This window comes from Haemaphysalis longicornis, unplaced genomic scaffold (genome assembly GCF_048455015.1).
Source record: "Haemaphysalis longicornis isolate Haplotype H1 unplaced genomic scaffold, Haemaphysalis longicornis Haplotype H1 scaffold_1, whole genome shotgun sequence".
In the NCBI taxonomy this organism is placed as follows: domain Eukaryota; kingdom Metazoa; phylum Arthropoda; class Arachnida; order Ixodida; family Ixodidae; genus Haemaphysalis; species Haemaphysalis longicornis.
The window spans coordinates 67074500-67146588 of NW_027526203.1; the positions used below are offsets into that span (position 1 = coordinate 67074500).

At 48.2% G+C, this 72089-nt stretch overlaps 1 long non-coding RNA gene across 1 annotated transcript; it reads left to right on the forward strand.

Annotated features, from left to right (window-relative positions):
* The first annotated feature begins 40126 nt into the window (after positions 1–40126).
* On the forward strand, positions 40127–45918 carry LOC144164377 (uncharacterized). Its single transcript, XR_013321176.1, has 3 exons — positions 40127–40179; positions 40781–40867; positions 45613–45918. It is a non-coding gene; the product is annotated as an uncharacterized LOC144164377 (long non-coding RNA).
* Positions 45919–72089: the final 26171 nt, after the last annotated feature.

The window sequence follows — 72089 nt, forward strand, 5'->3', positions numbered from 1 at the left end:
TGTTTGTGTCGTGTTGTGTGAAGTGCCTTGCATGTGATTAGTATGTGCACTACGGATAGGGCCTCTCCGCACCTGCCGCACTGGGGTCTAGGAGATCCCGTCAGCAGATACGAGTGCGTCGCATGGGTGTGCCCTATCCGTAGCCTTGCCAAGGCGACTTCTGTGTGTCTGTTGTGTGAGTCAGTTGTGTACCGTCCCAAGTGTGGCTTTATTACGTGTAGTTTGTTGTCTGTCTGTTCGTCCCAGTGTGTTTGCCATGTTCTGCGCAGGTGCTGTTTTATGTGAGGCTTGAGGTCTGTATATGGTATGCTTGTTATGTCGACAGTGTTCCTGAGTGCAGCAGCACCGGCCCTCTCGTCCGCCAACTCGTTCCCAGCGATCCCAGCGTGTCCTGGGACCCAGCAGAGGAGCAGCCGATGCTTCTGCGCATACACCGACATGATAGTGTTGAATACAAGATTAACTATGTGGTTTTTGGGGGCTGTATGCGATGACGGTGCGCTAACAACACTCAAAGAATCTGTATAAATGATGGAATTGGGAATCTCGTTCTCAAGAATGTGTCGTACAATAAGCAAAATTCCGTACGCTTCTGCTGAAAAAATTGATGTGTGCACGCTCATGGTTCTGGCTGCATTGAAATTAGGACCATGAGCAGCGCACGACACCATACTGGAGGTTTTAGAAGCGTCACTATAAAATTCTGCACATGTGTATGTAAACTACAAAGACAGAAAGTGCTGCAGTATTGCAGCTCGTGGTACAGGATTTTTGTCAAGTCTCATAAAAGAAAAGTTGTACGACACAGGACGAACTTTCCAAGCAGGTAAAATGTCTGAAAAGGATGATCTGTACACATCTAAAAACGAAGCGCTCACATCCGAGGCTCGCTTTTTCACTCTAATTGAAAAGGTCAGAGGAAGGGATGGGCGATTTACAAAAAGCACAGATGTGGATGTGTCGTTAAAGACAGGATAAAAAGGATGGTTATTGAGCGATGAAATTTTAAAAGCATAAAGTGAGTCCATGTACGTTCGTTGGTTCTCAAGGCTCCACTTATTACACTCGGCATACAGAATCTCGACAGGGCTAGTGCGAAAAGCACCCGACGCAAGCCGTAGCCCCAAGTGTAGCACTGGGTCAAGCATTCGCAACGCTGTTTTAGTCGCCGACCCATATACCACACTGCCATATTCTAAACAAGACCCAACCAAAGCAGTATAGAGCAGTAGTAGGAGTTATTTGTCGGAACCATACGATTTATGGGAGAGAACCTTAAGTATATTAATTGTTTTCAGACATTTATGTTTAAGTTTCTTGATGTGTGGAATGAATGTGAGTTTCTGGTCAAATACAACACCTAAGAACTTGTGCTCCTTGTTCACAGGAAGCGACACGCCATTCAGAGTAATGTCTGGGTCCGGATGAACCCCGCGCTTCCTGGAGAACACAACGCAGGAGCTTTTTGCAGGATTCAATTTAAACCCATTCTTGTCTGCCCAGCCGGCAAGCTTCTTGACACCAAGCGGAACTTGGCGTTCGCATATTGACATATTACATGATTTAAAAGATATTTGCACGTCGTCTACATACATGGAATAAGAGATTGTTGGTGGCAGTGCCTTTCCAAGAAAGTTCATCTTTGCTATAAAGAGAGTGCAACTATACACGCCACCTTGCGGCACGCCATTTTCTTGGACGTGAACCTTTGAGAGTGCACAACCAACTCTTACTCGAAACGTTCTGTCTGACAAGTAACTAACAAGAGTGTTATACATGTTACCCGAAACACCGAATGAATTGAGGTCCCTAAGGATCCCATAACGCCAAGCGGTGTCGTAGGCCTTCTCGAGATCGAAAAAGACAGTTAAACAGTACTGCTTATGCACGAAGGCATTCTTGATGTATGAGTCAAGTGCAACCAGTTCATCGTTTGTCGATCTCCCCACCCTAAAGCCTGCCTGGCGGCTCTCGAGAAGACCATTGTACTTGAGGAAGTACACGAGCCTGCGATTGATCATCTTCTCGAAGAGCTTGCACAGGCAGCTCGTCAGGGCTATTGGACGGTAACTTGAGGCGGACGACGGGTCCTTTGCCTCCTTCAAGAAAGCCACTACAATGGCCTCCCTCCAAGAGTGTGGAATGTGCCCCGAAAGCCATATTTTATTATATAGATGTAGAAGTTCTTCAAGTGTGTCTGCGTGTAGGTGTTGTATCATTGTGTATGTAATGTTGTCTGGGTCTGGAGCTGAGGGTTTACACGTGCTCAGAGCAGCCCTCAGCTCATATAGTGAAAACAGGGAGTTGTAAGAAGTCTGTGATTTGTTGTTGTCTTGTAGGGACGTCTTTTCACAAGAGGCTTTATGTTTCGAGAGAGTGTTCGTGTAGTGTGCTGAACTGGACACGTGTAGGAAGTGTTGTGCGAGTGTGTCAGCCTGGTCTTCCAGAGTGTCCCCTGTTATACTGACCAGGGGCAGGCTGTGTGTCTGTTGTCCTTTGAGTTTGGGTACACGTGTCCATATTTTCCGTGTGTCTGTGTAGGAGTTTATTGATGTTATGAGTGTACGCCAACTCTCTCGTTTTGCCTCACGGCGCACACGTTTTCATAATGCCTTGGCCCGTTTGAACAAGAGGAGGTTTCCCGACGTGGGGTACCGACGAAGGATACCCCACGCCTTGTTCTAGGCCTCTCGCGCCCGCCTACAGTCTTCATTCCACGACGGCCTCCGCTGGTTGCGCGGGGCACCAGAGGCGTGAGGAATGGACTTTTCGGCGGCGTCGAGGATGTGCGCTGTGAGGAGTTGGGTAGCTTCTTCGACGTGTAGGTGTCCTATGGATGTGTGGTGTAGTTTGGATGTCTCTGTAAATGTATTCCAGTTAGCTCGTGCTTCATTGAACCTATTATGGGAAGATAGACTGCATGGGCCTTTACCTATGTATGTGAGTGAGGTGGGGAAGTGGTCACTACCGTATGGGTCAGTGGCGACACCCCACTCGAGGAGAGGAAAGAGAAGTGCGGAGCCAATCGCCAAGTCAAGACATGAGTATGTGTGGTGTCCTATGTTATAGTACGTAGGCTGTTTATTGCTGAAAAGGCATGCTCCTGAAGATGTAAGGAATTTCTCTATAAGGCGACCTCCCTCGGGCATCCGTACGAGAAGAGCCCCAAAGAGAGTTGTGAGCATTAAGGTCGCCTGTCAGGATGTATGGTTCGGGCAGCTGGTCAACCAGCAACTCGAAGTCACAGCTTAAAAGTGAAACATCAGGAGGAATGTATATGGAGCATACCGTTATCAACCTATTAAATATTATTGCTCGAATTGCCACAGCCCCAAGAACAGTGTTCAGAGTGACAGGGTGGCATCCTAAAGATATCGGGGCAATTATGGCCACACCCCCAGAAGAGTGCGTGCAGTCATCCCTGTCCTCTCTGTATATCAAGTAGCTGTTCAAGAAATTTGTGTTCTTGGAATTCAGGTGTGTTTCCTGAACACACATTACACTTGACTGATTGGCATGCAGAATCTAATACACGTCGTCAAGATTATTCAGAAGGCCTCTGCAGTTCCGTTGAACAATATTTTCTCTTCCCATTATGATGTGTTCGGAGCTACTGGAGTGTGACTATGTAGGGTCTTCCGGGGCTTGGATTCTTGGAAGGGGTTTTCTGGCCTTTTCTACTGACCTGGACGTCGCAGCCCATTCCTTCCGCTGGGATGAAAGCCGGAAGGGCTCGACGTCCATGTCGTCATCTGAAGGCAAGGGGGTGCCCAGCGGACTGGGCCCCCTTGACTTGGTACCCTTTCGGGGGTTCTTTGCCTGCGCCGCGGGCGGGGAGGCGGTGGAGCTAGGATGGGCGCTGCTGTGGGCCCTCCCGTCTCCATCTCCCTGCCCTCAGGTGTCCCTAGGGCAGGTGAAGAGGAAACAGTGAGAGTGGCAGAGCTCCCAGCGGCGATGCCAATCACCACATCTGCTGGAGTCGCCACACGGGGTGAGTCCTGACACCGCTGTACTACCGAAGGCAGTCCGGCAAGTGACGGGGCCCCCGCAGCCTCTACAGGTGTTGTAGAGGCAGCAGGTGGCTGCTCAGCTGGGGGCTGGGACAGCAACACATCAGCAGCAAGGCTGCACTGTGTCGCTGTGCTGACCAAACGTAGCCCCAGCCCCCGGCGGGCAGCGTCTGCATAAGATGTGGCCGAAAGCAGCTTGTGCTTTTGGCGTGCCTCAGCAAAGGTGATGTTTTCTGTTACTTTCGTTTGTAGAATTTCTTTTTCGGCTTTGAATTTTGGGCAGGTTCGCGAATAAGCAGCGTGTGGGCCACTGCAATTCGGGCACTTCACTGTGCTGTTTGGACAGTCATCCAACGAATGGTCAGACTCTGAACATTTAGTACAAGTCAGCTTTCCTCGACATGATAGAGTTCCATGGCCGTATCGTTGGCATTTAAAGCATCGCCTGGGATTAGGGACATACGGTCGTACATTGCAGCTTAGGAAGCCCACTTTGACCTTTTCGGGTGGGGTTGTGAAATCAAATGTTAGGACAAGATGCTTTGTTGGGATTTTTTCATTTGCTCTACGGATTACAATTCGTTTGACAGAGGTTACTCCTTGAGGTTGAAGCGCCTGAAGAAGTTCTACCTCTGTCTCAGACTGTAATTCCTTTTCTGAGATTACACCTTGAGAGGAGTTGAGAGTTCTATGTGGAGTCACAGTAACAGCCAGGTCAGCCAACGTGGTCTGTTTCAGGAGGTTTTCGCTTTGATTTTGTCTTTTTAGTTGAACAAGTAGGTCACCGGATGAAAGCTTCTTAGCATCATAGTCTGAGCCGACAAGACTCAATGCATTTGGCCAAAAGAATGACTGACTTCTTGCCAACAGGGGTGTCCCCTGTGGAATGAACTACAAGGTGTTTATAGAAATGTTCTGCCTTTTCTTTAGGAAGTACTTCGGTGCGGCCGCTTTCGGGAGGCCGATAATTGGAAGGGGGGGGGTTGAGAAAATATCATACAGTATGTATAAAATCAAGGAGACGGGTGTACTTTCTGCTTTGACGTTACCCTGATGATGATGATGGTTGGGTTTTTATGACGCAAGGCCGACTAAGGGCAAAGAGCGCCAGAGAAAAGTCTATTTAATGAAGTCAAGTGGTTACCACAAAAAAAAGAAAAAAAAAGTGTCAACCGAACAGAGTAAAATCAGTTAAAGATAATGGTGATGGCTGGTGTATAGGGCCAGATTTGATTATGCGTGATAGGAAATGAGGTTTAAAAACTTAACGTCTGACAAATAATCAAACACACGTTTCACAGAAACACTGGCATCGTCACCTAGAAACAGCGATGGATGTAGTGGGATATGTTGTCTGTGGAGGTCTCTGAAGTGTTTGTGTCGTGTTGTGTGAAGTGCCTTACATTGTATGAGGATGCGGATCACGGATAGGGCCTCCCCGCACCTGCTGCACAGAGGTCTTGGAGATGCAGTGAGAAGGTGCGAGTGCGTTGCATGTGTGTGCCCTATCCGTAATCTGGCCAAGGCGACTTCACAGTATCTATTGCGTGTGTCGGTGGTGAATGGGCCCAAGTGAGGTATTATTACGTTAACTTGTTGTCTGTTTGTTCACTCCAGTGTGTTTGCCACGTTTTGCGAAGTTGTTGTCTGATGTGTGGTTTCACGTCGGTGTAGGGTAATTTGGTTATGTCTACTGGTTTCAAGAGTGTAGCAGCAGCAGCCATTCGGTCCGCTGCTTCGTTCCCGGCTATACCACAGTGGCCAGGGATCCAGAAAAGAACCAGTTCAAATTTGCGTACATACACAGACATAATACCCTTGACGATCAGATTGACAACGTGGTTTTTCGAAGGCACTGTTGACGGTAGTGCCCGCACAACACTGAGGGAATCTGTATAGATAATGGATTGTGGCATGTGGCTTTGAAGTATATGATTGACAACAAGAGGTACACCGTAAGCCTCTGCCGTAAAAATACTAGTATGACTATTCAGAGGTCTAGTGACACTAAGGCCGGGTCCATGCGCCGTGCAAGACACAGAGGTGGCAGTTCTGGAAGCGTCCGTATAAAATTCCGAACACTCATACTTCTGCTGCAAATACAAGAAATGCTGCAGAATTGCACATGTGGGAGCTCGTTTTTTATCTACATGTGTGAAAGATGTGTCTCATGATACAGGGCGGAGATGCCATGGTGCTATAAAATCCGTTAGAGAACTTTGGATTGCATCTAAAAAGGAGACAGCAAGCTCTGACGCTTCCTCTCTAACTCTGTAAGAAAAGGGCGCAGAGAACGATGGTCGATTTAAAAGGAGATCAGTCATGGACGTATCATGAAAAACTGATTTAAAAGGATGGTGAGGCATGGATGAAATTTTAAAAGCATAAAGAAGGTCTGTGTATGCCCGCTGACGTTGAGGTTCCATTTGTTGCACTCCACATAGAGGCTTTCGACCGGGCTAGTGCGGAAGGCGCCACACGCCAGGCGGTGCCCGAGATGAAGCACTGGGTCCAGCATTCTGAGGGATGTTTTACTTGCTGACCCATAAACAACGCTACCATAGTGAAATCGTGAACCTCTCAAGCTGGTAAAAACACGTAAAAGAAGTTGTTTGTCAGCACCAAAAGAGATGTGCGACAGAACCTTCAGAATATTCATTGTTTTTTGACATTTATGTTTTAGTTCTTTTATGTATGGGATGAATGTCAGCGTTTCGTCAAAGATAATACCTAAGAACTTCTGTTCCTTTTTGACAGGAATAGATACACCTTGGAGTTGAATGTCTGGATCCGGCCGAACGCCACGCCTCTTGGAAAACAGAACACAAGTGCACTTTCCTGGATTAAATTTAAAACCGTTGCTATCTGCCCAGCCGGCAAGCTTGTTCACACTAAGCTGGACTTGCCGCTCGCAGATAGACAAGTTACAAGACTTAAAAGATAACTGTACGTCGTCTACATAAATTGAACATGAAATCGACGGTGGTAGCGCCTTCCGAAGAAAATTCATTTTCACAATAAAAAGGGTGCAACTTAAAACTTCACCTTGCGGCACGCCGTTTTCCTGCACATGAACCCTAGAGAGTAGAGTTCCAACTCGCACACGAAAGGTTCTTTGAAACAAGTAGCTGGCAAGTGTGTTCATCATGTTACCTGTTATGCCGAAGGACTTGAGGTCACTTAGGATGCCATACCGCTACGCGGTATCGTACGCTTTTTCCAGATCAAAGAATACCGTCATACAGTATTGTTTGTGAAGGAAAGCATCACTTATATAGGACTCGAGCGCGACGAGTTGGTGGTTGGTGGACCGCCCCGCCCTGAAGCCTGTCTGGCAGCTCTCGAGAAGACCATTGTACTCAAGAAAGTACACGAGTCTCCTGTTTATCATCTTCTTGAGGAGCTTGCACAGGCAGCTTGTGAGGGCGATGGGCCGATAGCTAGCGGGAGAGGAAGGGTCCTTTCCTTTCTTCAGGAAAGCCACCACTATGGCCTCCCTCCATGAGCGAGGAATGTGCCCCGAAAGCCATATGTTGTTGTATAGATGTAGGAGTGTTTCAAGAGTGTCTGGGTGTAGGTGTTGTATCATGGTGTATGTGATTTTGTCTGCACCTGGAGCTGAAGGCTTGCATGTGCTCAGAGCAACCTTCAGCTCATGGATTGAAAAAGGTGCATTGTAAGAAGTGCGTGACTTGTTGTTATCACGCAGGGACTTCTTTTCTACAGATGTTTTGTGTTTCATGAAAGTGTTTGTGTAGTGTGCTGAACTGGACACGTGTTCGAAGTGTTGTGCAAGTGTGTTAGCCTGGTCTTCCAGTGTGTCCCCTGTTGTACTAACCAGGGCAGGCTGTGTGTGTGTTGTCCTTTTAGTTTTCGTATTCGTGTCCAGACTTTGTGTGTATCAGTGTAAGAGTTGATGGAAGTGAGGAAGGTGCGCCAGCTCTCCCTTTCCGCCTCACGACGCACTCGCTTCCCAAAAGCCTTTCCTCGTTTAAAAGAAATGAGGTTATCTGACGTGGGGTACCGGCGAAGGACACCCCACGCTTTGTTCTGGGCCTCTCGCGCCCGCCTGCAGTCCTAGTTCCACCAGGGCCTCCTTGGGGTGCGGGACCCACTGGAGGCCTGGGGAATGAATTTTTCGGCGGCGTCGAGGATGTGTGCCATGACGACCTGGGCGGCTTCCTCCACGTGTAGGTGTTTTATGGATGTGTGGTGTAGTTGAGATGTTTGTGTGAATGTGCTCCAGTTTGCTTTTGATTCATTAAACTTTTTATGGGAAGATGGACTGGCCGGGCTTATACCTATATACGTTAATGAAGTGGGAAAATGGTCACTACCATATGGGTCTGTGCCCACACCCCACTCAAGACATGGAAAGAGAACTGCAGAACCAATAGCCAAGTCAAGATGCGAGTATGTATTGTGTCCTAAGTTATGGTATCTAGGCTGTTTTTTATTGAAAAGGCATGCTCCGGAGGGTGTAAGAAACTTCTCTATCAGGCGACCTCGGGCATCCGTTCTGGAGGAGCCCCAAAGAGAGTTGTGCGCATTAAGGTCGCCTGTTAGTATGTATGGTTCGGGCAGCTGGTCAACCAGTGCCTGGAAATCAGAGCTCAGAAGTGCAAAATCAGGAGAGATGTAAATGGAGCGTACCGTTATCAACCTATTAAATATTATTGTACGGATCGCTACAGCCTCGAGGACAGTGTTTAAAGAGAGAGGGTGGCATGCTATTGATTTCTTGGCGATAATGGTCACACCTCCTGAAAAGTGGGTGCAGCCAACCCTGTCCTTTCTGAATACCATGTACCTATTTAAGAAATTTGTTTGTTTAGAGTTGAGGTAGGTTTCCTGCAGACACATGATACTTGGCTGACTAGCATGCAGAATCTCATACGCATCAAGATTTTTGAGGAGGCCTCTGCAGTTCCATTGGATGATGTTTTCTGTACCCATTATTTAAATTTAAGAATGACTGGAGTGTGTGTGTTCGTGTGTGTTCATGTGTCGTCTTTCGGGGCTGTTACTCTTGGATTGGGCTTTTTGGGCCTTTCTGTAGGCTTGGAAGTCGGTGGCCGCTCTTTGCGCTGCGTTGCAGGCGGGAACGGCCCGACATCCATCTCGTCGTCGGATGTCCGAGGGGTGCCCGACGGACCGGGCCCCACGGACTTGGCCCCCCTTCGGGAGCCCTTCGTTTGAGCCGCCACCGTCGGGGGCGCCAGAGGTGGCACAGGCGGTGCGGTGGCGGTGGGAGCCGGTGCGGGGCCCGTGGTGTCCATCACCTCAGTACCCTCCAACGCACTGGAGGACGGGGAGACAGAGGTGGGTGGGGCACCGGTCCCGACAGAAGTGGTGTGCACCACAACCGCGGCTGCCTCAACAAGCGGCGTGGTGCCGGGTTGGGCTGCGTGAGGCAACCCAGTGGGGGGCGGGGGCGGGACCAGGTCTGACTCGCTGAACTGGGTCCCTGTGGACACCAGACGCCGCTCCGCCCCCCGGCGAGCTGCGTCGGCGTACCTCCCCAGAGGGAAAGAGGCGAACCTCTATCTCGCCTATGGAAAGGCGATGTTCTGAGTGACCTTAATGGTTATTTTCTTTTTTTCGAGTTGGAATTTTCGCACTTGCGTGAGTATGCCGCATGCGGCCACCCGCAGTTTACACAAGTGAGAGTTTCGGATGGGCAGTTCTCACTCGGATGATCGTGCGCCGCGCATATTGCACACGTCGTTCGGCCACGGCAAGAGTTCGTACCGTGCCCGAACCGCTGGCACTTAAAACAGCGCCGCGGGTTCGGGATGTAGGAACGTATTGAGCACCGGATAAAACCTGCATTTATGTGTTGTGGGAGAACTGCGCGGTCAAAGGTCAAGATAATGTGCTTGGTGGGAACCTCCCTGTCGTCTCTCCGGATAGTGATGCGTCTCACGGCAGTGACGCCCTGATCCTTCAAGCCGCCAAGGAGATCCGCATCCGTTTCGTTCAAGAGATGTCTCGGATATCACACCCTGCGAGCTGTTGAGGCTCCGATGGGGTGTGACCCTGATGTCGAGATCAGCCAGTCTAGTCTGAGCTAGAAGCTTTGCAGACTGCTGCTTGTCATTTATTTCAATTAGGAGTTCACCAGACCTTTGTTTTTTGCACTTATACGATTTTCCTACTATGGCTTCAAGATACTTGGCGATCAAGAAGACTGACTGAGATGCAAGAGGGTGGGTTGGGTTGAGGTATTCCATGAAAAGAAATCGAGAAAAATGATCCGGCTCAGGAAAGGTTAACGACGGCAATGGAGGAAAGGATACTTCGGTGCGGTCCCTTTTCAGGGACCGATCACGGTTGGGGGGGGGGGTTTAGACAATACCATAAAGCATAGTATAGAAGTAGGGAGACGGGGGTACTTTCTCCTTTGACCTTACCCTGGTAGTCAAAGAGATCCCGGAGCTCCCTGCCTGGTAGACAGGCAGGGAGCTCATCGGCCGGAGCTTGACCAAGGCTCCGACGGCCACCGTTTACGGCTTCTACTCTTCACCTTTAAACACCTCGCCACGGTTGGACACGGCTTATGTTGGGAGCTCGGGGTCCGCGGGGTCGGTGCTCACCATCACCTTGAATACTCAAGGTGCCCCGTGCGGGGTTGACGTTACCCAAGTAGTCAAAGAGGTCCCGGAGCTCCCTGCCTGGTAGACAGGCAGGGAGCCCATCGGCCGGAGCTTGACCAAGGCTCCGACGGCCACTGTTAGAGGTTTCTACCCTTCACCCTAAAAACACATCACCACGGTAGGTCACAGCTTATGTTGGGGGGCTCGGGGTCCGCGGTATCGCCAGTACCGTCACCATGAATACTCAAGGTGCCCCGTGCGGGGTGCGCTAAAAAGTGGCACTTCTGGGTGTTGCTTCTGTATCTGCTCGTACAGCCAGTTGCGGATCACGTTGGCATTGCGGTAAGCCAGGCTCATCAAAGAAAACACAATGTCTTGACGGAGTCACGAAATCCTCGATGAAATCGGCACTGCACATGTTCAGCGCGTCACAAACTGAACGCACTGAAAGGGCAAGGTTCGCGCACAGGGGTCAAAAACAAACGCAAACAAAAGGAAGAAACTTGTAGAGACACGCAACTGCGCCGAAACGTTGAGCTCAGCCGTCTGGAACACGCGTATATGCATGCTCTTCTGCAAGAGTGAACTCGGAAGAACCACACAATTAGTGGCAAGAAATTTTGTTCTCTTCTTGTAGCTGTTTGCTTTCAAGAATCTACATAATTACCAGAGGTGTGCGCCAACCCACACACGCACAGCAAACATGCGGAGCGCGTAACTATGGTGGTTTTCACCTATCCTGCTCCAGTCGGAAGGAAAGCATAACGTAAACCGCTTGTGAGCGCTGGGATGTCAGCGCGCAAGAAAAGCTCTGTACGCTTGAACCTATTACAGGCAGAGAAGAATAATCGGCGTTACATGAGAACGTCGACTTGCCGGAGGGCGCGTGCAACGCCGTGCAATCGCAGCGCGCGCGCGAGAAAAAAAAATGGCAGAAAAATATAACATAACCCGCAGGAAAAAACAAACTGCGTGGCGTAACATGTTACGTAGGGCTCGTGGTCAAGTGATTTTTTCCGCTCTTGGACTCCTTCGCCCTCATGCAAATTCCGGCCCTCCCGTAGCGTTCTGCCCCGGCATCTCGGGTTGGGATCTGGCTGCGCACTCGAAAAGAAATAACTGTTCTCGGAAGTTGCTCAACATTTTGTTGCCGCGCTATTCCAGTTCGCGATTTATGTGAAACGGGTCGGTTATGCAGGGAGATGTAGAACGCCGAGTGATTTTTAGCGGGGGCTAAAATACCAAAAACGACAGCATTTTAAATGAATTTTCGCGTAGCAGTAGCTGCTTGCGCGATCGGCATGCCAAGCGAAATCGTGAGCGCACTTGGCATGTCAAGTGCACACACGATTTCGCTTTACGAGCCAATCGCGCAAGTTCGTTGCAGCACGAATGATATTTCCTGATAACCATGCGCAGCAACTCCATGCTTTCTTTATGAAAGACATCCGCGTATCCTTCGTCGTTTCAAAGAAATCAAATTGTACCGCGGGTAAAGCTAACCTGGATAAATAGGATAAATCCTGGATAAATTAGAAAGTTTTGGATTGAGATTTTAATTGTATGTTTTCTAGTTATATTGTGTTAGCATTAGGAATTTTTGTTTTTAAATGCAGAGCATTTCAGTAACTCACGATGTCACCCTCGTTGACGTCCGTAGTCCGCACCGTCGTTGTCCCTGCTATATAAAAAAGAGAATACTATGCGGCGCCAGGTTTCGATCCCTCGACCCTGTGGGCGGAACGCAATGTACATGGCGCTCTAACCACTGCGCCACAAAGCCGACACAGAATGGAACCCTACGAACGCGCCTTATATCGTTGACTCATTCAAATTACTGCTGACGAGCGCTCTCTCGTCAGCAGTTGCCACAAGCGCAACAACATTAACGTAACGCAAACTACTTAGCGTCGTGCGCCCCCGGAAATGCTCTGCATTTGATCGTGCCCCTCGCGAGGGGGATATTTCTGTGTGTTTGGAGAGGCGCGAACGAGTTGGAAGCATTTCTGCCTCTAGGCTGGCGCCATTGCATGCTTCTCAATGATGATGATGGTTGGTGTTTCATGGCGCAAGGCCAGCGAGGGCAAAGAGCGCCAGAAAAGAAGTTATATAATGAAGCGAAGTGATTACCATAAAAAGGTAGGTATAAAAACATGTAAATCGGACATTGTAAAATCAATTAAAGGTAATGGTGATGGCTGGTGTATAGGGCCAGATTTGATTATGCGGGATATGAGATAAGGTATAAAAACATAACATCTGACAAATAATCAAACACACGTTTCATAGAAACACTGGCATCGTCACCTAGAAACAGCGATGGGTGTAGTGGGATATGTTGTCTGTAGAGTTCTCTGAAGTGTTTGTGTCGTGTTGTGTGAAGTGCCTTGCATGTTATTAGTATGTGGACTACGGATAGGCCCTCCCCGCACCAGCTACACAGGGGTCTTGGAGATCCCGTGAGCAGGTGGGAATGTGTTGCATGCGTGTGGCCTATCCGTAATCGAGCCAGGGTAACTTCGTTGTGTCTGTTGTGAGTATCAGTGGTGTATGCTCCCAAGAGTGGCTTTATAATGTGTAGTTTGTTGTCAGTCTGTTGATTCCAGTGCGCTTGCCATGTTGTGCGAAGGTGATGTCTGATGTGTGATTTGAGGTCGGTGTAGGGTATTGTTGTTATGTCAACTGTAGTTGTAAGGGCAGCAGCGGCCGCCATTCGGTCTGCGGTCTCCTTACCTGGAATTCCAGAGTGCCCTGGCACCCAGCACACGGTCACCTCAAGGTTTAACGCATGCACAGACATAATAGTACTAATGAGAGCCTTGACCACATGGTTTTTAGACTTCTGTGAGGATAATGTAAGCACAACACTTAAAGAATCAGTATAAATTACAGATTTTTGAATTCGACTTAGAACAATATGTTTAACTACAAGAAGTATGCCATAGGCCTCGGCCGTAAAGATACTTGTATTTCTATTCATAGTTCTACAGACATTAAAGGTACCACCACCATGCGCAGCACAGGAAACAGTTGTGGCAGTTTTAGAAGCATCTGTGTAAATTTGATGATGATGATGATGATAGTTGGGTTTTATTGGCGCAAGGCCGACTATGGGCAAAGAGCGCCAAAGAAGAAGTTACTGAAATATGATGAGACCGTACATACTAAAACATGTGACTAAAAGTAAAGGTGATGCAAAACAAACGATAATGGAGATGGCTGGTGTATAGGGCCAGGGTGATTACACATGATATGACAAGAGCTGCAGAAAGTTTACCTCAGCTAAAAACTTAAAAACACGTTGACTAGAAAACATTGGTTCGTCGGCTAAAAAGTATGATGGGTGCAAAGGAATGTGTTGTCTGTTTAATTCAGGGAAATGTTTGTGTCGTGTTGTGTCAAGTGCCTTGCATGTGATTAGTATGTGGACTACGGATAGGCCCTTTCCACACCTGCTACACATGGGTCCCGAAGTTCCAGTGAGCAGGTGGGAGTGCGTCGCATGTGTGTGGCCTATCCGCAGCCTAGCCAGGGCGACTTCAGTGTATCTGTTGTGTGAGTCAGTTATGATGATGATGATGTTTAGAGTTTAATGGCGCAAGGCCGACTAAGGGCAAAGAGCGCCAAACAAAAGTGATTACATGAAAGTGACATGGAAGTAAAAGAACACTTTAGTAAAAATAAACAAAGTAAAACACAACATAATGAAGATGACTGGTGTAAAGGGCCAGGTTGTCAACATGCATGATAAGAAATGAGATGTAAAAATTTAACGTCGGTGAGAAACTCGAAAACGCGTTGGATTGAAAACAGGGCTTCGTCTCCTAAGAAGTGTGACGGGTGTGGTGGAATATGTCGTGTGTGTAGTTGAGGGAAGTGTTTGCGTCGTGTAGTGTCGAGTGCCTTACATTGTACGAGGATGTGCATCACGGACAGGGCCTCTCCGCACCTACTGCACAGAGGTCTTGGAGACCCAGTGAGAAGGTGCGAGTGTGTTGCATGAGTATGCCCTATCCGTAATCTGGCAAAGGCGACTTCAGTGTATCTATTGCGTGTGTCGGTGGTGTATGGTCCCAAGTGTGGTTTTATTACGTGTAACTTGTTGTCTGTCTGTTCACTCCAGTGTGTTTGCCATGTTTTGCGAAGTTGTTGTCTGATGTGTGGTTTCACGTCAGTGTAGGGTAATGTGGTTATGTCTACTGCATTCGAGAGTGTAGCAGCAGCGGCCATTCGATCCGCTGCTTCGTTCCCGGCTATACCACAGTGGCCAGGGACCCAGCAAAGGACTAGTTCAAATTTGTGGACATACACAGACATAATACCCTTGACTATTAGATTTACAACGTGATTTTTTGAAGACTTTGTTGACGACAACGCCCGCACGACACTGAGGGAGTCTGTATATATAATGGATTGTGGGATGTGACTTTCAAGGATATGATTAACAACAAGAAGTACACCATAAGCCTCTGCCGTAAAGATACTAGTATGACTATTCAGAGTTCTAGTGACACTAAGGCCGGGCCCATGCGCCGCGCAGGACACAGAGGTGGAAGTCTTAGAGGCATCCGTATAAAATTCAGAATAATGATACTTCTCCTGCAAATACAAGAAGTGCTGCTGAATTGCACATGTGGGAGCTCGGTTTTTATCAACATGTGTGAAAGATGTGTCGCATGACACAGGGCGGAGATGCCATGGTGCTATGAAATTTGTTACAGAACTTTGGATGGTGTTTAAAAAGGAGACAGCAAGCTCTGACGCTTCCTCTCTAACTCTGTAAGAGAAGGGCGCAGAGAACGATGGTCGATTTAAAAGGAGTACAGTCATGGATGTATCATAAAAAACTGATTTAAAAGGATGGTGAGGCATGGATGAAATTTTAAAGGCATAAAGGAGGTCTGTGTATGCTCGTTGACGTTGAAGGTTCCATGTGTTGCACTCTACATACAGGCTTTCGACCGGACTAGTTCGGAAGGCGCCACACGCCAAGCGGAGCCCTAGATGAAGGACAGGGTCCAGCATTCTGAGAGATGTTTTAGTGGCTGACCCATAGACAACGCTACCATAGTCCAGTCGTGAACCTATTAGGCTGGTAAAAACACGTAAAAGAAGTTGTTTGTCAGCACCAAAAGAGATGTGCGACAGAACCTTCAAGATATTCATTGTTTTTAAGCATTTATGTTTTAGTTGTTTTATGTGTGGGATGAATGTGAGCTTTTCGTCAAAGATTATACCTAAAAACTTGTGTTCCTTTTTGACAGGAATCGAGACACCGTGGAGTTGAATGTCTGGATCCGGCCGCATGCCACGCCTCTTAGAAAACAGAACACAAGTGCACTTTCCTGGATTAAATTTAAAACCGTTGCGATCTGCCCAGACAGCTAGCTTGTTCACACCAAGCTGCACTTGGCGCTCGCAGATAGACAAGTTACACGATTTGAAGGACAGTTGAATATCGTCTACATAGATTGAACAGGAGATCGATGGTGGCAGTGCCTTCTGAAGAGAATTCATTTTTACAATAAACAAAGTGCAACTCAAAACACCACCCTGCGGCACGCCGTTTTCCTGCACATGAACCCTAGAGAGTGCAGCTCCAACTCGCACGCTAAACGTTCTTTCAGACAGGTAACTAACAAGCGTATTCATCATGTTACCCGACATGCCAAAGGACTTCAAATCGCTGAGGATGCCGTACCGCCAAGCAGTGTCGTACGCCTTTTCAAGATCAAAGAATACTGTCATACAGTACTGCTTATGCAGGAAAGCATCTTCAATATACGACTCTAACGCAACGAGTTGATCGTTCGTAGATCGCCCCACCCTAAAGCCCGCCTGGCAGCTCTCGAGAAGACCGTTGTACTCTAAGAAGTACACGAGTCTCCTGTTTATCATCTTCTCGAGGAGCTTGCACAGGCAGCTTGTGAGGGCGATGGGCCGGTAGCTAGCGGGAGAGGAAGGGTCCTTTCCTTCCTTCAGGAAAGCCACTACTATGGCCTCCCTCCAAGAGCGAGGAATGTGCCCCGAAAGCCATATGTTGTTGTATAGATGTAGGAGTGTTTCAAGAGTGTCTGGGTGTAGGTGTTGTATCATGGTGTATGTGATTTTGTCTGCACCAGGAGCTGAAGGCTTACATGTGCTCAAAGCAACCTTTAGCTCATGAAGTGAAAAGGAGAATTGTAAGAAGTGTGCGACTTGTTGTTATCACGCAGGGACTTCTTTTCTACAGATGTTTTGTGTTTCATGAAAGTGTTTGTGTAGTGTGCTGAACTGGACACGTGTTCGAAGTGTTGTGCAAGTGTGTTAGTCTGGTCTTCCAGTGTGTCCCCTGTTGTACTAACCAGGGGCAGGCTGTGTGTCTGTTGTCCTTTTAGTTTTCGTATTCGTGTCCAGACTTTATGTGTGTCAGTGTATGAGTTGATGGAAGTGAGGAAGGTGCGCCAACTCTCCCTTTTCGCCTCACGACGCACTCGTTTTCCAAAAGCCTTTGCCCGTTTAAAAGAAATGAGGTTATCTGACGTGGGGTACCGGCGAAGGACACCCCACGCCTTGTTCTGGGCCTCTCGCGCCCGCCTGCAGTCCTCGTTCCACCAGGGCCTCCTTGGGCTGCGGGACCCACTGGAGGCCTGGGGAATGGACTTTTCGGCGGCGTCGAGGATGTGCGCCGTGACGAGTTGGGCGGCTTCCTCCACGTGTAGGTGTTTTATGGTTGTGTGGTGTAGTTTAGATGTTTCTGTGAATGTACTCCAGTTTGCTTTGGATTCATTAAACCTGTTATGGGAAGATGGACTGCTCGGTCCTATACCTATATACGTTAATGAAGTGGGGAAGTGGTCACTACCATATGGGTCCGTGCCCACACCCCACTCAAGACATGGAAAGAGAACTGCGGAACCAATAGCCAAGTCAAGATGCGAGTATGTATTGTGTCCTAAGTTATGGTATGTAGGCTGTTTTTTGTTGAAAAGGCATGCTCCTGAAGATGTAAGAAACTTCTCTATCAGGCGACCTCGGGCATCCGTTCTAGAGGAGCCCCACAGAGAGTTGTGTGCGTTAAGGTCGCCTGTTATGATGTATGGCTCGGGCAGCTGGTCGACCAGCGCCTCGAAGTCAGAGCTCAGAAGTGCATCATCAGGACGAATGTAAATGGAGCATACCGTTATCAACCTATTAAAAATTATTGTGCGTATTGCTACAGCCTCGAGGACGGTGTTGAGAGCGACAGGGTGGCATGCTAGGGATTTCCGGGCTATTATGGCTACACCGCCCGAAGAGTGTGTGCAGCCATCCCTGTCCTTTCTGAAGACCAAGTACCTATTTAAGAAATTTGTGTGCTTGGAATTCAAATGCGTCTCCTGAAGACACATCACACTTGGCTGATTAGCATGCAGTATTTCGTATACATCGTCAAGATTTTTAAGAAGGCCTCTACAGTTCCATTGAATTATGTTTTCTCTTCCCATTATTTAGTGTTGGAGCTACTGGAGTGTGTGTGTTTGTTTATGTGTCGTCTTTCGGGGCTGTGACTCTCGTCTTTTTTGGCTTGTCGGGAGGCTTTGGCGTCGGGACGCGTTCCTTGCGCTGCATTGCAGGCAGGAACGGCCCGACATCCATGTCGTCGTCGGATGTCCGAGGGGTGCCCGACGGACCGGGCCCCCCAGACTTGGCCCCCCCTCGGGAGCCCTTCGTTTGAGCCGCCACCGCCGAGGGCGTCCGGGGCGCCAGAGGTGGCACGGGCGGTGCGGTGGCGGTGGGAACCGGTGCGGGGCCCGTGGTGTCCATCACCTCGGTACCCTCCAACGCACTGGAGGATGGGGAGACAGAGGCGGGAGCGGCACCGGTCCCGACGGAAGAGGTTGCCACCACAACCGCTGCTGCCTCAGCAAGCGGCGTGGTGACGGGTTGGGCTGCCAGAGGCAACCCAGGGGGGGGCGGGGGAGGGACCAGGTCAGACTCGCTGAACTGGGTCCCTGTGGAAACGAGACGCCGCTCCGCCCCCCGGCGAGCTGCGTCGGCGTACCTCCCCAGGGGGAAAGAGGCGAACCTCTTTCGCGCCTCTGGGAAGGTAAGGTTCTCAGTGACTTTCACCTTGATGATCTCCTTCTCCTGTTTGAATTTCTCGCATGTTCTAGAGTAGGCCCCGTGGGGCCCCTGGCAGTTAGCACACATGAGGGTTTGCGATGGGCAGTTGTCTGATGGATGATCGTGTTGTGCGCACTTGGCGCATGTTAGTCGACCACGGCAGGCGGTAGTGCCATGCCCAAACCGCTGGCATTTAAAACACCGGCGGGGGTTGGGGATGTATGGCCTGACGGGGCAATGAATGAAACCTGCATGTACTGATTCAGGAACTGTGGAATGGTCAAAAGTCAATATTACATGTTTTGTTAGGATTTCCTTGTTATCTCTACGAATCATGATACGCCTCACTGCTGTCACACCTTGGTCCTTAAGGCCTTCCAACAGATCGGTGTCAGTTTCATTCATTAGATCTGACTCAGAGATCACACCCTGGGAGCTATTAAGGCTGCGGTGGGGTGTGACCCTGATGTCGAGATCTGCGATGCGAGTTTGAGTCAAGAGATTTGTAGCTTGTTGCTTGTTATTCACTTCTACAAGAACTTCTCCTGTTCTGAGTTTTTTGGCTTTGTAGGACTGACCAACAATGCCCTCAAGAAATTTGGAGATCAGGAAGACAGACTTTGTGGCAAGGGGGTTCGACGGATCAACAGATTCGATTACCAAAAACCTAGCATAGTTGTCCGGCTTTCGGAAACTCGTCGTTGGCAACGGAGGAAAGGATACTTCGGTGCGGCCCCTTTTAGGGGCCGATCTTTGGATTTGGAAAATTTGGAAGCCATATATCATAGTATAAAAGCAGGGAGACGGGGGTACTTTCTCCTTTGACCTTACCCTGGTAGTCAAAGAGGTCCCGGAGCTCCCTGCCTGGTAGACAGGCAGGGAGCCCATCGGCCGGAGCTTGACCAAGGCTCCGACGGCCACCGTTCATGGTTTCTAACCCTCCACCTATAAACACATTGCCACGGTTGGATCCAGCGTATGTTTGGGGGCTCGGGGTCCGCGGTATCGCCAGTACCGTCACCAAGATTGCTCAAGGTGCCCCGTGCGGGGGAGTCAGTTATGTAGCGCCCCAGTTGTGGTTTTATTATGTGTAATTTGTTGTGTGTTTGTTGACTCCAGTGTAATTGCCATGTGTTACGAAGCTGTTGTCTGATGTGTGTCTTTAGGTCGGTGTAAGGTACTGTTGTAACGTCAACTGTAGTCATGAGAGCAGCATCACCAGCCATTTGGTCGGCGGCCTCATTGCCAGGGATTCCACAATGCCCTGGTACTCAGCATATAGTTATTTCAAGATTTGAGGCATAAGCAGACATTAGTACCTTGAAGAGAGCATTTATGACATAGTTTTTAGATGACCTTCCTAATGACAGTGCCTGTACAACGCTTTGAGAGTCTGTGTACACAATGGACTTGGGAATTTTATGTTTGATGATGTGGTTTGAAACGAGTAAAATGCCATATGCTCCTGCCGTGTAAATACTGTTATGAAAATTCATTGTTTTGCTTACTCTAAAATTTGGTCCGTGCGCTGCACAAGATACCGTAGAACCAGTTTTCGACGCGTCACTATAGAATTCTGCGCACGTTTTCTTGTCCTGCAGGAACAGGAAGTGCTGCAGAATTGCACTTCTGGGTACCCTATTTTTTTCTACTAATGTAAATGATAGGTCGCATGATATAGGATGTAGATGCCATGGTGGAATTAAATTATGGATGGGTGTCTTGTGCGTGTCTGAAAGAGGGACCGTGAGTGCAGAAGCCTCCTCCCTAACTCTGAGAGAGAAAGGTAAGGAAACGGATGGCCTGTTTAAAAAGAGTTGCAAGTTTGATGTATTGTTCATGATGGGATTAAAAGGATGGTTAGTAAGGGATACAATCTTAGATGCATATAGCAGGTCAACATACTCCCGCTGATGCCCTAGACACCACTTGTCGCACTCGACATAAAGGCTTTCCACAGGGCTAGTGCGGAAAGCGCCGCATGAGAGGCGAAGGCCAAGATGCAGCACTGGGTCGAGCATTCTCAGTGCGGTCTTTGTCGCCGACCCATACACGACACTGCCGTAGTCGAGCCGAGACCCCACCAACGCTGTGTACAGGCGCAGCAGGAGTTGTTTGTCGGCCCCATAAGATTGATGTGAGAGAACCTTAAGAATATTCATTGTTTATAGGCATTTACATTTGAGCTGTTTGATATGAGGGATGAATGTAAGTTTTTTATCGAATAAAATGCCTAAAAACTTGTGCTCCTTGTTCACAGGAATTGGCACATTCGCAAGAGTGATGTCTGGGTCCGGGTGGACCCCACGCTTCCTGGAGAATACAACACAAGAGCTCTTTCTGGGATTAATTTTAAAACCATTCTTTTCTGCCCAGCCGGCAAGCTTCTTGACGCCGAGCTGGACTTGACGTTCGCAGATGGACATGTTACATGAATTAAAGGATATCTGGACGTCGTCTACATACATGGAATAAGAGATTGTGGGTGGCAATGCCTTTCAAAGAGAGTTCATCTTAACTATGAAGAGCGTGCAGCTCAACACTCCACCTTGCGGCACGCCATTTTCTTGCACATGTACCTTTGACAGTGCAGAACCAACTCTGACGCGAAAGGTTCTCTCCGACAAATAACTAGCAAGGGTGTTAAACATATTACCAGAAACACCGAATGACTTGAGGTCCGTAAGGATTCCATTACGCCAAGCGGTATCATAAGCCTTTTCGAGGTCGAAAAACACGGCTACGCAGTAGTGTTTATGCACGAAGGCATCCTTAATATACGATTCAAGAGCTACGAGTTGATCATTCGTGGATCGCCCCGCCCTGAAGCCTGCCTGGCAGCTCTCGAGAAGGCCGTTTTACTCCAAAAAGTACACTAGCCTCCGGTTTATCATCTTCTAGAGAAGCTTGCACAGGCAGCTGGTCAGGGCAATGGGTCGATAGCTAGCGGGAGAAGAAGGGTCCTTCCCTTCTTTCAAGAATGCTACAACTATGGCATCCCTCCAAGACTTTGGAATGTGCCCCGAAAGCCATATCTTGTTGAACAGGTGAAGAAGTGTTACAAGAGTGTCTGTGTGTAAGTTCTGTATCATTGTATATGTAATGTTGTCTGGGCCTGGAGCTGAGGGTGTACACGTGCTCAGAGCACCCCTCAGCTCATGAAGCGTGAACTCGGAGTTATAAGAGGTGGCTGACCTGTCATTGTCATGTAAAGGATTCTTTTCGGCCACGAGTTTGTGCTTCATGAAGGTGTTTGTGTAGTGTGCTGAACTGGAAACGTGTTGGAAGTGTTGTGCGAGTGTGTCAGCCTGGTCTTCAAGTGTGTCCCCTGTTGTGCTGACCAGAGGCAGGCGGTGTGTTTGTTGTCCTTTGAGTTTACGTATTCTCGTCCATACTTTCCGTGTGTGTGTGTAGGAGTTAATTGATGTTATGAATATACGCCAACTATCGCGTTTTGCCTCACGGCGCACACGTTTTCCGAACGCCTTGGCCCGTTTGAACAAGAGGAGGTTACTCGACGTGGGGTACCGACGAAGGATACCCCACGCCTTGTTCTTGGCCTCTCGCGCCCGCCTACAGTTCTCATTCCACCACGGCCTCCGCTGGTTGCGCGGGGCACCAGAGGCGTGGGGAATGGACCTTTCGGCGGCGTCGAGGATGTGCGCCGTGAGCAGTTGGGTAGCTTCTTCAACGTGTAGGTGTCCTATGGATGTGTGGTGTAGTTTGGATGTCTCTGTAAATGTATTCCAGTTAGCTCTTGCTTCATTAAACCTTTTATGGGAAGATGGACTGCTCGGGCCTGTACCTATATGCGTTAATGAAGTGGGGAAATGATCACTACCATATGGGTCTGTGCCCACGCCCCATTCAAGACATGGAAAGAGAATTTCAGAACCAATAGCCAAGTCAAGATGTGAGTATGTGTTGTGACCTGTGTTATGGTATTTAGGCTGTTTCTTGTTGAAAAGGCATGCTCCAGAGGATGTTAAAAACTTCTCTATCAGGCGACCTCGGGCATCCGTGCGAGAAGAGCCCCAAAGAGAGTTATGAGCATTAAGGTCGCCTGTAAGGATGTACGGTGCGGGCAGCTGGTCAACCAGCGCCTCGAAGTCAGAGCTCGAAAGTGAGACATCAGGAGGAATGTATATGGAGCATACCGTTATCAACCTATTAAATATTATTGTTCGAATTGCTACAGCCTCAAGGACAGTGTTCAAGGTGACAGGGTGGCATGCTAAGGATTTGCGGGCAATTATGGCCACACCGCCAGAAGAGTGTGTGCAGCCATCCCTCTCTTTCCTGTATACCAGGTAACTATTCAAGAAATTTGTGTGTTTGAATTAAGATGTGTTTCCTGGACACACATTAAACTTGGCTGATTGGCATGCAGAATCTCATGCACGTCGTCAAGATTATTCAGGAGGCCTCTGCAGTTCCATTGAACAATGTGTTGAGGAAAGAGGACGAGGAAGAGCATGGAACTATCACCATCATTAGCGAGTGGAGGAAGAAGGTGGAATAAAGGCGTTCTGAGCAGTGCCATGGCCTGGGGCCCAGTTCCTCAACATTTGGTGCCGTGAAACCCGGGAGGAACGGCCCAGTGGACTACATGACGGCGCAGCGCACCTTCAAGGCTTGCAAGGCCTGGGAAAATCCTGGTTGGGATACTTTGTGATCCCTTCATCTCGGAGGCCTTGCCCTTGGGCAGCGCCCGCCATGACCGGCTGCTCGACGCTCCACACTACCTACACTGAACCCGGAGACGGCGCAGAGGATGCGGGCCAACTGCTACGGCTCAGAGATACCTTCCGAGTACAGATTTCCGACCTGGTCAAAGCGGCAGACCACGCATTGGAGCAGCGCCCTGTGAAACCAGGTACGCTGAAAACCCTCTACGAATCAGCACAGAAAAAACAGACCACCCTCGTACAGCTCGACAATCAGGTCAGAAACCTATTGGATATTGATAATTACACAAAGGAATATGAAGAATCTGATTTATACCTCGGAATGATTTTTCGAATTATTTTCCTGCTTCGAGACACATTATCAAAAAACGGCTACGTTTGCACAACCCCGCAAGACAGTAAAGACAAGACTTGGTGGAGATCCCCTGAAACCGTCACTAAAGGTGGATCCCTCCCAACGACACGCAGCGTTCCACTCGCCCCTCCAGTAGCCTTTGAGGAACCCTTTGTCCCTGCCAACGAATTGCTGACAGCAGCGACCCTGGAGGCAGCCACTGAGTCTTCGGTATGCGTCGCAAAATCTGCTTGTCTCACGCTGCAGCCGCAGAGCGAGTTCATACCACAGGGAAATGAACAGGCCGACAAACTAGGAACAGAACCCGTCGAGTGTGTGAAGGAGCATTCAGCTCTGGCTCCACTGGATGAGAAAGGTTCCCTCGTGAACACCGTGTCAAATCGTCGCAGGACAGAAAAGCTTAATCCCAGGGACAGAAGACAACGTAGGACCGGGTGACTTGAGGTTCAGACGGTAACTACAGCTGAATCCAAACAACGAAAAGGGCACCCATTCCCTCGAAGGAGTGGGATGCCGGCTGCTGTTCACTTTTACCGAAGGAAACGGCGACAGAATAACCAGGAACCGACCGGGAGGCGACAAGGATGGCGACCGAGACACCGGGTACCCGAGTTTACCCGGTGGTGCAAGGAACATGGACCCAGGATAGCCCACTATTTAGCCAATATTGCCGGACAGAGTTTTGATGGGCTTCCGTTGCCCGCGTTCAACAGAGCAATTACTAGGAAGCGACACCACAGCTCAAAGCATCGTTGGAAAAGGAAGTGACGGACGAGATGAGACCGACCGGACGAAACGATAACAACTAGATTGCTGAACTGGCCCTCATTTAGTTCAGTGGTGTTTCCTCCACAGATTCTCTGAATGTCTGCACAAGAACCATTGTCGCGGGCGGGAGTATGTTGAGGAAAGAGGACGAGGAAGAGCATGGAACTATCACCATCATTAGCGAGTGGAGGAAGAAGGTGGAATAAAGGCGTTCTGAGCGGTGCCATGGCCTGGGGCCCAGTTCCTCAACACAATGTTTTCTCTTCCCGTTGTGATGTGTTAGAGCTACTGGAGTGTGATTATTTATGTAGGGTCTTTCGGGGCTTGCACTCTTGGAAGGGGTTTTCTGACCTCCTCTACTGACCTGGACGTCGCAGCCCGATCCTCCCGCTGCGATGAAAGCCGGAAGGGCTCGACGTCCATGTCGTCATCTGATGGCAAGGGGGTGCCCAGCGGACTGGGCCCCCTTGACGTGGTACCCTTTCGGGTGTTCTTTGCCTGCGCTGCCAGTGCCGAAGGCGTGGGGAGCACCACAGGTGGCACAGGCAGTGAGGCGGAGGAGGGGGTCGCTGCGACTGCCTCCGTCTCCATCTCCGTGCCCTTGCGTGTGCTTTGGGCCGGTGGAGAGGAAGCAGTGGATGAAGCGGCATCCCCAACAGGCGTTGTTGCCACAACAGCCGCTGCTGGGTGAACGAACGGTGCGGAGGTGGGTTGGGCTGCCATAGGCAACCCAGGGGGGGGGGCTGGAGCAGGACCAAGTCCGACTCGCGGTACGGGGTCCCCGCCGAAACCAAACGCTGGTCCGCCCCCTGGCGAGCTGCGTCGGCGTACCTGCCCAGAGGGAAGGAGGCGAACCTCCTTCGCGCCTCTGGGAAGGTGATGTTTTCGGTTATCTTAAGGTTAATGATTTTTTTTTCAAGATGAAACTTTTCACAAGCGCGAGAGTATGCTGCGTGTGGACCCTGGCAATTCGGGCAGGTGAAGTTGGTTGCAGTGCAGTTGTCAGAGAGATGATCGTGCTGGGTGCATTTCGCACATGTTGTTCTGTCTCGACAGGAGTTGGTACCATGCCCGAACCTCTCGCACTTGAAACAGCGCCTCGGGTTCGGGATGTACGGCTGGTCAGAACAACGGATGAAACCTGCGTTGAAGGCGTTGCGCTGCTGAGCACGAGGTCGCGGGTTCGATTCCCGGCCGCGGCGGCCGCTTTTCTGATGGAGGCGAAAAGCAAAAATGCCCGTGTGTACGAGATTTCGGCGCACGTTAAAGATCCCCAGGTGGTCAAAATTAATCCGGAGCCCTCCACTACGGCGCGCCTCATCGCCTGCGTTGCGTCGGCGCGTTAAACCCTACAATCAATCAATCAAACCTGCGTTGACATGCTCGTGCAGTGTGCAGCGGTCAAGAGTCAGGATCAGATGTTTGGTGGCTATTTCTTTGTTCTCTCTCCTGATGACGATGCGCCTTACTGCTGTCACGCCTTGTCCTTTTAGGCCTTCGAGCAGATCAGTCTCTGTCTCGGTTAGAAGATCTGCCTCAGAGATCACACCTTGACAACTGTTGAGGCTGCGGTAGGGTGTGACCCTCATCTCCAGATCTGCCATGCGGGTTTGTTTCAGGAGGATTGTGGATTGCTGCTTGGTTTTAACTTCAACTAGCACTTCACCAGTTCTGAGTTTTTTGGCGTCATATGTTTTGGCGATGATACCTTCAAGGTATTTAGAAACAAGAAATACCGATTGAGAGGAAACCGGCTTCGATTTGTCCACAGATTCCATGATCAAAAAACGAGGGTAGTTATCTGGCTTTGGGAGCGAGATAGAAGGCAAAGAAGGAAAAGATACTTCGGTGCGGCCCCTTTTAGGGGGCCGATCACGTCTGGGGGGGGGGGGTTTGATTTATCCATATGGCATAGCAAAAAGCGGGGAGACGGGGGTACTTTCTTCCTTGACCTTACCCTGGTAGTCAAAGAGGTCCCGGAGCTCCCTGCCTGGTGAACAGACAGGGAGCCCATCCGCCGGAGCTTGACCTGGGCTCCGACGGCCACCGTTCGTGGTTTCTAACCCTCCACCTATAAACACATCGCCACGGTTGGATCCAGCTTATGTTTGGGGGCTCGGGGTCCGCGGTATCGCCAGTACCGTCACCAAGATTACTCAAGGTGCCCCGTGCGGGGAGCATCTGTGTAAAATTCAGCACACTTGTATTTGTGCTGCAGGGACAAGAAATGTTGCACGATCGCGCTTCTAGGCACTCTGTTTTTCTCGACACTTGTGAAAGATACATCACATGATATCGGGCGAAGCTGCCACGGTACTAGAAGTTCAGTAGCGGAGGTTTTGATGGTGTCTGAGAACATGACATCAAGTTGTGACGCTTCTTCTCTTACTCTGAAAGCGAAGGGAGCAGAGACTGATGGGCGATTAGTAAGAAGTTGAGATATGGATGTATCATAAAAAACTGACGTAAAAAGATGGTGAGGCATTGATGAGATTTTAAAAGGATAAAGCAGGTCTGTGTGGGCTCGCTGACGTTCTAGGCTCCATTTGTTGCACTCTATATACAGACTTTCGACTGGACTAGTCCGAAAGGCACCACATGACAAGCGGAGCCCTAGATGAACACAGGGTCCAGCATTCTGAGGGATGTTTTAGTGGCTGACCCATAGACAACGCTACCATAGTCCAGTCGTGAGCCTATCAAGCTGGTAAAAACACGTAAAAGAAGTTGTTTGTCAGCACCAAAAGAAATGTGCGACAGAACCTTCAGGATATTCATTGTTTTTAAGCATTTATGTTTTAGTTGTTTTATGTGTGGGATAAACGTGAGCTTTTCGTCGAAGAATATACCTAAAAACTTGTGTTCTTTCTTGACAGGAATCGAGACACCATTGAGATGAATGTCTGGATCCGGATGGATGCCACGCCTCTTGGAAAACAAGACACATTGCATGCTTCTCCGCGAGACTCGTAGAAGCGTCCTCAGGGCGGGAGATTCAAATTTTTACGGTGAGACAAAGCTTGAAACGAACCACACTTCTAAGGCAGAAGAGAATATTGCTAGGCGGCAAAGCTGCCGAAAAGCTCCCACCGTTCACGCATTTGCCGATGATTAGCCGAAATGCGTGCATGTACTAGCGGCTCTGGTGGCCCGACACGAGTCTTCATGAGCTCGAATCTTGAGGTCCTGATCGCAGCAGTGCAATCCCGCCGCACGTTCCATGCGAACCACTTATTTCGGGGGTGCGTGTTGAATACGCGGTGCTTCAAGCAGGTAATCGCCATCTTTTAGGTGCGAAGTACCTTAGGACCACGCAATGCCCGTCGGCGTCCGTGAGCATAGCATTTACAATCGCTAAAAATCACACAGGCAGCGGCAGGATTCGAGCCAGTGTCTGGTAGACCAGACAGAGTTACTGTCATTCGTCTTACTCGATGATGATGGTTGGTGTTTCATGGCGCAAGGCCAACGAGGGCAAAGAGCGCCAAAAAAGCAGTTATATAATGAAGCGAGGTGATTACCACAAAAATGTAGGTATAAGAACATGTAAATCGGACATAGTAAAATCAATTAAAAGTAATGGTGATGGCTGGTGTATAGGGCCAGATTTGATTATGCGTGATATGAGATAAGGTTTAAAAACTTAACATCTGACAAATAATCAAACACACGTTTCATAGAAACACTTGCATTGTCCCCTACAAACAGTGATGGATGTAGTGGGATATGTTGTCTGTAGAGTTCTCTGAAGTGTTTGTGTCGTGTTGTGTGAAGTGCCTTGCATTTTATTAGTATGTGGACTACGGATAGGCCCTCCCCGCACCTGCTACACAGAGGTCTAGGAGATCCCGTGAGCAGGTGGGAATGTGTTGCATGCGTGTGGCCTATCCTTAATCGAGCCAGGGTAACTTCGTTGTGTCTGTTGTGAGTATCAGTGGTGTATGCTCCCAAGAGTGGCTTTATAAGGTGTAGTTTGTTGTCAGTCTGTTGATTCCAGTGTGCTTGCCATGTTGTGCGAAGGTGTTGTCTGATGTGCGATTTGAGGTCGGTGTAGGGTACTGTTGTTATGTCAACGGTAGTTGTAAGGGCAGCAGCGGCCGCCATTCGGTCTGCGGTCTCATTACCTGAAATTCCAGAGTGCCCTGGCACCCAGCACACGGTCACCTCAAGGTTTAACGCATGCAGAGACATAAGAGTACTAATGAGAGCATTGACCACATGGTTTTTAGACATCTGTGAGTATAATGTACGCACAACACTTAAAGAATCAGTATAAATTACAGATTTCGTAATTCGACTCAGAACAATATGTTGAACTACAAGAAGTATGCCATAGGCCTCTGCCGTAAAGATACTTGTATTTCTATTCATATTTCTACAGACATTAAAGGTGCCACCATGCGCAGCACAGGAAACAGTTGTGGCAGTTTTTGAAGCATCCGTGTAAAATTCAGCACAGTTATATTTGTGCTGCAGGGACAAGAAATGTTGCACGATCGCGCTTCTAGGCACTCTGTTTTTCTCGACACTTATAAAAGATACATCACATGATATCGGTCGAAGCTGCCACGGTACTAGAAGTTCAGTACCGGAGGTTTTGATGGAGTCTGAGAACATGACATCAAGTTGCGACGCTTCTTCTCTTACTCTGAAAGCGAAGGGAGCAGAGACTGATGGACGATTAGTAAGAAGTTGAGACTGATGGACGATTAGTAAGAAGTTGATCATAAAAAACTGATGTAAAAGGATGGTGAGGCATTGATGAGATTTTAAAAGCATAAAGCAAGTCTGTGTAGGTTCGCTGACGTTCTAGGCTCCATTTGTTGCCCTCTACATACAGACTTTCGACTGGACTAGTCCGAAATGCACCACATGACAAGCGGAGACCTAGATGAAGCACAGGGTCCAGCATTCTGAGGGATGTTTTAGTGGCTGACCCATAAACAACGCTACCATAGTCCAGTCGTGAGCCTATCAAGCTGGTAAAAACACGTAAAAGAAGTTTGTCAGCACCAAAAGAGATGTGCGACAGAACCTTCAGGATATTCATTGTTTTTAAGCATTTATGTTTTAGTTGTTTTACGTGTGGGATAAATGTGAGCTTTTCGTCAAAGATTATACGTAAAAACTTGTGTTCTTTCTTGACAGGAATCGAGACACCATTGAGATGAATGTCTGGATCCGGCCGGATGCCACGCCTCTTGGAAAACAAGACACAAGTGCACTTCCCCGGATTAAATTTAAAACCGTTGCTGTCTGCCCAACCAGCTAGCTTGTTAACACCAAGCTGGACTTGGCGCTCGCAGACAGACAGGTTACAAGACTTAAAGGATAATTGAACGTCGTCTACATAAATGGAGGAGGAAATCGATGGTGGTAGAGCCTTACGAAGAGAATTCATTTTTACAATAAAAAGGGTGCAACTTAAAACTCCACCTTGCGGCACGCCGTTTTCCTGCACATGAACCCTAGAAAGTGCAGTTCCAACTCGCACGCGAAACGTTCCTTCAGACAGGTAACTGGCAAGCGTGTTCATCATGTTACCCGACATGCCAAAGGTCTTCAAGTCGCTAAGGATGCCGTACCGCCAAGCAGTATCGTACGCCTTTTCAAGATCAAAGAAGACCGTCATGCAGTACTGCTTGTGGAGGAAAGCATCTTTGATATAAGACTCTAACGCAACGAGTTGATCGTTGGTAGATCGCCCCGCCCTGAAGCCCGCCTGGGAGCTCTCGAGAAGACCATTGTACTCTAAGAAGTACACAAGTCTCCTGTTTATCATCTTCTCGAAGAGCTTACACAGGCAGCTTGTCAGGGCAATGGGGCAATAACTGGCAGGAGAGGAAGGGTCCTTCCCTTCCTTTAGGACAGCCACTACTATGGCCTCCCTCCAAGAGCGAGGAATGTGCCCCGAAAGCCATATTTTATTGTATAGGTGTAAGAGTGTTTCAAGAGTGTCTGGGTGTAGGTGTTGTATCATGGTGTATGTGATTTTGTCTGCACCTGGAGCTGACGTCTTACATGTGCTCAGAGCAACCTTCAGCTCATGAATTGAAAAACAAGAATTGTAAGAAGTGTGCGACTTGTTATCACGCAGGGACTTCTTTTCTACAGATGTTTTGTGTTTCATGAAAGTGTTTGTGTAGTGTGCTGAACTGGACACGTGTTCGAAGTGTTGTGCAAGTGTGTTAGCCTGGTCTTCCAGTGTGTCCCCTGTTGTACTAACCAGGGGCAGGCTGTGTGTCTGTTGTGCTTTTAGTTTTCGTATTCGTGTCCAGACTTTGTGTGTATCAGTGTATGAATTGATGGAAGTGAGGAAGGTGCGCCAACTCTCCCTTTTCGCCTCACGACGCACTCGCTTCCCAAAAGCCTTTGCCCGTTTAAAAGAAATGAGGTTGTCCGACGTGGGGTACCGGCGAAGGACACCCCACGCCTTGTTCTGGGCCTCTCGCGCCCGCCTGCAGTCCTCGTTCCACCAGGGCCTCCTTGGGCAGCGGGACCCACTGGAGGCCTGGGGAATGGACTTTTCGGCGGCGTCGAGGATGTGCGCCGTGACGAGTTGTACGGCTTCCTCCACGTGTAGGTGTTTTATGGATGTGTGGTGTAGTTGAGATGTTTGTGTGAATGTGCTCCAGTTTGCTTGTGATTCATTAAACCTTTTATGGGAACATGGACGGCTCGGGCCTATACCTATATACGTTAACGAAGTGGGGAAATGGTCACTACCATATGGGTCTGTGCCCACACCCCAATCAAGACATGGAAAGAGAACTGCGGAACCAATAGCCAAGTCAAGATGCGAGTATGTATTGTATCCTAAGTTATGGCATGTAGGCTGTTTTTTGTTGAAAAGGCATGCTCCGGAGGATGTAAGGAACTTCTCTATCAGGCGACCTCGGGCATCCGTTCTGGTGGAGCCCCAAAGAGAGTTGTGCGCATTAAGGTCGCCTGTTAGTATGTATGGTTCGGGCAGCTGGTCAACCAGTGCCTCGAAATCAGAGCTCAGAAGTGCAAAATGAGGAGAGATGTAAATAGAGCATACCGTTATCAACCTATTAAATATTATGGTACGGATCGCTACAGCCTCGAGGACAGTGTTTAAAGTGACAGGATGGCATGCTAATGATTTCCGGGCGATAATGGCCACACCTCCTGAAGAGTGGGTGCAGCCAACCCTGTCCTTTCTGAATACCATGTACCTATTTAAGAAATTTGTTTGTTTAGAGTTGAGGTGGGTTTCCTGGAGACACATAATACTTGGCTGACTGGCATGCAGAATCTCATACACATCGTCAAGATTTTTAAGGAGGCCTCTGCAGTTTCATTAGATAATATTTTCTGTTCCCATTATTTAAATTTAAGGATGACTGGAATATGTGTGTTCGTGTGTGTTCATGTGTCGTCTTTCGGGGCTGTTACTCTTGGATTGGGCTTTTTGGGCCTTTCTGTAGGCTTGGAAGTCGGTGGCCGCTCCTTGCTCTGCGTTGCAGGCAGGAACGGCCCGACGTCCATCTCGTCGTCAGATGTCGGAAGGGTGCCCGACCAACCGGGCCACGCGGACTTGGCCCCCCTTCGGGAGCCCTTCGCTTGAGCCGCCACCGCTGCGGGCGTCGGGAACGCCAAAAGTGGCACGGGCGGTGCGGTGGCGGTGGGAGCCGGTGCGGGGCCCATGGTGTCCATCACCTCGTTACCCTCCAACGGACTGGAGGACGGGGAGACAGGCGGGAGCGGCACCGGTCCCGACGGAAGACGTGGCCACCACAACCGCTGCTGCCTCAGCAGGCGGCGTGGTGGCAGGTTGGGCTGCCCGAGGCAACCCAGGGGGGGGGGGGCGGAGGAGGGACCAGGTCAGACTCGCTGAACTGGGTCCCTGTGGAAACCAGACGCCGCTCCGCCCCCTGGCGAGCTGCGTCGGCGTACCTCCCCAGAGGGAAAGAGGAGAACCTCTTTCTCGCCTCTGGAAAGGTGATGTTCTCAGTGACCTTAATGTTTATTATCTTTTTTTCTAGTTGGAATTTTTCGCACTTGCGGGAGTATGCTGCATGCGGCCCCCCTCAGTTTACACAAGTGAGGGTTTCGGATGCGCAGTTCTCGCTCGGATGATCGTGCGCCGCGCATTTTGCACACGTCAATCGGCCACGGCAAGAGTTCGTACCGTGCCCGAACCGCTGGCACTTAAAACAGCGCCGCGGGTTCGGGATGTACGGACGGATGGAGCAAAGGATAAAACCTGCATTTATGTGTTGTGGGAGTACTGCGCGGTCAAAGGTCAAGATGATGTGCTTGGTGGGAATCTCCTTGTCGTCTCTGCGGATAGTGATGCGTCTCACGGCAGTGACGCCCTGATCCTTCAAGCCGGCAAGGAGATCCGCATCCGTTTCATTCAAGAGATCTGTCTCTGATATCACACCCTGCGAGCTGTTGAGGCTCCGATGGGGTGTGACCCTGATGTCGAGATCAGCCAGTCTAGTCTGAGCTAGAAGCTTTGCAGACAGCTGCTTGTCATTTATTTCAATTAAGAGTTCACCAGACCTTTGTTTTTTGCATTTATACGATTTTCCTACTACGGCTTCAAGATACTTGGCGATCAAGAAGACTGACTGAGATGCAAGAGGGTGGGTTGGATTGAGGGATTCCATCACAAGAAATCGAGAAAAATGGTCCGGTTCAGGAAAGGTTAACGACGGCAACGGAGGAAAGGATACTTCGGTGCGGCCCCTTTTCAGGGACCGATCACGGTTGGGGGGGTTTTAGACAATACCATAAAGCATAGTATAAAAGCAGGGAGACGGCGGTACTTTCTTCTTTGACCTTACCCTGGTAGCCAAAGAGGTCCCGGAGCTCCCTGCCTGGTGAACAGACAGGGAGCCCATCCGCCGGAGCTTCACCTGGGCTCCGACGGCCACCGTTCGTGGTTTCTAACCCTCCACCTATAAACACATCGCCACGGTTGGATCCAGCTTATGTTTGGGGCTCGGGGTCCGCGGTATCGCCAGTACCGTCACCAAGATTGCTCAAGGTTCCCCGTGCGGGGCATTCGTCTTACTCACTGGGCTACGACCGTGAGTTAGTACCCGAGAGTCAAATGGCTTTCCGCCTCGCCTGTAGCGGTGAGGAGTACCTTAGGGCCTCCTAATGTCCGCCCGCGTCCATCCGTGCGCACCAAATCAAGCGAACACACCACCAAAATCAAGCGAAATTCCACTTGAGCAGTAAGTTGCAGTTTAAATTAGGGAATAATCACGGTGCAACTTATGGCTCAAATCGAATGACGGTCGGGGCGCAAATCGGATGTCGCTCGGGGCGCTACTTGGATGTCATTTTGAGTCCCCGTACTCCGCACCCTCGCCATCATTCACGGAGCTGCCATTTTTTGCTCCCGTCTTTGTTTTTGTTCATTAGTCTGTTTTGTTTTAATAATACTTTTTTAGCATGAGGCTATACATTCCGTCCTCCTCCTCACAGTTGCACATTTTGTAAAGGGCATAAGCATGTGCCCCATGCAAGATGCATGTACCCTGCCTCCTCACAAGCATCACTGCTAAAGTGGGCTGGAAAATCCCGTACAGTACCAAGCCCAGCACATGAAAGAAAACAGCATGTTGACGGGGTCACGAAATTCTTTTACCCGCGGTACTGTTCAATAGCATCCCAACCGACTGCACTGAAAAGGCAAGTTTCTCGCACAAGGACGAAGATGAACGCAAGCGGAAAGAAGAAACTTCTAGGGCAGACATGAAACTACACCACGACCGCAACTTTGAGCCCAGCCGACCGGCCGCGCACGCCGTCAACGCTGCCGCCGGAGCCGCCGCCGCAGCCGCCGACACAGCGCAACTCGCAACCGGAGCGCCCTCTCAGCGCCTAGGGTAAAGTCGCACCCGCTTTGGAAGGCGCAGTTCCGAAACTGAAAAAGTATCTCTAAACGTTGGGTACGGGCGCCGATCGGGAAGTCTCGTATTGTTTAGTGTGGAAGAGTAGGCTAGTTCACTATAACGGTAACGCTGTAAGGCTCAAACTGGACGGCGTTTTCCGGCTCCCGACCGCGGATTCTGGACGAAGGACTTGTCTGCGCTGCCGACTGTGTCTGAAGACTCATACCACTCGGGGTGCCACGCCAGAGACCCATCCGAGCGGCAGCGGAGCAGGGCATGCCGCCTAGCCACCGAGGCGCATTGCTCGCCTTCATCGGTGCGGACAAACACGTGCGACTCGCAGTAAGTAAATCCTTCTTTGTTTTTTACGTCAACCGGTATGAGCATTTGTATAGCACTTTGTTCACCGTTGTTTACCATGCAAACGCGTAGCGGCGACCGTGTTGCAGTGACCCTGAAAGAGGAAAGCGACAATCGCCAGACCGTACCGCTAGTGGGTGGATTAAGTATTTTCAAATGCTGTACATCGAATTTACGGGATGATTTTTGGCGAAGATGTTTACGGAAAGGTTGCGGCCATTTTCCGTGACGGTCGTCCGCCCGCGCGTTTGCCGCAAAGCAATCGCGCTTTGCGATGAAGTCAACTACAAAAGCGCACATACGCCTTGAATTTTCTTTTTTTGTGTGTTTTCATTATTTATTGCGCATGTTCTGCCGCAAAAATCTGTTTGTGTGTCTTTCTTCCCCTTTTTTGGCGGTGGCGTGGTTGTGTTTGTTTCTAAAGCGCATGTTTTTGGTGTGCACGAATAGATAATACAGTGAAACCTGTTTAGCTCGAACTCACTGAACTAGATCTTTTTTAATTCGATGGGTCATCGGTATAGCCCGAATGTTTACCTGTTTATCTAGAAAGGTTCTGGAAGAGAGTTCCAGATAATCATATTATTGCTTGCTTAAGTTATGACGAACACGATTATGCGGGTACTGGTATCATTACCCACGGTGAGGTTTTTAAATGTTAAACTTCCTTCTCTTGAAAATGCATTACAAAGCATGCAGAGATACTTGCACGCTCGAACGTGACAAACAGTTTTGACATCATTGCTGTTTGAGGTGTAGATTATTGTCCTTGCAACAGTGTTAAGCAACACACAAAATCTGGTCATTTTTAGTCTGTTCCATGCGGCCACTTCTTTCTGCTCTGTCCCTTTACCATAAACTGTAGCAGACTAGTCTTGTTCTTCCCTGAGTGCTATTTACGGTTACTCTCTCTGTTCTTGCAGGTTGGGCCTCATCCATGTGCTCAGCAGCAGCTTTCACTCCCAGAAGAAAAGTGGCCGGCCCTATGTTGTGTGCCTCACTTTTGAGACGGATAGTGGGGCGATTGTGAGGCAGCGTGCGATTGCCCGGCGGGTTGCAGTGGAGCATGGAGTCACATCCTGGCTGCTGTGTACCTACTCGCCCTCTTGCAAGCCGAAGGTTTTAATAGGCGCCACCGGAGCTTGCGTGCACTGAGCTGCCACAACAGTAGGGACGCCCGAGACAGCAGGGCATCAAGCCAGCGAGTGTCCAAGACATTGACTGGAGAAGCCCGCGAGCAAATGGCCCCTCCCTTCCCTTGCCAATGCGTCTGTTCGATGCACGTCGAGTACAGGAGCAATGCGAGCAGCAACAAAGTGCCGTGCAGGCGCTTGGGAGAAAGCTTGGTAGCCTTGGGAATGGGTTTTTTGCCCCAGTTGTGCTGGCCTCACCCCGCACAGTGACAGAAACAAGGACTGGCATGGCACCTGAAGGGTCACTTATGAGCTACCAGCAAGCATTGATGCCACATTTCGCCGTGGTCATCTCGCGAGCACGTAGAGGCTGGGCAACGTCGTGTTTACTAGACCGCGGCATGCAGGGGTGCGCGAATGCTTCCCTTTGTTCCATTTATATCCACAGTTTACTATACTGTACGCGCTATAAATCAGCGAAGTAGTTTAATTTACTGGGATTTTCACTGTGGATACAAAAAATGCAAAAGCACTAAAGCTGGTGCGCGGCGGCCTGATGCAAATCTGGCCATTTTTTTTTAAATAAAACTTGAAAATTGTCTCAGCTACCTACATCAATGACCACTATCATTACGTCGGAGGCATGCATAAAGCATGTGACAAACTAGAGGAGTGAGCGTGTATTTTAGTCGCAAAACATTCCACAGTAACAACAAACCTTTCAGCCCGGCTAATCAGGAACCAAGTGCAAAAGCTCAAATTTTCCACCGTTAGATCATCATAAAACAGTGTATGCCACTTCTGCAACTACACGCGGCTAAATGCAACGTAAAAGAAACCAACAACACACTCCCATACCGTGAGCGCCCGCCACAGAGGAAATTTTCAACCGCGCCGTGACGGCGTAGTGCGGTAAGAAAAGTTTGTTTACAGCCCTAGGTAAGATAAAGGCTCGTGTAGGGGCTACGCGGCACCATTTAACAATGAAATAAAGCGGGCGCAGAGCCACAGGGACGAGTAAAGAAACAGCCGAATTTTGACAACGTGCGGTACTGTTTTCCCAGTCGAGCGCCGCTGTCAGTCGCATGAATAGGTGGCGCACGCTCAGGCTTCATTTCGAATACAAAGGCTGGACCACAGAACTCCAACGCAGCTGTAGTTTTTATCCGGAAAGCGACTACGGAACCCCGCGCTTAGCGAACCAACGACAAATAATCGCTCCAAGCGCACCACGCCCAGCGTGTCACAAAGGTTGCTCGCGCCGGCATAGTTCGCGTCAGAAAGTTCGTTCAAAAGCGTGGAACTTCACGTACCTTTTTTCCATTAGCTGTAGTTTTCATCCGGAATGCGACTACGGAATCTCGCGCTTAGCGAACCAACGACAAATATTCGCTCCCAGCGCACTGCGCCCAGCATGTCACAAAGGTTGCTCGCGCCGGCATAGTTCGCGTCAGAAAGTTCGTTCAAAAGCGTGGAACTTCACGTACCTTTTCTCCATTAGCTGTAGTTTTCATCCGGAAAGCGACTACGGAATCTCGCGCTTAGCGAACCAACGACAAATATTCGCTCCCAGCGCACTGCGCCCAGCATGTCACAAAGGTTGCTCGCGCCGGCGTAGTTCGCTTCAGAAGTTCGTTCAAAAGCGTGGAACTTCACGTACCTTTTCTCCATTTGGACCGGTATTTCCGCATTGCGTGCACTGCGGCACAAAGCAATGCTCCGGCATTATAGTCCATCACCAAGAGCAGTCGATGCCCGCCTTCTATGATTTGCTAATTGGTTTCGGTTTCAAACGACCGTACCAAAATGGCGGACATAATTACCGGAGTCGACGTGAGATGGCGGGGCGCATATTGCACAGAGGCGGTACAAGGCGATATGGGTTGGGCTTCATTTGAGGCGAGGGAAGCGCAAAGTAAGATACGTTTTGAGGAGCGGCTTAGACATTTAGATGAGAAGAACTGGGCAGCCAGAGTGCACAGATACATGTACCTTAAAAGTGTGGACACCCAATGGCGAAAGAGGACGCGAAAGCTGGCGACTAAATATACCTTGACCGCGGCAAATAAACAAGGGGGGGCAGTTAAAAAGCAAGTGAAGGAAACAGAGACGCTCATGTGGAAAGAGAGGATGGAAAAGAAGGGATCGCTGGGAATCTACAAAGCAAGCAAAAAAGAGATCCGGAAAGAGAACTTTTATGACAACAATAAAGGTAGTGCGTTGCTCTTTGAGGCGCGGGCTGGCTGCTTGAGAACTCGAACCTACATGAGCAAATATTCGTCCCAGGATGAGACATGTGTTGTATGTGGCGGGGATAAGGAAACAATCGACCACATAGTAATAGGATGCGAAAAGATTCAGCCGGATAGAATTGGGGGGAAAGTCCTACTTCCTGAGGCACTGGGTTTCGCAATTGATGGAAGCATTAACTGGTCAGCAGTAGGTATTACTAAGCAGCGGCTAGAGTATTGGTGGAAAAAAAGCAGGGAAGTCGATAAAATAACATCCCAGCCAGGGGTAGCGGCAGGGCACAATTAAAAAGAAATCCGAGTTGAAGGACTAAATTTAAATTCAAACTACTAAGATAGGCTAGATGGCGCACGCCGTCACCCCGATTCAAAGAGGAGGCCTTTATTCATCATCATCATCATCAGGTAAGGTCCCTAGAATAACTAAGGTAGCGCCAACTGCTCCCTCCTTCTCCGCTGCCCTCCTCTTTTTTCTCTCCCCTCACCCGCGGCGCCGCGGTCCCTTTAACTCGCGGCGGGGCCGTCATTTTTGTTGGCTTCCTCAGAGCAGACGCCGTCGCTACGCTTCGGGCCGCTCGCTGCAGTTTTTCGTGCAGTTTGCTCTTGTTTTCGCGCCGCAATCGCTCTTTGGTAGCAGTAATAGTATTTCTAGAGCCCCGTTTTACCAACACGCATTAAGTGAGGCTCTTTTGTTGTGTATTTTTGTCTAGAAGGGGGTATTTGCGGGGTGTATGCCGCGGGCGCATACGGACAGCGCTGTGCACACTAAACTTTTTTACACCCTTTTGGCCAAAAAAGGTGTAAAATAATTGAAAAAAGGGTGTTGGGAGGCCCTTACACCCTTTTTCTTGAATCTCCACACCCTTTTTCGTAGCTCTCCACCCTTTTTGCGTGATAAAAAGGGTGTTGACCAACCTCAACACCCTTTTTTTTGGAAGGGTGTTGAAAGGGTGTGGAAAAGGTGTTCAGCTCTTCATTGATTGAGGCCATGCATGCAATATAATTTCAAAAAGACACCCCATTGCACCATCCTCCCAACCTCGTCAAAAATGTTCCGAAGCAAAAGAAAAAAAAAGCGGCCAAATTCAATAAAAAGCAGCGGCAGCACCGACGTTGAAACAGGAAAAAATATCAGCCATTGCTTATTACGACATCGACAGAATAACACTACCCCTCCCACTTTTTGTTTTCTACAGCCTTCCACGGAGCACAGCACAACCTTGAACTGTGACATCTGTATCATCATTCCGTCGTTCCCTGTTCCTCTCCTGCCCCACCAGCACAATCATAGCCCCCTCTGACAACAGTCATTCTCATCGCTCGGTGGAGTTATAACGTACTAGCAATTACAATTTTATTCCATTCTTATTGTTAGCGACCGTAAATATTGTGTACAAATGCAATAAACAGACCACCTAGTTTCTCCCGCAGAAACAACTTTGGAGAATAAGGCAGATATCAAAAGAAAACAAAAGTTGGGGAGGGAGGGGCATGAAATCGGGCGCTAAATAAACCGGCGCCAAATAATAATACGATTACTTACACTAGAACACTGCCAAATTTCATTGCGCAGTGTTATCTTACTATCTGCTGCTTTTTTTAACGTTCAAATCGAGCGCCAAAAGCTTCAGTTCGCGCTTTGTGTTTGTAAACATTAAATATCTAAGCTTCTTTATTATAATACACACAATAAATAATAAACTTAAAGATTATGTTATATTCAGTAAAAGATGCAATTATTTATTGTTGTCGTTTTAATTTGTTTACGCAACTCCCTGCCAACGGCCGACACCCGGAGTCCCTGAGTACGGCGCGCGGCGGCGTGGTCGGATTCCGGAACAGATACCCCGTGACCCGTCTTTCATGGATTGTTTACTGTGGTGTGCGACCGTGCGGTTAAACAAGCGCAGTTATTATGATTAATTGGACACCTCGTCGTCTTCGGTTATGTCTGTCGGGTTCGACTTCGCGATGAAGTATTTGAGAACAACTTTGCCACCTGAATTTAGTTTGGCGCTTGCCCCTGAACGTCGCTCGCTCCTCTGCGTGGTCTCTGTCAGGTAAGCTGTCTCGTCACATTTGCCTCCTTTCTTGTCACTGGATGTCGTTTGTAGCTGTCATCGCCGCTTTAAGAATTCGTTAACAGGAGCCCGCGTGTGTGAATTGTTTAACTGAACTGGCTAGGTTGAACCTAGAGGGCTTGTCTCTAGAAAGGCGATGTGCGAAAGAACATTGGGGTGCTTGCATTGAGCGCTGAACGCACTGGCGCTCTGTAACGCAGTGGCGCTCAGTAACTCAGTAACGTTTCCCATTCCGCAGCACTATATTGATCAGCTTCAGAGTTCACCACTGCGAACCACGTCTTACGCGTAGTTTATCAGAACACGGGCGGCTACTTGTGCGGCGCAGCGTTTACGGCTTCGTTAATCACCGTTGTCGTTTGTGCCGTTTTGGAAATGGCGAGGGAAAATCGTTTGCGAGCGAATGTGCGCGCCTCGCAAGCTTCGTTGCGTTTGCGGCGAGCCACCTCACCATGTGTACGGTGCCGCTGTACGCGGGTATTGATTTTGGCTGAATGTTGTGTTGCCCGAGTTGTAACATTCGTGCACCCAATAATTTCCATTCTTGCCTGAGTGGTAATCATGTGTCATCTTGTTTTAGACCTCTGGACGGTCTGAGCACATCACGTCCCTCCATTCAACCGGACAAGAGCCACAACCATTGTCAACAGTGTTTGGCCGCCAGAACGTAAGTTTTCAAACAGTTTTGGTAGCACAGTGGGCTACCATACTTGAATAATGTTCGATCACTTGAATGTACAAGTTCTCGCCCCCGTAACAATTATTGGTGTTTCATGCATAACCTGATATGTAGCTGCTAAATGGCAACCTTTATTGTTAATTTCGGAAAACTCAGTTTCACCCAAAATCATAATGTGGGCGTAGCAGTTAATCACCATGTATACGAATTTCCTGGTGTTAGTCATGTTTACGGTGAAGCCATATTTCTTAGGTGGTGACACAAAAATGTTATTACCTTTGTAGTTTCGTCTTCGATAAAGCCTTACCAGTTCTATTTTCAGCTATTCTTTGGATGTTTATTATGTGAATTGAGTCCTTGCAGTCCACTTTTTCAAATAATGTAACTGCCTGTACCATTTAAAGAGGCCTGATTGGGGTTCTGAAGGCTGCGATTTACGCACGCTAGTGCTGTACCGCCAATAAAGAAACATCCTTCCACAAAGAAAAAGATTTGAAAGTGTAAAGTATCAGCTGCATTATTCTTAACTGGAACATGCTAATTGCAAGGCCTGGGGCTTTTCCTGAAAGCACTGTGGATGTTATGAGAGAGGAAAACCACTCAAACACATCTGCTAAGGCCGTTGCTGCTCCAAGATGCGTGCAAGCATTGAGTCTTCTAAGCAATACATTACACCCTTTTTTTTAAACAACTGACGTGCATGCTGAACGTACTCCTGATTGGGCGTGTGCCAGGCGCGTAGCCAGGAATTTTTTTCGGGGGGGAGGGGGTGGAGGGGGGCCGTGGTCGACCAAAAGATGGGACGGGGAAATATGTAGGCAAGGCATCTTGCGCGTTGTTTTGGAAACGAAGCTTGAAATAACTGACTTTAACATGCGATTTGTGTATGCTCAATGCTAACTGTAAAGCCCACCTTAAGGAGCTTAGATGGTGATGATCATGATGATCACCTAGATTGCCGTTCGCTGGTCTGTGGGCACACCACGGGCGATTCATTCGTCTGCAGAGCAGGTGGTTAGGCGGACCCACGCTCGTGAGCATGATCATGAGTGCGCTCGTGAGTGACGCGCGGTCCCTGAAGTTCGTCGGGCGGAAGTGCAGGCCAACACTGGGTGCTTACTATCAAGATTCTCGTGTTTTAGATTTTCCTTTAGAAAAGGGACTGTTAAGTTTTCTTGTCAGCTATGAAGTACAGTCGAGCACGATTTGAAGGTTATCGCGCCAGCACCGAGCGGCCAAGCGGGCCACCAGCCCACGGTTTCGTTTCGGGACCATGAAAATCGAGATTTCGCAGTCTTCGCTCCCTTGTTGGCTGTTCCATGATACAACAATGGCCCGCATGACTGACTTGCCACCCTTTCGGTTTCAAGCTGTACATTCGTTGTTATCAAGCACAGACTTCAACTTGGTTGCCCTTTATCTACGCCGACGATAACGAAACTTGCATGGAATATTTGCTAAAGCTGGTTTTCTTTCTGCTTCGTTTGAAAGAGTAGCTTTCCCGCGACAACTTTCGAATCGCAGTGGACTGTACATGCGGCGCATTCGTATATTATGGCGGTGAAGCTAGCAAACGTTCATCTTCGTCTTTAAAGGAGCCTTGAAGAGAAAACACAAGTTTGGTTCATTCGAAAGATTGCCTCGTTAGGACCATAACGACACCACTTATACGCAAACTTCGCTCAAATAAGCTACATAATTAGGAAAAAAGGAAATGATCACGCGACCCATTAGCTCATTTTCCGCAACAGAACCTATGATGTCACTCGAGAATGCTCTGCGATTTGCGGAGGCCGGCAAAAGCAAACGCATGTTGGCAGGGCTTACAGTTTGCATAGCGAGCTAAATGCCCGTGAAACATACTGCACATTCTTTTTATGACAAAGAACGGTGGAGTAAACGGTTGAAGTTCCGAACGAACACGCAAGCGTGTATGCCAATGCGTACGAAACTACCGCCAGCCGAACTCGACATCTCACCGTCGCCACCATTGCGCAGACGAATTTTCGGGTTCAAGGTTCTTCGGGGCCAACGAACCGTCCCAGCACGCACAGCCGCGACCTTGCTTGGTATCGTAATCCCTTCACAGGAGGTTGGCCGTCATATCGCCAACCAGGAAAGGTAAAAATAGAAACAAGGGGAGTAAGGAACACAGAGCAGCAACGAGATAGTGCCACTCGTCGCACAGGTTTCGGTATGGAGGTCGTGTTGGCTTGCTGCTGTGGTTACGAGCTCGTTTACAGTTTACAACCACTGAAAACTTTGAGCACTTCGAGCACTTTACAATGAAATTTCGTTGCTGTGTTTTGAAATGCCCATGTAGTACGGGCAAATCGTCGAGGGAGTGCGACATCCCCGCCGGTGAGATCTCCTTTCATGTGCTGCCCAACGACGAACCTCGGCGAAGCAAGTGGCTACGTTTTGTGAACTTTGCAAACGGATGAGAAATAGAGCTAAAGGAGGTACGAGTGTGCTCGCTTTATTTCCGAGGAAGTGATTACGGCAGGAACCCGGACATGCTGGCGCTCGTCGCCGACTTCGTCAAATCGCCGCCAAAGCGCTCTGACCTTGGGGAAAAAAATTGCCGTACACACCGCGCATTGACGCTCGAATCTTTCTGGTCGGAGCAGAGAGCTCGAGCGAACGGCTTTCCATACACGACACCGGCCAACTGGCATAAGCGATACTGCTACTAAAATTGAAAATACGGCACATACGTACCAGTCTGTATTCATCCGTCGCGACGGGGCTGACGAGGCAGCGGTGCCGACGGCTGGGCGTTCGTCGGTTGTGGCTATCGCGGAATGGTCGCTTTCCCGTCCACCGCGTATCCCACAACTCTTGCCGCTCGTGCACTTAGAAGCATTGAGCGTTCAAGTGGTGTGAGGTTGTTAAATGCAAGCCCGAGCTCCTCGGCGAGAGTTTTGTTCTCCGGATCAGGCGATTCCATGACTAGGGCTGCGGGTGCACTAGGTTTTACTAGTATTTTTAAAATGGCCGCCGTCTCGGTCGACTCCCGCGTGTGGGTGCTATATGGAGTCTACATACTAAGTATATGTTTCATTGACCGGCTCGTATGACGCCATTGTTCACATGACGAAATGTGCAATTTTAGCGGGAGAAAAATTTTGGCTTAAATTGCCTTATTTCTCAGTGAATAAAGCATCATTTGCTTTCGGGAAAGCGCTTGGGGTACTATGAAACACCTAATCTTTCGTATAAAACAAACTTTTGTTTTCTCTTCATGGCTCTTTTAAGTAATCGCCTTTTGTTATTTTTTGTGCTAGTAACGTGAGTAGTGAACTTGCGCTAAGCGGAACACCTTATTGCACTGCTGTTGAATGTTGAGCTTGTTGCACGTTTCTTATTAAATTTCGTTATTTCTCTCTGTTAAATTGAAACAGACATGGCTTCAGTAAAATTCCGGTTAAGCAAATACAGAATGCTGATTCTAAGGGAGGTCAAGGAAACAGTGGAATAGTGGCCAAAAAACAAAGCTCCGCAGTAAGGAGAATTGTGTAGTTTTGTTGATGTGGAGGAAATACAAGATGGACAGAGCAATGCTTTTTATGCAGCAGAAATTATGGAACTGAAATATTCAATGAAATGCGATGTCAGTAGAAAAATAAACATATCAAGGATTGATAGTTGACTGAACAAAATACAGCGACATGCTCTGTCATGTGATTATAATTTGTATCAGTGTATTTGTATCAGTGTAAAGACAAGGAATGACATGCTCCCGACCACATGTAAGCCTATATGAGGCTTTTCCGGCTGTTTTGCCATTCCCCGGCCGTGCTGTTCCGCCAGTGAAACAGTGGGGCTGTTTCGATCGGCTCGCGGCAGGTTCCCGGCGCTTGTCGGTGTATCCGGCGCGAAATGCACCCGGGCTGTATATATTGACAGGTACAGCATCTGGAGCGGGCGCAGGGATCAGACGTTGACATTGCCCTTGTTGTCAGTTTTATATGAGCAAGAATGTCCTTAAAACTGCAGGTTCCGCGCCTGCAGGTGACTTTAGGCGGTTTTTCAGGCTGCTTAAACTGCACCCCAGCCTTGGCATAAAACATTATGGGGGGGGGGGCACCGCCCCCCCCTTTCCCCACCTCACCTTCGGCTACGCCCTTGGCGTGTGCTTATTCTTTCTTGAATCCACCACATTCGGGTCGTCACGTTGATTTGGGAATGCTGGAATCCAGCATATGCTGGCAAGATACGAGAGCTTGAACACAACCCACTTGCCCGCAATGAGTTTTCAAAGATCACCACCTGAAGGTACTGAAGTGAGATGTAAGCATTGCCTAAAAACCATACCAGATGAGGGTACCAACTCATAATTATGTATCTTTCTCGCCCATTTACGTGTTTTGAACGAAAAAAGTGCCATTTGAAGGTGACACGTCGTTCTCTGCCGAATTCTGATGCCTGATTAAGTTTGTGGGCATTAATTTAGCAGCTTGCTCACATGTCTAACGTGTATGTGTGCTTGTTAGGAGTGAAGTAGGTAAAAATTGAAAGGTTTGATTGTAGTTGTGCATAGATTACCTACATTATTTTCATTCCTAGAAAAGAAAAATTGAGGTAACCCTGCCAATTGTTCGGCATTGCTGCATTTTATTATGCTTGTATGATTCGTAGAACCTGCAGGAGTTCAGCTGCTTGTTATTGGAGAAATAAACAGTGGTACAAAAAGAAAAGCATCTACTAAATAAAAATCTTCACAATCGCAGGATGCCAACGGTCCACCTACCAACTTGCGTCCTGCATTGTTTCTGCTGGCTGGAGCGGCGCATGGAGCATTTTTCAGCTTCTCGAAGTTTGTGATCAAGCGCTGCCCCAGGTGAAGGATGCCGCAGAGGGATCTTCTGTTTTAATTTTAATGCCACAATTTCATGTGCTGAGCACTTACTCGTAAGGCATTTTAAATATTCATCATCCCAGAGGGTATGTTACCTTCTTCTTGGGTGGAATGTGGCTGCAATCAGGTTATTTGTGACAGAAACAAGTGAACCATGTGGTGAGAGTCATTGAGGCCTTGTTGATGGCGCATACTTCTGAAATAACATTTTCATTCAGCTGAATAGTTTCTAAATATTACAATTTGTGAACAAAATATGATGAAAGTCATGATTAGTTGTACTACAGTGCAGGAAAGAAATGCCAGCATATGTTTTAAGAGCCTCTGATGTTTGAGGTCATTGGCTGGTGAGCAATAAAACAGAGCTGAAAATTGTTTAAAGTGAAATCAATTATTTGTTGTCACCAGTGCATGACCCATAGTGAAAGCTATCTGGTCTCCCAATTTCAAATGAGACAGGAAATGCCAAAAAAATAAGGAAATAAACAAGACAGCTTGCTACAATAAACCAATTGAAAGAATTGCTCAATGTCTATAAAGTGGTGATCCAGGCGGGTTAGTTCGGTGTTGATGAAATACAAGCAGGCACTCGCCTGGTCAAAAACAAATAAACAAATAAAGACGTTTTGGGGCCCCTACTGGTCCCTTGATCACAATGAAAGGGGAGTGAAAGGTCGTGATTATTTATAGGTTCGGTGTCGCAGAGTGCGCATGTATATCTTTGGGAGGTTACCCCGCGACCGGTTAATCGTGTTTTTAGTTGGTTGAATATGCACTGATTCTAAAAGTAGTCGTGTCGACAGGCGCTTTGATGCGATTATGCATGCGGAATCCCAATCGATGACATGGTCAGTAGCCAGGTGATGATCCGCCAAGGCATTTCAGCTTGCATTGCCTTTTTTGACATCGTTCTGGTGCTATTAAATTCTTCTTTTAAAAATTTCCAGTTTCACCTATGTAGGATGCGTTGCAATCCTTGCATGAAATTTTGTAGGCAACTCCGGGGAATCTTAATTTTTCTAAAGGGTCCTTCACGCATACCAGCTTCTGCTTAAGCCTGTTCGTTGGCACGTGTGCAATTTTAATGCCATATGTGCCAAACACCCTTGCAAGAGCTTCACTGATGCCTTGCGTGTAGGGGATGGCAGTGCGTTTTTGCATGTCTTCTTGAGGAACCCTTTCGGAGGAGCAACTGAAGCCCGCAATTATTGCGTCCTCACAAGCTTTGAAAGGTAGCCGTTGCTGCGAAGGTCCTTCCTTACCACGGCTAGCTCTTGCTTGCGTAGACCAGGCTCAGAGCAGATTCGTGATGCGCGTGAGAAGAGTGCAGCGGTGGCGGAGCGTTTTTGGCCTATAATCGAACCCCAGGTATCTACCCGTGTGGGTCGGCTTTCGATACACACTGGTTGTAAATCCTTTGGCCGACCGTTTCAGAAGTACGTCGAGGAAGGCAATCTGTCCATTATTTTCCTGTTCCATGGTAAACTGGATGCTTGGAACACAAGAGTTTAGATGCTCAATTAAAGGCATTACGTTTCGGCGGTGAATCACACAAAAACAGTCGTCTACGTAGCAGACAAAAATCTTGGGGCCGTCTTGTACAAGCATAGCGCAGAATTTTCTAGAGCCTCTAAGGCAATATTCGCACAGACTGCTGAAACGGAAGCTCCCATAGCTGTTCCAAACCGCTGCTTGTAACATTGTACATTGAAAACAAAACGTGTTCTGCAGGCAAAATTCCAGGCAAAATTACGGGGTCCGGAGTTGCAAGGATCTACTCGAGAACGATGTATCTCGGCCTTCATGGTCGCCAATTGAGACGCAAGACTTATATCGTCTCCTGGAATTTGGCCTGCAGAACACATATTTTGTTTTCAACGGACACTATTACAAGCAGCGGTTTCGAACAGCGATGTGAGCTTTCATTTCAGTAGTCTGTGCGAATATTGCCTTAGAGGCTATAGAAAATTCTGCGCTATGCTCGTACAAGACAGCCCCAAGATCTTTGTCTGCTACGTAGACGACTGTTTTTGTGTGATCCACCGCCGAGACGTAATGCCTTTATTTGAGCATCTAAACTCTTGTGTTCCAAGCATCCAGTTTACCATGGAACAGGAAAATAATGGACAGATCGCCTTCCTCGACGTACTTGTGAGACGGTCGGCCAAAGGATTTACAACCAGTGTGTATCGAAAGCCGACCCACACGGGTATACCTGGGGTTCGACTCGGCGCATCCTATAGGCCAAAAACGCTCTGTCGCCGCTGCACTCTTCTCACGCGCATCACGAATCTGCTCTGAGCCTGGTCTGTGCAAGCAAGAGCTAGCCGTGGTAAGGAAGGACCTTCGCAGCAACGGCTACCCTTCAAAGCTTGTGAGAACGCAACAATTGCGGGCTTCAGTTGCCTCCCCCGAAAGGGTTCCTGAAGAATACAGGCAAAACCGCGCTGCCGTCCCCTACACGCAAGGCATCAGTGAAGCTCTTGCAAGGGTGTTTGGCACATATGGCGTTAAAATTGCACACGTGCCAACGAACAGGCTTAATCAGAAGCTGGTACGCGTGAAAGACCCTTTAAAAAAATCAAGATTCCCAGAGTTGCCTACAAAATTCCATGCAATGATTGCAACGCATCCTACATAGGTAAAATCGAGATCATGACGGAATCCTGTCTGGCCGGAAGGGTACATTAGGAACGAAAAAGAGACGCCGACCAGTCCAAACAAAACGTATACTGACGTTTCGGCTTCAAGCACGGAAGCCTTGTTCACAATAAATGCATCACCAGAAGTGGGTCGTTTAAGTGGGCTTGAGTAATCGCTGCAAAGAGCGTGCGTAGATCGGGTTTAGATTTCCGTCGTTACGATTGACTGTGTCAGATGTGGTCTGAATGATTAGTGATTCCAGATGTAGCCGTGAGGCTGTCACTTTTTCTGTAGCGACGATTCTTGCATTGTCCCAATCAATCTTGTGGTCATTCACGACGGCATGTTCGGCTAAAGCATTGTTGTGGACGCTTTTATTCTTTACGTCAAGTGCATGCTGCTACAGACGATTCCTATAATTTCCTGATTCCCCAATATACACGCCGCTGCCGTCTACACAAGGTATCTCGTATACCACACCGGGGAAGCGCTCCTTGGGCAAGCGGTCCTTGACTCTCACGAGCTCATGGCGCATCTTTTTGGCTGGAACGTGGGCCACCTGTCGAAGTTCCTGCACCAAGTTCTGGCTCCGCTCGTCGGTAAAGGGACCACTCACGTTCGTAATTCTTTTGATTTTGTCGAGAAGACTCGCAACACCGTGATCGAGAAAGACGACTTGATGGTGTCCTTCGACGTGAAGTCCGTTTTCACGAGCGTTCCGATTTACCTGGCTGTCAACGTATGCACCGCTGCTCTCGAGGCTGATGAGACGTTGCCCGGGAGATAACCGATGGATGTGCCAGAACTACGCAGGCTTCTAGATTTTTGCCTGAACAATACGTACTTCGTCTTTATGGGCCATTTTTACAAGCAAAGATCGGGGACTCCAATGGGTGCCGCTATTTCGGTCACGGCGGCGAACCCGACCATGGAAGCGCTGGAAGCACGTGCGCTAGCCTCCTTTTCCCCTCAACCAAAAGTGTTCTTGCGTTATGTCGACGATTGTTTCTGCGTCGTTCAGAAAGACGCTGCGAACAACTTGCTGGCCCACCTCAACAGTATGGAACGTGCCATTAAGTTCACGTCAGAAGAGGAGGCCGATGGCAAACTTCCCTTCCTGGACGTCCTCGTGTCTCGGCAGGGCCAGAGGCTACGTTTCAGCGTGTACCGCAAGGAAACGCGCACAGGCCTTTACCTGAACTTCAACTCCGTGCAGCCCGCTTCCCACAAGAGGGCTGTTGTTAGCACGCTACTGCAGCGTGTGAAAAGATTGTGCTCGAAGTCCGAGGATGCGGCGGTGGACACGGCAAAGGTACGGGACGACGTGGCTAGCTGCGGTTACCCAAGGCACTTTATAAATGCAACGGAACGCCAACTGACCCGACGGGGACCACTGGACGTGGCTCTTGCCCCGATGAAGCGAGCTCCTGTGCCCTACCTTCTAGGAACAAGGGAATGTTTGGCACGCGTCCTACGGGAATATGACGTGCAGGTGGCCCACAATCCAGCCAAAAAGATGCGCCATGAGCTCGTGAGAGTCAAGGACCGCTTGCCCAAGGAGCGCTTCTCCGGTGTGGTATACGAGATACCTTGTGCAGACTGCAGCGGCGTGTATATCGGGGAATCAGGAAATTATAAGAATCGTCTGCAGCAGCACACACGTGACGTAAAGAATAAAAGCGTCCGCAACAATGCTTTAGCCGCACACGCCGCCGTGAATGACCACAAGATTGATTGGGACAATGCAAGAATCGTCGCTACAGAAAAAGTGACAGCATCACGGCTACATCTAGAATCACTAATCATTCAGACCGCATCTAACACAGTCAATCGTAACGACGGAAATCTAAACCCGATCTACGCACACTCTTTGCAGCGATTATTCAAGCCCACTTAAACGACCCACTTCTGGTGATTCATTTATTGTGAACAAGGCTTCCGTGCTGGAAGCCGAAACGTCAGTACGTTTTGTTTGGACTGGTCGGCATCTCTTTTTCGTTTCTAATCCTACATAGGTGAAAAGAAATTTTTAAAAGAAGAATTCAATAGCACCAGAACGATGTCAAAAAGGCAATGCAAGCTGAAATGCCTTGGCGGATCATCACCTGGCTACTGACCACGTCATCGATTGGGATTCCGCAAGCATAATCGCATCAGAGAAGCGCCTGTCGACAAGACTACTTTTTGAACCAGTGCATATTCAACCAACTAAAAACACGATTAACCGGTCGCGGGGTAATCTCCCCGAGATATACATGTGCACTCTGCGCCACCAAACCTATAGATAGTCGCGACCTTTCACCCCCTCTTCATTGTGAACAAGGGGCCCGTAGGGGCCCCAAGGCGTCTTTATTTGTTTATTTGTTTTTGACCGGGTGATTGCTAGCTTGTATTTCATCAATGAATCACCCTCCCCTGACGAGTTTTCGTCGAACCTTGGAATGTGTTGGTGTCAGTGGGTTTACACAGCCAACTTGTGGGGACGCACATAAGCTCTTAACAAATGAGCTGCGTAGTGGCTATGCACTAGTCATGGTTTTTATTAGTTGCCTTGATGAATATGATCTTCTGTCGTAGTGTTTTAGGTAGCTCACTCGCACATTATGCCTTTGTTTTTTGGACATTGTGGAGTGTCTAATGATTTTTCGTTCTATTTCTGATTTTTATTGCAACTGTAAATATGTCAGGAGTCCCGTAATGAGTTTCTGGCAGTAATAGAGCACTACTGTGTGCATGAAGGCAGCCTAAATAAAAAAATTGGCTGCCTTGCCTTTGCTTAGAGGGGCCATGCAGACAACACACAAGTTTGGTTCATTCGACAGATTGCCTCGTTAGAATCATACTGACACCATTTTTAACGCGCACTTCACTCGACTAAGCTATATAATTAGGAAAAAGGGAATGGCCATGCGACCCACTAGCTCATTTCCCACAGCAGTACCTATGATGTCATATGTTCCCAGCTGTGCGATTGGCTGAGGCCGGCAAAAGCAAACGCAAATGGGGCAGGCCTTATAAGCACGCCGAACGAGCTATTTGCGCTTAAATGTAATGCATATTCATTTTACAGCAGTAAAAATGGTGCAGTAAACTATGAAAGTTACGAAAATACGCGTAAACATACAAGTACCGATGCATACTGCTGTTGGTACGGCATGCACACTATGCTTGTTTTAGCTGGACAGCACTCCGCCGCTTTGGAGTTGGCTTGTACGGCACTGGCCCCCGCACGGGGCACCTTGAGCAATCTTGCTGACGGTACTGGCGATACCGCGGACCCCGAGCCCCCAAACATAAGCTGGATCCAACCGTGGTGATGTGTTTTTAAGGTGAAGGGTAGAAACCTCTAACGGTGGCCGTCGGAGCCCAGGTCAAGCTCCGGCGGATGGGCTCCCTGTCTGTTTACCAGGCATGGAGCTCCGGGACCTCCTCAGCTATCAGGGTAAGGTTGTGGAAGAAAGTACCCCCGTCTCCCTGCTTTTATACTATGCTTTATGGTATTGTCTAAACCCCCCCCCCAACCGTGATCGGTCCCTGAAAAGGGGCCGCACCGAAGTATCCTTTCCTCCGTTGCCGTCGTTAACCTTTCCTGAACCGGACCATTTTTCTCGATTTCTTGTGATGGAATCCCTCAATCCAACCCACCCTCTTGCATCTCAGTCAGTCTTCTTGATCGCCAAGTATCTTGAAGCCATAGTAGGAAAATCGTATAAATGCAAAAAACAAAGGTCTGGTGAACTCTTAATTGAAATAAATGACAAGCAGCAGTCTGCAAAGCTTCTAGCTCAGACTAGACTGGCTGATCTTGACATCCGGGTCACACCCCATCGGAGCCTCAACAGCTCGCAGGGTGTGATATCCGAGACAGACCTCCTGAACGAAACCGATGCGGATCTCCTTGCCGGCTTGAAGGATCAGGGCGTCACTGCCGTGAGACGCATCACCATCCGCAGAGACGACAAGGAGATTCCCACCAAACACATTATCTTGACTTTCGACCGCGCAGTTCTTCCACAATACATAAATGCAGGTTTTATCCGTTGCTCCATCCGTCCGTACATCCCGAACCCGCGGCGCTGTTTTAAGTGCCAGCGGTTCGGGCATGGTACGAACTCTTGCCGTGGCCGAACGACGTGTGCAAAGTGCGCGGCGCACGATCATCCGAGCGAGAACTGCTCAGCCGAAACTCTCACTTGTGTAAACTGCGGGGGGCCGCATGCGGCATACTCCCGCAAGTGCGAAAAATTTCAACTAGAAAAGAAAATCATCAACATCAAAGTCACTGAAAACATCACCTTCCCAGAGGCGCGAAAGAGGTTCGCCTCTTTCCCCCTGGGGAGGTACGCCGACGCGGCTCGCCGGGGGGCGGAGCGGCGTCTCGTTTCCACAGGGACCCAGTTCAGCGAGTCTGACCTGGTCCCTCGCCCGCCCCCCCCTGGGTTGCCTCTGGCAGCCCAACCCGCCACCACGCCGCTTGCTGAGGCAGCAGCGGTTGTGGTGGCAACCTCTTCCGTCGGGACCGGTGCCGCTCCCGCCTCTGTCTCCCCGCCCTCCAGTGCGTTGGAGGGTACAGAGGTGATGGACACCACGGGCACCGCACCGGTTCCCACCGCCACCGCACCGCCTGTGCCACCTCTGGCGCCCCGGACGCCCTCGGCGGTGGCGGCTCAAACGAAGGGCTCCCAAGGGGGGGGCCAAGTCCAGGGGGCCCGGTCCGTCGGGCACCCCTCGGACATCCGACGACGAGATGGATGTCGGGCCGTTCCTGCCTGCAACGCAGCGCAAGGAACGCGTCCCGACGCCAAAGCCTCCCGACAAGCCAAAAAAGGCGAGAGTCACAGCCCCGAAAGACGACACATAAACACACACACTCCAGTAGCTCTCACACTAAATAATGGGAAGAGAAAACATAATTCAATGGAACTGTAGAGGCCTCCTTAAAAATCTTGACGATGTATACGAAATACTGCATGCTAATCAGCCAAGTGTGATGTGTCTTCAGGAGACGCATTTGAATTCCAAGCACACAAATTTCTTAAATAGGTACATGGTCTTCAGAAAGGACAGGGATGGCTGCACACACTCTTCGGGCGGTGTAGCCATAATAGCCCGGAAATCCCTAGCATGCCACCCTGTCGCTCTCAACACCGTCCTTGAGGCTGTAGCAATACGCACAATAATTTTTAATAGGTTGATAACGGTATGCTCCATATACATTCCTCCTGATGTCACACTTTTGAGCTCTGACTTCGAGGCGCTGGTCGACCAGCTGCCCGAACCGTACATCCTAACAGGCGACCTTAATGCACACAACTCTCTTTGGGGCTCCTCCAGAACGGATGCCCGAGGTCGCCTGTTGGAGAAGTTTCTTACATCCTCCGGAGCATGCCTTTTCAACAAAAACAGCCTACATATCATAACTTAGGACACAATACATACTCTCATCTTGACTTGGGTATTGGTTCCGCAGTTCTCTTTCCATGTCTTGAGTGGGGTGTGGGCACGGACCCATATGGTAGTGACCATTTCCCCACTTCATTAACGTATATAGGTATAGGCCCGAGCAGTCCATCTTCCCATAACAGGTTTAATGAATCCAAAGCAAACTGGAGTACATTCACAGAAACATCTAAACTACACCACACAACCATAAAACACCTACACGTGGAGGAAGCCGCCCAACTCGTCACGGCGCACATCCTCGACGCCGTCGAAAAGTCCATTCCCGAGGCCTCCAGTGGGTCCCGCAGCCGAAGGAGGCCCTGGTGGAACGAGGACTGCAGGCGGGCGCGAGAGGCCCAGAACAAGGCGTGGGGTGTCCTTCGCCGGTACCCCACGTCAGATAACATCATTTCTTTTAAACGGGCAAAGGCTTTTGGAAAGCGAGTGCGTCGTGAGGCGAAAAGGGAGAGTTGGCGCACCTTCCTCACTTCCATCAACTCGTACACTGACACACATAAAGTCTGGACACGAATACGAAAACTAAAAGGACAACAGACACACAGCCTGCCCCTGGTTAGTACAACAGGGGACACACTGGAAGACCAGGCTAACACACTTGCACAACACTTCGAACACGTGTCCAGTTCAGCACACTACACGAACACTTTCATGAAACACAAAACATCTGCGGAGAAGAAGTCACTGCGTGATAGCAATAAGTCGCACACTTCTTACAACTCTCCTTTTTCAATTTATGAGCTGAAGGCTGCTTTGACCACATGTAAACCTTCAGCTCCAGGTGCAGATAAGATTACTTACACAATGATACAATTCTTACACTCAGACACCCTTGAAACACTCCTACACCTATACAACAAAATATGGCTTTCGGGGCACATTCCTCGCTCTTGGAAGGAGGCCATAGTAGTGGCTGTTCTAAAGGAAGGGAAGGACCCTTCCTCTCCTGCCAGTTATCGCCCCATTGCCCTGACAAGCTGCCTGTGTAAGCTCTTCGAGAAGATGATAAACAGGAGACTTGTGTACTTCTTAGAGTACAATGGTCTTCTCGAGAGCTGCCAGGCGGGCTTCAGGGCGGGGCGATCTACCAACGATCAACTCGTTGCGTTAGAGTCTTATATCAAAGATGCTTTCCTCCACAAGCAGTACTGCATGACGGTCTTCTTTGATCTTGAAAAGGCGTACGATACTGCTTGGCGGTACGGCATCCTTAGCGATCTGAAGTCCTTTGGTATGTCGGGTAACATGATGAACACTCTTGCCAGTTACCTGTCTGAAAGAACGTTTCGCGTGCGAGTTGGAACTGCACTTTCTAGGGTTCATGTGCAGGAAAACGGCGTGCCGCAAGGTGGAGTTTTAAGTTGCACCCTTTTTATTGTAAAAATGAATTCTCTTCGTAAGGCGCTACCACCATCGATTTCCTCCTCCATTTATGTAGACGACGTTCAATTATCCTTTAAGTCTTGTAACCTGTCTGTCTGCGAGCGCCAAGTCCAGCTTGGTGGGAACAAGCTAGCCGGCTGGGCAGATAGCAACGGTTTTAAATTTAATCCAGGAAAGTGCACTTGTGTTCTGTTTTCCAAGAGGCGTGGCATTCGGCCGGATCCAGACATTCGACTCCACGGTGTCTCTATTCCTGTCAAAAAGGAACACAAGTTTTTAGGTATAATCTTTGACGAAAAGCTAACATTTATCCCACACGTAAAACAACTAAAACATAAATGCTTAAAAACAATGAATATCCTGAAGGTTCTGTCGCACATCTCTTTTGGTGCTGACAAACAACTTCTTTTACGTGTTTTTACCAGCTGGATAGGTTCACGACTGGACTATGGTAGCGTTGTCTATGGGTCAGCCACTAAAACATCCCTCAGAATGCTGGACCCTGTGCTTCATCTAGGGCTCCGCTTGTCCTGCGGTGCCTTTCGGACTAGTCCAGTCGAAAGTCTGTATGTAGAGTGCAACAAATGGAACCTACAACGTCAGCGAGCATACACAGACCTCTTTTATGCTTTTAAAATTTCATCCATGCCTCACCATCCTTTTAAATCAGTTTTTCATGATACCTCCATGACTGCACTACTCCTAAACCGACCATCGTTCTCTGCGCCCTTCTCTTACAGAGTTAGAGAGGAAGCGTCAGAGCTTGCTGTCTCCTTTTTAGACACCATCCAAAGTTCCGTAACAGATTTCATAGCACCATGGCATCTCCGCCCTGTGTCATGCGACACATCTTTCACACATGTAGATAAAAACCGAGCTCCCACATGTGCAATTCAGCAGCACTTCTTGTATTTGCAGGAGAAGTATCATTATTCTGAATTTTGTACGGATGCCTCTAAGACTTCCACCTCTGTGTCCGGCGCTGCGCATGGGCCCGGCCTTAGTGTCACTAGAATTCTTAACAGTAATACCAGTATCTTTACGGCAGAGGCTTATGGTGTACTTCTTGTTGTTAATCATGTCCTTCAAAGTCACATCCCACGATCCATTATCTATACAGACTCCCTCAGTGTTGTGCGGGCATTGTCTTCTACAAAGTCTTCAAAAAATCACGTCGTAAATCTTATCATCAAAGGTATTATGTCGGTGTATGTCCACAAATTTGAACTCGTCCTTTGCTGGGTCCCTGGCCACTGTGGTATAGCCGGGAACGAAGCCGCGGATCGAATGGCCGCTGCTGCTACACTCTCGAATGCAGTAGACATCACCACATTACCCTACACCGACGTGAAACCACACATCAAACAACAACTTCGCAAAACATGGCAAACACATTGGAGCGAACAGACAGACAACAAGTTACACGTAATAAAACCACACTTGGGACCGTACACCTCCGATACACGCAATAGATACACAGAAGTCGCCTTGGCTAGATTACGGATAGGGCACACTCATGCAACGCACTCGCACCTGCTCACTGGATCTCCAAGACCTCTTTGCAGCAGGTGCGGAGAGGCCCTATCCGTGATGCACATTCTCATACAATGTAAGGCACTCGACACTACACGACACAAACACTTCCCTCAACTACACACACGACATATTCCACCACACCCGTCATACTTCTTAGGAGACGATGCCATGTTTTCTGTTCAAAGCACCTTTCAGTTCCTATCAGAAGTTCACTTTTTACAACTCATCTCATACCACCCATAGCTTTTACCCCTGGTCCTATACACCAGCAACCTTATTTATTTTTAACCACTCTTGTTCTTCACCTGGCCCTTTACACCAGCCATGCTCATAGCTTTTAACTGATTTTATTTCTTGTTCTCTCCTCATCAAATCACTTTGTGTTTGGCGCTCTTTGCCCATGTCGGCCTTGCGCCAATAAAATCAAACCATCATCTTCATGTACGGCACTGGCCGATTGGCATAGGCGTTGTTGTCTTACGTGACCCTGTTTGTCGAGGATACCCCATGTTTCACAAAACCATTACTTTCTACAGTAACGAAAACAAGCCAGGTGCAGATACGATCAAAAACAAAGCAATGGCAAACAACGGTTCGCGGATGAGTATGGTAGCTCCACCTGGGAGGACTGATGGCTAGCAAGGCTGCAGATTCGAGTGACGCAGTAATTTGTTTGATTACACGAACTTATGGCTTTATTGCTGACATCCCAAAAACACACGATATGGTGGGAGAATCAGACTTTTAACCTGAATTAATTTCTCAGTGAATGCAGCATCATTTGCTGCCGGTCAAGTGGTGGGGGCACTATAAAACAGGAAATATTTAGAACGAAACGAACTTCTGTGTTGTCCGAATGGCCCCTTTAATGCACTGTATTGTATTTTTGGTTCCTGTAGTGATGTCACCATGAAGGAACCGTAGTAGACAAAGTAAATGTCAGCGCTTTACAATGCATTTTTTTGTGTTTGATGGTTAACAAATATAATACTCTAACCAAGGACTTTATCCGAAGCGTTCCCAACGTTTCGGAACCCACTTGGGTCATCCATTAGAACTGTCTATGTTTGAGCAACAGCAATAGTTCTACATATAAACAATTTTTTTGTTTGCTGCAGCGGATCAGAGGCTAGGGCACAAATAGGGGGTAGGACAGCTAGATATCTGTTCATCTTTCACCGGCTTGCTTGGGTGTGACAACTGTACCTAGTTGTCCATTCCAATTTGTTGTGGTCAGTTTTTCACAACTAAATTGTAGCTTTTTTAAAGATTATGGAATGTTTTGTGGGCCTAAAGGGTTGCCTCATTGCATGTTTGGCCTATGTGGCGTTGAAAGCGGATATTTTGCTTCAAAGCGGAATTCAGCATAGCATCATGGTCCTTTGGTTGCTGCTCACTGTCATTCATGCCATTATTTTTTATATTATCACTTAATATAAACGTTAACCAATCTGCTGTCATTTTAATTTTGTCACCTGCTTTATACTTTTTTTTTCCAACTGTCTGTAAGGAGTGACAATTCGTATTTTTATGATACCAAGGCGGCGGACTGTGCTAGTTGGTACATGTTTGAATGGATGAAAAACCAGCGGAAAACACAGGGTACGGAAGAGAATGACGGGATAAGCTTGTCCCGTTGCTCTCTTTTAACTGTGTCCTGTGTTTACCGCTGGTTTTTCATCCATTCAATTTTCATGAATTTGTTGAACAGTGATTAGTTTAAGTGCTCAAGCAATTTTTGGCTTCAAGGTTCCCTGTAGCATTTATATAAGTGCTCTCTGCTCTTTTTTTACCCAAGACCCCATTACCAGCCTTAATGAGTGTCTTTTGTAGACATGAAGTTGAAATAAATATTTGTTTGCATTGCTTTACATATTTTGAAAGAATTGCTTGCTCACTTTCTTTCAACCCTGTTTCTTAATCCTGCTTAAAGCATTTTTCCATGTTTATTTTTTTTTCAGAACCAGGAAGGGTGCTCATCCTCGGTTCTTGCTGAAGCACCAGTATCTGTACTTCACACGTGAGCTTTGAACACGCAGTAATTATGGTATGAAACATTTTACCAGAATTAGCTTGCTTTCTAGAGGTCATTGTAGATGTCAAAGCTCTCGACAGTGTAGTACAGTGTCCGGTGTAGTGCACAATCTCTCTATAACAGCACCCGCTCGGTGCTGTTGTAGAGAATAATTTTGTGGCTATATTACTTGAGATTATTTTAAAATGTACGTCAAATACTAGTAAGAATAGCTCTCTAAATTGGTGGCCATTTTCCTGGTGGAAGCAGAAAGTGAAAATACCCATGTGTGGAGATTTAAGTCCGCAATAGATATCCCAAAGCTGCCAAAGCTAATCCAGAGCCCTCCTCTGCGGTGCACTTAATATCCCATGTGCAGCTTTGTGTAAAAACAGCCAGAAATGTATGATCAATTTAAATTGATTTTAATGTTTCTAAATGCAAGTATTCTCAGTTTAAGCTGCCTTATTTAGTAAAATATTTTCTAACAATTGCATAGCTACCAAAGGTTTACAGAAAAGCTTTCATTGGTTGCACCTTCTCAGCGAAACAAAAATGTCATTAAGAAAAGCAGAAAAAACCTAAATATGCAAAGTAGCAACACTAAAGCTGCTAATAAAAAAGATGCTGAACGTTTTATCGATAATATTTTGCTGATTTTACTTCTAGTCAACTCTAAAAAGGGCTATAGACGGGTTTGATGCTTCCCATAAAGCACATCGTAATACTAGACGAAACTAATGGGCACTGGCTGTTGGGCTTTCATTTGCAACATTGAAAAATGACCCCACATCCACCAGCAGGGACATAATGCAAGGCACCATGCACAAGCTAGACTCATGATAAAATACTGCTATAGCAACAATGTCATCACATTTCAACCATGGGCTTCACCAGGGAACGCATACCTGCCAGGTTTCCCAAATTTTCCAGGAGGCTTCCGAATTTTTATGGTTTCGTACGATTGTACAACCAAAACAAAAATCTCCCGAAAACGCACCCGTCTTTGGCCAAATCTTTTTCCCAGTGTGGCCACAATGTGAGGGAGGTACACCTGACAGTACAACGCGACACCAATTGGCATCGTTAAAAGTGTAGTGGGCCATGTGTAGATGGTGAACCTGTTCCACCCATTGTTAGTTTACTGTTTATAGAAACGCAGCGCCGCCGCCGCCGCTTTCATTTACACACGAGCACGGCCGTTCTGGATGGCGGTTCTGAAGATTTAGCAAGTTTTCAGTGGTGTAGCTTGTTGTTAGCTTAGACGAAACAACAAAACAGTTCAGTTCCTGCTGTTTTGTATTGCACTTGCAGTACTATTTCCAGGACTTTCTGATAAGGGCGGTGTCAGCCTCGTTGAACATTTGAGTGGTCTAGCTTCTTGGTAGTTTGTACGAAGAAACAGTTCATTTTGTGCTACGTGTCAAGCAAATAAAAAAAATGTGTGTAGTTACCCATTCTGTTGTAGCTACTACACCCCCCCTCCCCCCCCAGTAAGATCTCCCTAATGCCACCCCGGCAAACCTAGCAGGTATGCATATGCATTGTTCTGTGATGTTTACAGTTCTTGGTATTGCTATGTGGGGTCATTTCTCATGAAGCAAAAAGAATAATGTAAAATAAAATAAGTGGCAGTGGGGACCCAACTTTTATGGGTAGAATAAAGCGGAGGGAAGTATACATATTGCATTTGGTCTGCCTTAATATTGAGCTTTTCTGCTCAGCTCAAGAATAAGGCAGTAAACATTGCGGGTAGCTACCGTGATTGGAAGTTTGATGCAATGCTGAGAAGCCGAGGGTTGTAAGGTTCAAAGAACTTTTGTGCAGTTGATGTGTTGCACGCCTACTTGCTTTCACTGCATAACACGTTTATGCTGTGCAGTGAAGCTCGAAGGATGTGCGCTGCAGTTCAGCAAAATGAACATAAAATTGAATTTTTAACACCGTTTTGAGTAATCAACAACCTCTAATGATACAACTTCTGTACTGCGATTTGGCTGTAATATTAGACTTTATAAACGGATGTTTTAAAAATCGGTGGGACAAAAAGTTCAAGTAAATTATCAGCTGACATTGCGCTTCAATGGAATGTCTCGTAGACCGGAGCTTGGAAAGCATGAATGTTTTATACCATAATCGTGTGTCATATTGTGCCATATGTGGCTGCACACCTGCAGCGCCATTTGTGAACCGAGGATGGTGCACCTTTTTTGTACCCCTTTAGGTGGGCGCTTTTGCAGGAAAAGCTCCTACAGATTGGGGTGCTAAGTAAGCACTGTATGATATTTTGGGCAGAAAAGGGTGCTCCTGCGGCGACAGAATCCAAGCACCCTAAGGGGGGTAAATAATTGTGTTATGAGGGTGCTCCTGCGGCGACAAGCTGAACGCACCCTTTTGGGAGTAAAAATGTTTAGTGTGTGGTTACGTCGAGCTCCGCAAGATGGCGGTACTTGTACGTGCTAAGCGCATGATAGGGTTTGTACATTCCAAGCTCTAGCCCACCGAACGCAAAGTAATGCCTTGACTCCAATGCGAGTGCTTTTAATAACAACTTTGATGACACCACTGTTGAGAATCGGTTGAAACGGAGCAGGTGACGCACGTCAGTATTATATTTTTCTTCGGCGTGCGGCCGCAGTGGCACGAGCCGCGCCATGTCCGTGGTGCGATCAGCCATGTTCGTGGCTATTTCAGTGTTGCCAAACGAAGAAATTGACAGCTAAACTTTTCAATGAATACCGGCTATAGGATGGGTCAAAGATAAATGTTCTTTATAGTTCATACTGCTGTGTCCACCTCATTGCATTCGGAGGGAAGGAAGTTCATAATTGCTTGTGTCTTGATATTTGGTATGTGCTTGGCTGTGAAGTTTTAAGAGAAGTTGCCAAAATCTTTATTAATAGACACCTCAATCATAGTTTATGGTTGTGAATTAGTTTAGTCTCAGGATTCATGCACAGAATTCTGCAAACATTCTTGTTTCTTTTTTTTTATGTTGCGACATTTACTGTCGATTGTAAAAGTTTCGTTCGTTTGTAAAATGTGGTTTCCTTCGGCTTGAGTCTCAAGATTTTTGACACAAAAGAAATTGTGCAATTTATGGTCAATTGAACTTATAAATGTGGTTGTCTGCCTTTTAAAAAAGTGTGACGACGAATACCAATACAAGTTCTCCATGGGTGCACATCACATGGGATATTGTTTTTGGAAGCTACCACCAGAAAACATGATTGCAATTGTAGTGGTTGTCCCGTTCTGTCTAGTTGTATCACTTGAATGCTAATGTGTAGTGAGCACACTGATAACGGTTTTCAGTGGTCCCTCTAGTGCACGAATATTGTGATCGTCACATGCATGAAATTGTGAAGTTCTATTATTTCTTCTTTTTTGGTTCAGATTACTACGTTTTTTTTTGTGTCATGTCAAGTTAACCGATATTTCAAGATATCCGAGTTTGACGCCACGAGGGATCACTGTATATATAACTTAAAATTGTGCCATTAGTCATAAATTGTTGCATTTCATTTACTTACAGAGCCTCCAGACATACACCTGTCGCCATGAATTGCATTAGGACACCATGGTGATAGGTCGCAAGCCTCCAAGGCCCTGGTGATGACACGCGCAGCACCATGGTACTGCGCATGCCATCACCTTTAAAAAGCGATGTGAGGATGCTCAACACCCTTTATTTAGGGTGTTGAGCGTCTTCAACACCCATTTTTTAAGGCGTTGAGCTCAACACCCTTTTTTTGTTCTTCCACCCTTTTTTCGTCCGTACACCCTTTTTTTGCGAAAACACCTTTCAAAGGTGTTAGCCCTGGGACAAGGTGTTTACACCCTTTTCGGCCAAAAAGGGTGTAAAAAAGTTTAGTGTGTGTTTGTTTACATGTGCGGCATGCTCAGAATAGTTCGTGAACGCGGAAGGATCGAACGTGGACGTTTCAAACTGCTCTGTTACAAAGTATTTCTAGAGCCACGTATAACCAACACGCCCTAAGTGAGGCTGTTTTGTTGTATATTTTTGTGTAGGAGGGGATATACGGACAGCGCGGTGTGTGTTTACGTGTGCGGCATGCTCAGGATAGTTCGTGAACGCGAAAGGATCGAACATGAACGTTTCAAATTGCTGTGTTACAATAATTCCGTTCTTGCATTTGCGTGAATAAGTTGTGGTCGTGCAAGCGCTGCACAAAGAGCTTGCGCATGGTTCGCGGTGACCTTGGTTCGCGACAGTTCGAGCGCTGCGCTGGCTTTTTGCGTTAGTTGTAGATCATTAGGCAGCGCTCAGTATTCGCCCCGCATTAGCTACTGACATTCATGCCACCTATATTCCGTGCACTTTACGGTACTTTGACGCTGTTGCAAAATATATGTCACCTTCACGTCGTTATAGGCTGCTGTCAGGGTCAACGTTCTCGCGTCTCCTCGTTGGCCTCGCCCATGACGGCCGTACTTTTGGCAGTGCGTCCGTGGGATAGCAATGTTCGTGCGATTGGCGTTCACAATTACTTCGAGCAATGCCCTGTCGGGCATATCTGGAAAAGGCTGGCACAAAGAACGCGCAGTTAAAGAATGCGCTCAGCTTACAATTAGCTGTAGCGCCCAATTCTATAATAACTACCGTATTCCAAGGCCAGAAGCGTGCTAACAAGCGCAATTATGAATCCTTTTCATGCTGTACAGCTAACATTGATTCATGTGTGGGCTTTGATAAATTACAGCTTGCTACAGCCGAGCTGGCCGTGACTGCACTGACCTTATTCGAGCAGCCGAAGGCACAACAACTTGGCATCGCGAAGCTACATAAAGTGACGCCGACGCAGCACTTGTTTGAAACGAGCAGCTGACTCTTCGGTTGTTATCGGTCGTTATGTGCTGGCGGCTTCGATAAGAGCTCCATTCGATTCAGACGCGATTCCCTGCAACGCCTGCACCGTTGCACGGTGCGCTGCACCAAAGCGCTCGATTCGCCGCAGTAGGAATGGTGCCGTGCACCGCGTCGCTCGATTGCTTATGGTGCTGCAGCGGTGCCGCCGCGGTGCAGAGAACCGCTGCACCTGTGCTACGGAGGAGGTGCAGCGATTCGGTGCCGTGAGTGTTCGGGCGTTGCGGGTTGGCAGGCGGCTACCGGCAGTTGCGGCGACCGCGTGAAAATGTCCGTCGAGCTCGAAGATGCGTGGGACAAACTTTGCGTCGCCGCTGATGCGTACGACGCAACCCAGATGGCCGTAAACATCCAGTTGTAGAGGACGACAGGCGAGGCAGATTAGCAGACGACTATGCCTGCACCTCGCTCGATTGTAAACACGCAGGGGCGCTACTGACGGTGCAACCGTGATGCACGGCACCGCGGAACCACGCTGCTACACTGCACCGGCACCACAGAACTTCCTCTGCAACGTTGCCGTGCACCCCTTCTGAATCGAATGAAGCTAAGGCCTGCCACCATGCTCCGAGGCAGCTGAGCCTAAAATGGCGAATTTAAATGGACAGTTGCGGCGAAGAGAAGAAAAAACAAACAACGCGGGGACGAGGTACTACGTCACTGGCCGTTGGCCAATGGCGCGCGGCGTTCGCTGGCGAAAAAGAAATTGGCAAAAAACGAAGGAGGAAAGGAGCGCGGTCGAGGGCGAAAGGCGGCGAGATCTAAAAATGGCGCTACCTTAGTTATTTCAGGGACCTTATGCATAGGCTCTATTGCGCCAAGAATACGAAAGGTAATCTTTGGTGTCCCCACACATGTACCGCGTACGTACCACTACAGTAGATCTCCTCTTCTGAAATATTAGCAAGGAAAACTTCCGACAATTGGGAAGTTGTTATTTTCTAGTGGGCGAAATTGTAGCTTAAAATTTGTTTTACACCCACGATACGTTTGATGAGAAGAAACGTCTTGTGATCATGCGCCACAAGCATCATAATTGCGTGATATTCAGCGCCTAAAAAGATTTCCTAGTATACGAAACCAAAGATTTCGTAGTAGAATACATGATTCTACGATAGTTTAGGACCTGCGACCTTCAAAAGATAAATTAGCTAGGCGCTTCATCTCATAGCTACTGCGCTGTTATAACTTCCACGTTTCACTGTACCGTGGTAAACGCTATGTTGGCCAGACTTGACTGAGTCCCTCATGCAAAGGAAGTTAATTCAGGACACCCAGACGATAGGGTCAGAGTAGAGGCTGTACAGACGGTAATAGGAAGGGTGTACACTTGGCCGGCCATCATGTCTAATACACATACATGCACTCCAGCATATGAAAACCTCTGGGTTTTGCACAGGGTCAATAAGCAACGTCAAAGATAATCTTGAGATGTGCCGGGAACGTGAAAGCATCTACGAATTGTTTGTGTTAAAAGGTATAAGCAGCGAGCATGCTGCAAATGTAATTGATAGGCAAACGTCAAGGCTGTCATGGGGCGAATTTAACAAAAAGAAATTGTGAAAAAGAGTCTAATTTCAAACTACATTGATGTAATATGTGCATGCACTATAAACACAGTCATCAGTATGTTAACTGTACGTAAACACTCAAGTGATATGATCAAACGGAACTAGAGGCCCCACTGCAATCGCCCAGTTATGTTTCTTTGCAGTGGAATAGGTCGGTATCTGTTAGTCGCACAAACAAAATTCCGTGATGGCATGGAGAAATTGCTGGAAAGTGGCTATGGAGCTCCGGCTGCTTTACACACTTTCTGTAATACCAATTATTTGTTTGAAGTTTGGAATAAAATGGATGTCATTTGTTAGTCTTTTTAATGAACGAAACTTTTCGTGGCCACAAAACAGTGGTCGATAAACAAATGCTCACTTTCTTTGGTGGCTTGTAACGATTCACTAGAATTTCCCATGGCCAACCCAAGGAATCCATGGCTCGTACACTGCAGGGTAGTGCTAGTCTCCAAAAACATTTGACAGGAGGACTGGAAACTAGCGCGGCCCACAGGTTCCATAGGTGGAAACCAGTAGCCCACCCACACAGTGCCATAAAACAGCTAATGAATGGAGTGAGTCTCTGCTAAATATTAAGCAGGTTCAAAGGGTAGGTTCGCATTGATAGATTTTATGCCATCGTTCACTGTGCATAGATTAACTATTTAACGGGCACGATAGTCATTTTTGTTATTTCAGACAGTTCTTGAAGGGTTGCCTAAATGTTCTTTAACAAAAGAAAAAGTGAAAGCTCTCAGTTAGGGATTTTAAGAACATTTTTTAGCCTCTCCAGCAATTGTCCCAGCCTGAAGGAACTCGGCTGATAGTTGGTGCCGACTGTCGTCCTCTCTTGCTAGCTCCCTGAGCAAGTACATAAATGCAGTGACTAAGAAATATGGTGACCAAAGTGAGAAGGGAAGGTGGATCCCGTACAACAGCCCGTGATCATCTAAACACCAGAAAAAAGCGCCAATGACTCACAGGCCACGACTAGGGCGTTAAAATACCTTTTGACTTACATTTACAGGGCATTTACAACCTTTTATCAAAAAAATCTTATGATTACACACAGTCCCTCCATGGAAGGGGTTTGTTTCTGACAAGGCAGTTGAAATTTGTTATTAGTAACAACATAAACTCATCATTGGTCCCTTTTATTCAGCACACTTACGGGCTTCGTTATAAAAACCCTGCTGTTTCTATTTCACGTATAAATGAACTGCTTATGCAATATTCTCTTATTTACCTATGTTCGAAGTAAACTGTGTTATACCGTAAAATGTGATGTGCCGAGTGCATGCAGGTGTAACATTCTTCAATGGGACATGCAGAACATGAAGCTCAGTGCTGATAAACTTAAATCAGGGAAAATAAAGCTTCCCATGTTGCTTCTTTATTTTTGTAACTATTCTCTCTACCAAATACCTTGTTAGTAACTCAACTAAGCACCTTTTTCCTAGGCCTTTATAATTGTTTTGCTCTGCAATTATACATTCTCAGCTGGAGCATGCCTGCTGAATTCAGGCCCCAACCACGCTATACTATTTCACAATTGCAGCTGTATGAAATGTTGCTCTTTAGGTTTTGCTAATGATTTCCAACAGGCCACTTAACTAGTGTCAAAACCATTTTATACGTTTAATTGCTATTTATAGCAAACAATATTACATCATTTTTCATAACACATTTTGTTGTAACCTCATTCAATAAATTCGTGACCCCGCCAGCCTGGTTCACAAATCTTTGAGTGAACATGCACGTCTTGCAGCTAATCTGCAGTAACAGACACCACACATTTTGGCTTTCCAGCGTAGCTTTGGTGTCCACAAAAAAGGAATCTTTTTTTTGGCTCCTCTGCAGCGCTTTGTAGAAAAAGATCACTTGCTGGTTTGCCTTTCCCGCAGGACTCTAGTGTAGTGCAAGAAAGTATCGCTTGCTTATTTCTTTTTTGTTGAGGTTTTAATACGGCGCAGCTTCCAGAAGAACCCTGTCATTTTGTTTAGAAATGGAGCTTCACAGCACAAACGGTGCACAGAAAGTAGAGCTACTCACTTTTTGCATAGACACGGAAGTTTGGCAGGTCACTTGTCATTGAAAAGCAAGTTTTTGATTTCTGGCTTAAGGTGCAACGCTGGGATAGTTTACTAGTTGTGGGGAAAAACACAGCGCTGATAAACGGTACTGGAGTACTAGGAAAGGTGCCGTGATCAACATGGTTTCCATGTGTTGGCAGCTTTTTGGTCCAGTGTTTTTCATGAATATTTGCCAGGGGGCCTTAACATGGCCTGTTTTTTGTAACAAAAATGTCAACAGTGAAGCACATATCAATGCTCACATGCTGCTCATTGATACCATAGCAGAAGTACGTTCAGCAGTCATTTTATTGCTAAAGCCACCCATGATCCATACACCTTCCAGCTGTACTGCAACTTTCACAAACACCAACAGACATTCACATCCGCGCACGTGGCCTTGGCTCCAGTTCTTGCACAAGGTCTTAAGAAGTACTTTCGGGAGTGGGCAATATCACGCTCGACACCAACCATTACCCCGAAGTTGTACTTGATAAACTATTTTTTAAGCCTGTTGGCTTATAGGATTGTTTAAGTGCCCGTTTTGTGGAAACAAAACAGCTAATGGGCACACAAGACACAACCCGTGAATGTGTTTTTAGCAGCTGGCTTCTGACGAGACTTGCATCATTGTGAACGAAATGTGGGACAACCACTAAGTAAATTCACTTGAGAAATTTTCCAAAACAGTTTACACAGTGCGGAGTTAAAAAGCAATAGAATGTGAAACGTCCCCTCACAATTGGAAACTCTTCCTGAACTCCCCAGAGTGCTTGGGGTGGCCCGGATGGGCATATAGATGTCACAGCCACTTGGAATTTGTGCTGCAAGCCTGCACAATAGACTGCAAGCCTCCGAGATAAGCATTCATTATTATTAGCCCACCCTGCTGAAGGAAGGAAGGAAGGAAGGAAGGAAGGAAGGAAGGAAGGAAGAATGTAGAAGAAAGGCAGGAAAGTTAACCTGGCTAGAGCCTAGTTTGCTATCCTGCACGTGGGAAAGGGGAAATGGGCAAAAAAGAGAGAGGAAAAAAAGAGGAAAAGTTGGACCGGACACGTATGCCCAGCACTGAGGCACTGACAGTGATTGACACTAGAGGCTCTCAGTCTATAGCCTAGTGTTCGAGTTCGTCGCCCCTAGAAAACGTAATAGTTCCTTAGTCGCCTTCTGGGCCTTCTGAGCGGATGACTGAGAAGGCCAGTGGCACAGAATCTTTCCCTCCGAAAATGGCCGCCGAATGTCCAGGTTCCTTAGCGCTGACGACAGCTTTTTTCTTTCAGCCGAGTAGCGTGGGCACTCGCATAAAACGTGGCGTATCGTCTCCGATGTGCCGCACGTTTCGCACTCCGCCCTTGATGCCATTCCTATTAAGTACGAGTAAGCATTTGTGAATGCCACCCCCAGCCAGAGACGGCAAAGAAGAGTTGCGTCAGACCGTGGGAGGCCTAATGGAAGGGGACGTTGCAGGTGCGGGTCAAAGGCACCAATGCGTGCGCATGTGAAATCTTCTGGAGACCATTGGCAGATAGCTGTTTCCCGGGCAAGAATGCGGAGGACCCTAGCTGCGTCCGTCCTAGACAATGGGATGAGTACAGTTGTCGCTGTTTGATGCGCCAGCCGGGCGGCAGCGTCCGCACTTTCGTTGCCGACAATGCCGCAGTGGCTAGGAAGCCACTGTAGGGTGACATCATGACCCGCCTGGGCAGCACGGTCGTATACCATTCTTATTTCTGTCAGGAGCTGCTCGCGAGGTCCCCGGCACAGCGCTGACTGGAGTGACTGAAGTGCAGGCTTCGAATCACAGAAGATAGCCCATCTGCGGCACGAACTTTGCTCGATGGTGTGAAGAGCGCTACGGATGACCGTAAGTTCTGTAGCCGTGGATGTCGTGGGATTGGCTATCTTGAATTTGCTGCACAGTGACAGTCGTGGTATTACAACAGCTCCGGCAGAACCCGACGATGTTACCGAGCCATCGGTGTATACATGGGTTCGGTCACTGTATGTCTCGTGCATGTACGTCAAAGCAAGCTGTTGCAGGGCCGGAATTGGAAGATCACGTTTTTTTTGTCACTCCTGGGATATCTAGGCACACTCGGGGCTGCATCACACACCACAGCGGAACGAGCGGTCTCATCGCCGGCGTGTAGTTCGATGGAACGCTAGTGTTGTGGGCAGCTACTACCCTTGCGAACCACGCCCGGGGACGGGTCGCTGGTATTCCCGCGAGGTGATGATCAGGTAGACGGGCGATGTGCCTGATATGTGTCCTGAGTATTTCGACGTCCACAAAGGTTGCCAAAGGGTGATTTCGAGCCAGGGCAATGGTCGCTGCTGTGGACGTACATCGTGGTAGGCCAAGACAGGTTCGCAGGGCCTGAGCTTGAATACCCTGAAGTGACCGAGTAGTTGTGCGGCACCCTGCTGAGAGTGAATGAAAGTATTGTGGCTGGTTATGTTCAATTCCAACCAAGCCAAACACAAGAGTAAAGAAGGAACGAGCCTATCAAAATACATACTCAAAGCAGATGCAGGAGGAAGTTTTGTTGCCTTGTCAGGTCAGAGGAGGCAAAAGATACTGGAGCGAAGGAAAGGGAAATAAAAGCCAAGCAGTAATTTTAAGTCTTGCCTATCATTTCATTAAGACTTTCTAAGTTGAAAGCACAATTGTACTCTAAGCAACAAATCTGAGCACAGATGAACAATAACTGAACTGTCACTTGTTAACCTTATGCACACCATACTTTTAAAGGACTATTAGCAGAAGTTCCAAACTTGGCTCACACGGCGATCTTATCGGCTGCACTTCTCCCATGCTTGCACAGTTGGAGCTTGAGCCTCCTTGCAGAAGAAGCCAGCCAGTCAGCGAATGGTTTCAGTGGTATCTTGAGTAGATATCTTTAGACGGGCAGTTGGGCTCCACCCACGGAGGTGAAGCTGCGCTCCCTGCACGGATTCTGCAGCGCCGCGTGCACAGATCGTTTCTGCGGAATAGTCAGGATACATTTCTCGGCGATAGTACTACTGCCCCGGGGGAAAAATTGCAGAAGCTACATGCGAGGTCGGATTGCGTTCGATGATGCCGTGCGCTACCTGACGACACTCGATTCGTGCACACGCTGACACTACGTCGCTCGCGTTGGCATGTCATCAAAGACAGCTACCTTGTTAGCCACGGCACGACGCGATGGAAAATACTGATCCCCACGTTTAATATTGAGCCACCACTCCAGAATTAGAACACAAGGCTTGGCATGGAAGAAGCGAGGCACAAGTTGACAACGAATGCAGGCGCGTAAAGCCGATAGCACGCGAACTGCAAGACAACGTGAAGCGTACAAAATATTAAACGACAACACTACAGTTCTAGGAGCATGTAAAAAGCGGGGCGAAGCAGCATGCAGAAAACAATGCGTTAGGCTTACCAAGACGTGCAACAGCAAGTTCAGAAAAAATACCCAATCTAAATAATTACAAGCACACCTCCAACAAGAAAAAAGCGCCGCGAGGCAGCCGCTGTACAGGGAGATAAGGACGTAACTATGCGTCAGGCCTGCCATTCGAACCACGGGCGGAGAACATCGGGACATAAGACTGAACACCCGGCTGCCCTGGCCGTTAACACAAAAAAGCGGCAGGATCAAATGACGTAAATATGAAGTTTGTTTTGTGACGTCACAGGAAGTCACGTGATTACTTTAGCTTGACGTCACTTCTGTGTGGCAGCAGCCGTTGCGGGGGGTGGGGGGGGGGCGTGGCTTGAGCCACGCGCGTGGCAGGAGACTTAACCTTATTTTTTAATAACAGAGGGGCTCTTGTACGGGACGCGTCTGGCATGGCGTCCGGTTTGTTTATTATGCTATAAAAATAATAGTACAGTGGCTAGAATAGGAAAGTGTGATGACCGTGCCCACTCCCGCGTGCTGCTTTCGGAGGAAATTCCAGGTGGCGCTGTCACACGCTTACACACTTACACCCTCACAGGCAGTCGCGAAGGCGGACGACGGACGACGGACTTGTCTTCCCAGCGCAGCGACGACGGCCCAGACGGCGAATGCGATAAGTCTGTTTTGTTTTACGCTTATGGAGATTACGCTGTAGAGCAAATAAAAGTAACGTTTATTGTTAGTAGTGTGTTTAAGCACCTTTTTTTACAGTGCACCAACAAAGGAAGATGCTGTAGGCAAGCATCGCACGGTGTTCGCACTTTTTTTTTCGAGCGTAGCACGTGCGGGAGAAAGCGGAAGCAATAACTTTGTGGACGGCAGTTAGGTCCTAAACATACCGACGAAGAAGAAGCCGGGCGTTGCGTGCATGAGGTGCAAGCGGGAGTATCCACTCGAGGATACAAGGTTTCAGACAGCTGAGAATGCCGAAGGGCAGGACTTCGTGTGCAGAATGTGTGTAATGGAGTCGCGCCTCGGCCGGCGAGAGCAGGAGAAGGAGCAACTGAAGGTACAGGTTGACGGGTTAGTGGAGGAGCTGAAAGCCGAAAGGCAACAGCGGGAGTTGCTGGAAGGGAAGCTAGCCCAGGTAGAAAGCGTGTGTGCCGAGGGATGCCATTCCGGAAAACAATGGCGTACGCCACGGGGAAAGTGCACCGAGGCTGCCTGGCTCCGAGGCGGGAAGACAAGGGAAGGCCAGGGCCGCCGAGCATGAGTCAGCGGGCGGACATGACAGCGCTGGTCACGGAGGGGCCTAACGCTGTCGTGGAAGAATGAAAGGGGTCGCCGCCGGGCAAGAGCTACTCGGAGGCAATCGGCGCGAAAGCCCCGGCGGCAAAAACACCTGCGCAGCCAA